The 72,089-nt window shown below is 45.7% G+C and overlaps 2 protein-coding genes and 1 pseudogene across 2 annotated transcripts in view; 2 read left to right on the forward strand and 1 right to left on the reverse strand.

Moving 5' to 3' along the window:
* Positions 1-1,267, forward strand: part of DJ1B (Class I glutamine amidotransferase-like superfamily protein) — a 5,794-nt gene extending 4,527 nt beyond the window's left edge. The window contains exons 6-8 of the mRNA XM_048686019.2: positions 230-430; positions 663-803; positions 886-1,267. Coding sequence (XP_048541976.2) covers positions 230-430; positions 663-803; positions 886-1,086 — 543 coding nt within the window. The 3' untranslated portion in view covers positions 1,087-1,267. The remainder of the gene's footprint in view (positions 1-229; positions 431-662; positions 804-885) is intronic.
* Positions 1,268-16,944: 15,677 nt separating this feature from the next.
* Positions 16,945-20,505, reverse strand: LOC125524161 (glucan endo-1,3-beta-glucosidase 11). The gene is made up of 5 exons (XM_048689230.2): positions 20,349-20,505; positions 19,661-20,249; positions 19,081-19,549; positions 17,719-17,909; positions 16,945-17,417 (listed from the first exon to the last, which is right to left on the reverse strand). Exons 1-4 carry the CDS (start codon positions 20,422-20,424, stop codon positions 17,826-17,828), a joined length of 1,218 nt encoding a protein of 405 aa, XP_048545187.1. The 5' UTR covers positions 20,425-20,505; the 3' UTR covers positions 16,945-17,417; positions 17,719-17,825.
* Positions 20,506-25,132: 4,627 nt separating this feature from the next.
* On the forward strand, positions 25,133-27,473 carry LOC147960252 (protein FAR1-RELATED SEQUENCE 5-like; annotated as a pseudogene).
* The last annotated feature ends 44,616 nt before the right edge of the window (positions 27,474-72,089 follow it).

Consider the following 72,089-nt stretch of genomic DNA (forward strand, 5'->3'; position numbering starts at 1 on the left):
GAGGGATGAAAATTATATCTGCTAGCATAGTACACACGACCCAAACACAAATTAGTGCATGACTAATGTTAAATAATAGGAGCCACTAGAAAGCAACTAAAATGCTATTTAAATCAACAATTTACCTGTTACATGTCTGATTTCTTATATTTTTTTCATTTTACTACATGCCGAGTTCCGACTGTATAGTGCTAGATTAACAGTTCAATATCTTGTTCTCCTGCTGCAGATTCTCGTACCAATTGCTAATGGCACAGAGGAGATGGAGGCAATTATGATAATTGACATTCTTCGAAGGGCGAAAGCAAATGTTGTCGTTGCATCTTTGGAAAGCACTTTGGAGATTGTTGCATCCAGGAACGTGAAGATGGTTGCTGATGTGCAGTTGGATGATGCCCTTAAGCAGCATTACGATCTCATTTTGTTACCTGTAAGTTCCATACACCACTTTTGACCATTATTAGCATTAACTTTTACTCCCTCTGTTCACAAATTTTAAGATGTTTTGGATATTTCAATGTGGACTACATACGGACTGCAATGAGTGAACAAACACACTAAAACGTGTCTATGTACATCCGATTCAGAAAAAATGTTAGAGCATCTTATATTTGTGAACGGAGGGAATATATAATATGACCTCACCTTTTTATTTTTGATAGGGTGGTCTTGGTGGTGCCCAAGCATATGCCAAATCAGATAAACTGATCGGTTTGATCAAGAAGCAAGCCGAGGCAAACAAACTGTATGGAGCAATATGTGCCTCCCCAGCAATTGTCCTTGAGCCACATGGCCTGCTGAAGGTATAGCGTGCGATAAGCATTAAATCCAAGCAAAACAGACATACTGAAACGGTTCTATAACTCACAACCTCATTTACACCAGGGGAAGAAGGCTACATCCTATCCTGCTATGTGGAGCAAACTCGCGGACCAAAGCGAATGCAAGAACAGAGTCGTCGTGGACGGCAACCTGATCACTAGCCAAGGTCCAGGCACTTCCATGGAATTCTCGCTTGCTATCGTGGAGAAGCTTTTTGGTAGGGAAAGGGCCTTCGAGCTGGCCAAAGCAATGGTTTTTGTGTGAGTTCTGCTGCTACGATGAAGTTCCTGGTCAGACTAGAGTGGCGCTGTGAATATACGAGGGGATGCTGTGTTAGCTGGTGGCCTTTGTTTCTTACTAGTACAATAACGCAACAGCTCGTAATGGATGGAAATGCAATAAAAAGTTAAGATGAATACGATGCAGTTAAGAATGTGGAATGACACTACTTTTTTTTGCCGTGGTACAAAGATACGTTGTTTGTTAGCACATCAACTAAAAATTTTGGAGGTTCGGTCTGCCAAACAGTAGTTCGCGAGTCCTTTGCTCTACCAGCTAGCATATTCGCCTGTCTAATTGGCTTCACCGGAACAAGAGCCCAGAGCAATGATACTCCCTCCTAATATAAGATCGCTCTTATATTATGGGATGGAGGGAGTAGAAGCCAACAGAATTACATTCCTCACAGATAGCCACTGCCGGCCCTAGTTGAGTTGCCATAATTCTGCATCACATCAACAACCTCCATTGCAATCTGCTTCAACCAGAAGGTTGTTACATCCAGTATCATTCGCCAGAATTAGACCGTCCCTGAGTCCATGAGCTTCTACCGTCGCAGCATCTTCAACGAAGGGAATGCCGCCAGGAAGAAGCCTTTGTCATCACACAGGATAGCCCCAGATCCCCCAGAGCCCCTGCCATCATCAAACGCGACATAACATTCAATTTAACAAAGCCCTTAGGTTTTGTTGTAACATCCTGCTGCTCCCTTTCTTCTCCCTTGGATAGTTCTTGTCGTTTGACTTGTCCATGGGTAAGCACACTTGTTGTATCTTGTTGGAATTCCACGACTCAGAAGCTGTGTCGATGAGTTCATTCACTAAATGTGGTGGGTCCTTGGACAAGCAAACCACTGGCCTCATATTTGCATTCCTCGGCAACCAATTGTCACTTCAAATTGAGGTTGTGGCTCCATTCCCAATTCTTCTAATAAGAGCATCTACAGGCGGACTTCACAAATCCGGCCCCTCAAACGCCCGCGGACGCGTTTAGGCACGTCCACGGGCACTGAGCACTCCTCAAAAAATTTAATCTACACCCGAACACCTCAATTACCATATCTCAAATCCATACAAACTCATGCAACTACGTCAACGCACACACATCGTCCGGCTACTTCATCACACTACACTAACATGCCATTGGACTACCAAAATTTGGCATGTTTGGCTATGATGGAGTTCATCCACGGCTGCCCTTGCCCTTCCCGGCGCCCTTGCCGTCCTTCTCGTGGAAGTACCGGTCGAAGATAAAGTACGGATCAAGCCGGATGTGCTCGTCGCCGGAGATGCCCTCGCCGTCGCTGTCCTCCTTCGGTGGCAGACCGGCCATGGCACTGACCGCCCGATTCTATTCACGGGCGAGGGCGCGCGTGTTCCTCTACTGCCGTTTCTTCACAATGCGAACGCGGATGACTTCCTCCTCTGCGGCCGCTATAACGCCCTCGATGCAGCTATATCTCCCATGTGTCGAAGCACGACTTAGAGGCATAACCGCATTGAAAGCAATGTCGCAAGTGAGGTAATCTTCACAACAACCCATGTAATACATAAAGGGGAACGAGATACATAGTTGGCTTACACTCGCCACGTCACACAAATATATAAATAAGTCATTACATTCATCCAAATACACTCAAGGTCCGACTACAGAACCAAAATAAAGATCAACCCCAAATGCGACAAAGTCCCCGATCGCCTCAACTGGGCACCACTACTGATCATCTGGGAAAGACACGTAGTAACGACGAGTCTTCATCGAACTCCCACTTGAGCTCGGTCATATCATCTGGAGCGGTATCATCGGTCCCTGCATCTGGTTTTGGAAGTAATCTGTGAGTCACGGGGACTCAGCAATCTCACACCCTCGTGATCAAGACTATTTAAACTTATAGGTAAGGTAAAGGTATGATGTGGAGCTGCAGCAAGCGACTAGCATATATGGTGGTTAACATACGCAAAAGAGAGCGAGAAGAGAAGGCAAAGGCACGGTCGAACAACTATGATCAAGAAGTGATCCTAGAACAACCTACGTCAAACATAACTCCAACACCGTGTTCACTTCCTGGACTCCGCCGAGAAGAGACCATCACGGTTACACACGCGGCTGGTGCATTTTAATTAAGTTAAGTTTCAGGTTATCTACAACCGGACATTAACAAATTCTCATCTGCCCATCACCGCGGGCACGACTTTCGAAAGTTCAAATCCCTGCAGGGGAGTCCCAACTTAGCCCATCACAAGCTTTCACGGTCGACGAAGGATATTCCTTCTCCCAAGACAATCCGATTAGACTCGGCATCCTGGTTACAAGACATCCTCGACAATGGTAAAACAAGTCCAGCAACACCGCCCGAATGTGCCGACAAATCCCGATAGGAGCTGCACATATCTCGTTCTCAGGGCACACTCAGATGAGACATCCTACGAGTAAAACCAACCCTCAAGTTGCCCCGAGGTGGCCCCGCAGTCTACTCGGTCGGACCAACACTCAGAGGAGCACTGGCCCAGGGGGGGGGTTTAATAAAGATGACCCTTGGGCTCCGGAAACCCAAGGGAAAAAGAGGCTAGGTGGCAAATGGTAAAACCAAGGTTGGGCACTGCTGGAGGAGTTTTATTCAAGGCGAACTGTCAAGGGGTTCCCATTATAACCCAACCGTGTAAGGAACGCAAAATCCGGAAACATAACACCGATATGACGGAAACTAGGGCGGCAAAAGTGAAACAAAACACCAGGCATAAGACCAAGCCTTCCACCCTTTACCAAGTATATAGGTGCATTAAGATAAACAAGATAATATGGTGATATCCCAACAATAAACAAGTTCCAACAAGGAACGATCTCCAATCTTCACCTGCAACTAGCAACGCTATAAGAGGGGCTGACAAAGCGGTAACATAGCCAAACAACGGTTTGCTAGGACATGGTGGGTTAGAGGTTTGACATGGCAATATGGGAGGTATGATAAGCAAGTGGTAGGTATCATAGCATAGGCATAGCAAAAGAGCGAGCATCTAGCAAGCAAAGATAGAAGTGATTTCGAGGCTATGGTCATCTTGCCTGCAAAGTTCTCCGAGTTGCCTTGATCCTCGTAAGCGTACTCAACGGGCTCCTCGATCACGTACTCGTCTCCAGGCTCTACCCAAACAAGAACAACAAGCAAAAGGGAACACAATCAACCACGTGCAATGCTCAAGCAACATGATGCAAACATGGTATGATATGCGGGATGCGATAAGTGATGCATATGCATGATTTGTAAAGGAATGATTGAACCTGGTTTCAACTTGGAAAACCAAGAGTGCCACTGAAAAGGGGAGTTGATTTCGGTTGAAATCGATATAAAGATCACCGGAATCGGATGCACGGTTTGAAAATGGCAAGCAAAACAAATATGGCACTGGTCTGCGATAATCAACACGAGACCAACTAAATGCATCAAGAACAACATTCTACAGCACTCCAACATGGCAACAAAATACAAGGCAGGGATCCACTCATGATGCTTGACAAAAGATGAACACTGAGCTACGGCTAATTCACTTATTAACAGGTTCAAACAAGTATGGCAAAAGTGCAAATGATAATAGGTTTCAGACTTAGCGAAATTAACAGTAAGTTAGGAATTTATTATCAGGAAGCAAAGTTTAGAGCACGAAAACTACATGCTACAGGAACATATCATGGCATAGCAAGGCATGGCATGAAGCTACTCTAAGCATATAACAAAAGTCCCTTAGTGACCATGAGCCAAAAGGGACCAGAAAATACAATTGCAAGCATGAGAACATAGCAAAAATATAAACAGATTCAGACTTGGTGAAAACTGGAGCATGGCAAAACAGTTAACGAGTAGGCATGTTTACGAGCTTGATGCACTCATTACGAGGCATTGCATGATAATCTAAGCATGCACCCAGCAAATAGACATGACATAGAAGCTAGACATGGCAAGAACAACAACATAGCATGCACGGATCAACAACAACAAGCTCGGCAAAATCGCTAAACATGTTAACAATCTACTAGGAACATTTTATAGTAAAAGTAGAGCTCGATTGACTCAAGCTAGGGTGATCCATAATTGCAAACAAAGACATGGATGGATAGAGCACAACATTATCTAGAAAACATCCTTACTGATCATGCTCAAAAGAGGCACGGATCACTAGGAAACAACATGAACATATGGCATAAAAATAATGACAGGGCAAGGACTTAGTGAAATTCCAAGTCCCTGAAATCAACATCATTGAGTAAGCTACTTTGCATGCTTGTGCTAGTCACCACAAAGATCACAAAAATACATGGCATACACCCCTGTAAAGATGGCATGACATTCTACAAAACACATGTAGAGCTCAGGATCATATCATGCACATATTAATCATGGCAAAAATGACAAAAGTGCATTTGCTGAAACAGATCTGAAACTTTCCTCACATAGCCCTCTTCCAACAGCATTTTTGGCATCAAGATGAGCTTAAATAAAAATTATGCAATGTGATGAAATGATGTACTCGCCGGGACGAACATTTTGATATGCTACACGCACGAATCGGAGCTACGATGAGGAAGTTATGACATGTCAAAGATTGCAAAAATGCTAGGGTTTAGGGATGAAAAACTCAACCCAACGAGTCCAGATCTGGATTTCGCGCGGGTACTGTAGCAGTTCGCCGGAGTTACTCGTTGTCGCCGGACTTGCCGAAGTGGAGCGAGGAGGAGGGGTCGCCGGGGCCGGCCGGACGGCGAGGGGCGCCGCGGTGGTGGTCTTGGCGACGAGGGACGTCGCCACCGGCGTCGGACGGCGAGGATGGACGCGGCGGCCGGTCGGGGCGGCGCACCGGAGTTGAAGCTTGCCGGCGAGAGGCGCGGCGAGGGCGGCGGCCGTCGCGGGCGGGGAGGCTCGGGCGCGAGGAGGGAGACGAGGGCTCGGGCGGCGGAAGGAGATGGGCCGGGTGTTGGAAATATGCCCTAGAGGCAATAATAAATTGGTTATTATTATATTTCCTTGTTCATGATAATTGTTTATTATCCATGCTAGAATTGTATTGATAGGAAACTCAGATACATGTGTGGATACATAGACAACACCATGTCCCTAGTAAGCCTCTAGTTGACTAGCTCGTTGATCAATAGATGGTTACGGTTTCCTGACCATGGACATTGGATGTCGTTGATAACGGGATCACATCATTAGGAGAATGATGTGATGGACAAGACCCAATCCTAAGCCTAGCACAAAGATCGTGTAGTTCGTATGCTAAAGCTTTTCTAATGTCAAGTATCATTTCCTTAGACCATGAGATTGTGCAACTCCCGGATACCGTAGGAGTGCTTTGGGTGTGCCAAACGTCACAACGTAACTGGGTGGCTATAAAGGTACACTACAGGTATCTCCGAAAGTGTCTGTTGGGTTGGCACAAATCGAGACTGGGATTTGTCACTCCGTGTAAACGGAGAGGTATCTCTAGGCCCACTCAGTAGGACATCATCATAATGTGCACAATGTGATCAAGGAGTTGATCACGGGATGATGTGTTATGGAACGAGTAAAGAGACTTGCCGGTAACGAGATTGAACAAGGTATCGGGATACCGACGATCGAATCTCGGGCAAGTATCGTACCGCTAGACAAAGGGAATTGTATACGGGATTGATTGAATCCTTGACATCATGGTTCATCCGATGAGATCATCATGGAACATGTGGGAGACAACATGGGTATCCAGATCCCGCTGTTGGTTATTGGCCGGAGAGTTGTCTCGGTCATGTCTGCATGGTTCCCGAACCCGTAGGGTCTACACACTTAAGGTTCGATGACGCTAGGGTTATAGGGAACAGATATACGTGGTTACCGAATGTTGTTTGGAGTCCCGAATGAGATCCCGGACGTCACGAGGAGTTCCGGAATGGTCCGGAGGTAAAGATTTATATATGGGAAGTCCTGTTTTGGTCGCCGGAAAAGTTTCGGGTTTTATCGGTAATGTACCGGGACCACCGGGAGGGTCCCGGTGGTCCACCAAGTGGGTCCACCAGCCCCGGAGGGCTGCATGGGCCATGTGTGGGAGGGGACCAGCCCCAGGTGGGCTGGTGCACCCCCCCACAAGGGCCCAAGGCGCCTAGGGTTTGGGGAGGGGGCGCCTCCACCTAGCTTGGGGGGGGGCAAGTTTCCCCTCTCCCCCCATTGGCCGCCACCCTAGATGGGTTTGGGGCTGCCGCACCCCTTGGGGTGGAAACCCTAAAGGGGGCGCACCCCCTCCCTCTCCCCTATATATACTTGAGGACTTTGGGGCTGCCAACACATGAGTTTTGACCTCTCCATGGCGCAGCCCTGCCTCTCTCCCTCCTCCTCTCCCGCGGTGCTTGGCGAAGCCCTGCAGGATTGCCACGCTCCTCCACCACCACCACGCCGTCGTGCTGCTGCTGGATGGAGTCTTCCCAACCTCTCCTTCTCCCCTTGATGGATCAAGGCGTAGGAGACGTCACCGGGCTGCATGTGTGTTGAACGCGGAGGTGCCGTCCGTTCGGCACTAGGATCTCCGGTGATTTGAATCACGACGAGTACGACTCCATCAACCCCGTTCACTTGAACGCTTCCGCTTAGCGATCTACAAGGGTATGTAGATGCACTCTCCTTCCCTCGTTGCTAGATTACTCCATAGATTGATCTTGGTGATGCGTAGAAAATTTTGAATTTCTGCTACGTTCCCCAACAGTGGCATCATGAGCTAGGTCTATGCGTAGTTTCTATGCACGAGTAGAACACAAGTTGTTGTGGGCATCGATTTTGTCAATTTGCTTGCCGTTACTAGTCTTATCTTGATTCGGCGGCATCGTGGGATGAAGCGGCCCGGATCGACCTTACACGTACTCTTACGTGAGACTGGTTCCACCGACTGACATGCACTAGTTGCATAAGGTGGCTAGCGGGTGTCTGTCTCTCCCACTTTAGTCGGATCGGATTCGATGAAAAGGGTCCTTATGAAGGGTAAATAGAAATTGGCATATTACGTTGTGGTTTTCGCGTAGGTAAGAAACGTTCTTGCTAGAAACCTATAGCAGCCACGTAAAAACTTGCAACAACAATTAGAGGACATCTAACTTGTTTTTGCAGCATATGCCTTGTGATGTGATATGGCCAAAAGGATGTGATGAATGATATATGTGATGTATGAGATTGATCATGTTCTTGTAATAGGAATCACGACTTGCATGTCGATGAGTATGACAACCAGCAGGATCCATAGGAGTTGTCTTAATTTATTTATGACCTGCGTGTCAACATAAACGTCATGTAATTACTTTACTTTATTGCTAAAGCGTTAGCCATAGTAGTAGAAGTAATAGATGACGAGACAACTTCAAGAAGACACGATGATGGAGATCATGATGATGGAGATCATGGTGTCATGCCGGTGACAACGATGACCATGGAGCCCCGAAGATGGAGATCAAAAGGAGCAAAATGATATTGGCCATATCATGTCACTATTTGATTGCATGTGATGTTTATCATGTTTTACATCTTATTTGCTTAGAACGACGGTAGCTTAAATAAGATGATCCCTCACTAAAATTTCAAGAAAGGTGTTCCCCCTAACTGTGCACCGTTGCGAAGGTTCGTTGTTTCGAAGCACCACGTGATGATCGGGTGTGATAGATTCTAACGTTCGAATACAACGGGTGTAAGCCAGATTTACACAGCAAAAACACTTAGGTTGACTTGACGAGCCTAGCATGTACATACATGGCCTCGGAACACGGAAGACCGAAAGGTCGAGCATGAGTCGTATAGAAGATACGATCAACATGAAGATGTTCACCGATGTTGACTAGTCCGTCTCACATGATGATCGGACACGGCCTAGTTGACTCGGATCATGTTTCACTTAGATGACTAGAGGGATGTCTATCTAAGTGGGAGTTCATTAAATGAACTCAATTATCATGAACATAGTCTAAATTGTCTTTGCAAATATGTTGTAGATAAATAGCTCACGTTGTAGCTCCATGTTTCAATACGTTCCTAGAGAAAGACCAAGTTGAAAGATATTGTAAGCACTGATGCGGACTAGGTCCGTAGTCCGAGGAGTGTCCTCACTGCTACACAGAAGGCTTACGTCTTTGATGCACCGCTCGATGTGCAAACCCCTACAACGTCGTCTGTGGATGTTGTGAACACCTGACAGACACATCCTGATGACTACTTGATAGTTTAGTGCACCATACTTTACGACTTAGAATCGGGATTCCAATGACGTTTTGAACGCCATAGAACATATGAGATGTTCCAAGAGCTGAAATTGGGATTTCAGGCTCATGCCCGGGTTGAGAAGGTGTGAGACCTCTGACAAGTTCTTTTGCCAACAAGATGGAGGAGAATAGCTCAGCTAGTGAGCATGTGCTCAGAATGTCTGGGTGCTACAATCACTTAAATCAAGTGGGAGTTAAACTTCCAGATAAGATAGTGATTGATAGAGTTCTCTAGCCACTATCACTAAGCTACTAGATCTTCGTGATGAACTATGACATGCAAGGGATGGAGTTGATCCCAGAGCTGTTCGCGGTGCTTAAGACCGCAAAAGGTAGAAATCAAGAAGGAGCATCAAGTGTTGATGGTTTAATAAGACCACTGGTTTCAAGAAGGGCAATGGCTAGAAGGGAAACTTCATGGATGGCAAATCAGTTGCCGCTCCAGTGAAGGAACCCAAGGTTGAACCCAAACCCGAGACTAAGTGCTTCTATTGTAAGGGGAACGGTCACTGGTAGCGGAATTACCCCAAATGCATGGTAGATAAGAAGCCTGGCAACTTCAACAAAGTATATACGTGTTATTAATGTGTACCTCGCTAGTACTCCTGGTAGCACCGGGGTATTGGATACCGGTTCAGTTGCTATTACTGGTGACTTGAAGCAAAAGCTACGGACTAAACGGAGACTGGCTAAGGGCGAGGTGACGATGTGTGTTGGAAGTGTTTCCAAAGTTGATGAGATCACCATCGCACACTCCATCTGCCTTCGGGATTAGTATTGAACCTAGATAAATGTTATCGGGTGTCTACGTTGAGCATGAATATGATTAGATCATGTTCATTGCAATACGGTCATTCATTTAAGTTAGAGAATAATGGTTATTCTGTTTACATGAATGATACCTTTCATGGTCATGCACCCTATGTGAATGGTTCATTGAATCTCAGTCGTGGTAATACACATGTTCACAAAAGATGTAGAGTTAATAATGATAGTACCACTTTCTCGTGGCACTGCCGCTTAGGTCATATTGGTGTAAGATGCATGAAGAAACTCCATGTCAATAGATGTTTGGAGTCACTTGATTTTGAATCACTTGACACATGCGAGCCATGCCTCATGGGCAGGATGACTAAGACCCCATTTTCAGGTACAATGAAACGGGCAAGTGACTTGTTGGAAATCATGCATGCTGATGCGTGTGATCCAATGAGAATTGAAGCGTGCGGTGGATATCACTATTTTCTCATCTTCACTGACGATTTGGGTAGATATAGGTATATCTACTTAATGAAGCACAAGTCTGAAACGTTTGAAGAGTTCAAGCGATTTCAGAGTGAAGTTAAGAATCATCATAACAATAAGATCATGTTCCTATGATCTGATCAAAAGGGGATTTTCTAAGTTATGAGTTTGGCAATCACTTAAGACATTGTGGAATTGTTTCACAGTTGAAGCCACCTGGAACACCACAAGGTAATGGTGTATCCGGACGTCGTAATCGAACACTATGAAATACGGTGCGATCTATGATGTCTCTTACCAATCTACCGTTTTCATTTTGAGGTTATGCGTTAGAGACAGCTGCATTCACTTTAGATAGGACACCATCTAAGTCCGTTGAGACGACGTCGTATGAACATTGGTTTGGCAAGAAACCAAAGTTGTCGTTTCTTAATGTTTGGGGCTGCGATGCTTAAGGCTTCAGCCGGAGAAGCTCGAACCCAAAGCGGACAAACACATCTTCATAGGGTACCCAAAGGTGACAGTAGGGTATACCTTCTATCTCAGATCCGAGGGAAAATTGTTTGTCACTAAGAACGGGTCCTTTCTCGAGAAGGAGTTTCTCTCGAAAGAATTGAGTGGGAGGAAGATAGAACTTGATGAGGTTGTCGAACCTTTACTTCAACCAGAGAGTGATGCAACACAGAAAGATGTTTTCTGTGGCGCCTATGTCTGTTGAAGAGGAATTTAATGATAGTGATCATGAAGCTTCGGATCAAGTTGCTATCGAACCTGGTAGGTCGACAAGGATATGTACTACTCCTGAGTGGTACGGTAATCCTGTCTTAGATATCATGTTGTTAGACAACAATGAACCTATGAGCTATGGAGAAGCGATGGTGGGCCCGTATTCCAAAAAATGGTTAGAAGCCATGAGATCTGAAATAGGATCCATATATCAGAACAAAGTATGGACTTTGGTGGACTTGCCCGATGATTGGCAAGCCATTGAGATAAATGGATCTTTAAGAAGAATACGGACGTGGGCGGTAATGTTGCCGTCTATGAAGCTCGACTTGTGGGAAAGAGTCTTTTCACAAGTTCAAGGAGTTGACTACGATGAGAATTTGTCACCCGTAGCGATGCTTAAGTCTGTCGAAATTATGATAGCATTTGCTGTATTTTTCGATTATGAAATCTTACAGATGGATGTCAAAACAAGTTTTCTTACCAGTTTTCGTAAGAAAAGTTGTATGTGATACAATAAAAGGTTTTATCGATCCTAAGGATGCTAAAAGGTATGCTAGCTCCAGCAATCCTTCTATGGACTAGAGCAAGCATCTCGGAATCGGAATATATGTTTTGATGGAGTGATCAAAGCTTTTAGGTTTATACAATGTTTGTTAGAAACTTGTATTTACAAGAAAGTGAGTGGGAGCACTACAATATTTCTGATAAGTATATGTGGATGACATATTGTTGATCTGAAATAATGTAGAATTTCTGGAAAGCAAAAACGGTTGTTTGAAGAGTGATTTTCAAAGGAAGACCTGGATAAAGATGCTTACATATTGGGCATCAAGATCTATAGAAATAGATCAAGATGCCTGATGATACTTTCAAAGAACGCACACCTTGACATGTTTTTTTGAAAGAGTTCAAAATAGATCAGTCAAAGAAAGGGTTCTCACCTGAGTTGTAAGGTGTGAAGTTGAGTAAGACTCAAAGCTTGACCACAGCATAAGAAAGAGAAAGGACGAAGGTCGTCCCCTATGTTTTTGTCATAGGCTCTATACGGTATGCCATGCTGAAGTACTACACCTGATGTGTGCCTTGCCACATGTCTGGCAGGAGGGTACAAAGGTGATCTAGGAGTAGATCACCAGATAGCGGTCAAAATTATCCTTAGAGGAATAAGGAAATGTTTCTCGATTATGGAGGTGATAAAGAGTTCGACGTAAAGAGTTACGTCGATGCAAGCTTAACACCTATCCGGATAGCTCTGAGTAGAGATACCGGATACGTATAATGGAGCAACAATTTGGAATAGCTCCAAGTGGAACGTGGCAGCAGCATCTATGATATGACATAAAGTTTTGCGAAATACATAGGGATCTGAATATGGCAAGACCCGTTGACTACAACCTCTCTCACAAGAATAACATGATCAAACCCAGAACTCTTTGAGTGTTTATCACATAGTGATGTGAACTAGATCATTGAGTCTAGTAGACTCTTGGATGTTGGTCACATGGCGATGTGACCTGTGAGTGTTAATCACATGGTGATGTGAAGTAGATTATTGACTCTAGTGCAAGTGGGAGACTGTTGGAAATATGCCCTAGAGGCAATAATAAATTGGTTATTATTATATTTCCTTGTTCATGATAATCGTTTATTATCCATGCTAGAATTGTATTGATAGGAAACTCAGATACATGTGTGGATAGATAGACAACACCATGTCCCTAGTAAGCCTCTAGTTGACTAGCTCGTTGATCAATAGATGGTTACGGTTTCCTGACCATGGACATTGGATGTCGTTGATAACGAGATCACATCATTAGAAGAATGATGTGATGGACAAGACCCAATCCTAAGCCTAGCACAAAGATCGTGTAGTTCGTATGCTAAAGCTTTTCTAATGTCAAGTATCATTTCCTTAGACCATGAGATTGTGCAACTCCCGGATACCGTAGGAGTGCTTTGGGTGTGCCAAACGTCACAACGTAACTGGGTGGCTATAAAGGTACACTACAGGTATCTCCGAAAGTGTCTGTTGGGTTGGCACAAATCGAGACTGGGATTTGTCACTCCGTGTAAACGGAGAGGTATCTCTAGGCCCACTCAGTAGGACATCATCATAATGTGCACAATGTGATCAAGGAGTTGATCACGGGATGATGTGTTACGGAACGAGTAAAGAGACTTGCCGGTAACGAGATTGAACAAGGTATCGGGATACCGACGATCGAATCTCGGGCAAGTATCGTACCGCTAGACAAAGGGAATTGTATACGGGATTGATTGAATCCTTGACATCGTGGTTCATCCGATGAGATCATCGTGGAACATGTGGGAGCCAACATGGGTATCCAGATCCCGCTGTTGGTTATTGGCCGGAGAGTTGTCTCGGTCATGTCTGCATGGTTCCCGAACCCGTAGGGTCTACACACTTAAGGTTCAATGACGCTAGGGTTATAGGGAATAGATATACGTGGTTACCGAATGTTGTTCGGAGTCCCGGATGAGATCCCGGACGTCACGAGGAGTTCCGGAATGGTCCGGAGGTAAAGATTTATATATGGGAAGTCCTGTTTTGGTCGCCGAAAAAGTTTCGGGTTTTATCGGTAATGTACCGGGACCACCGGGAGGGTCCCGGTGGTCCACCAAGTGGGTCCACCAGCCCCGGAGGGCTGCATGGGCCAAGTGTGGGAGGGGACCAGCCCCAGGTGGGCTGGTGCGCCCTCCCACAAGGGCCCAAGGCGCCTAGGGTTTGGGGAGGGGGCGCCTCCACCTAGCTTGGGGGGCAAGTTTCCCCTCTCCCCCCCTTGGCCGCACCCTAGATGGGTTTGGGGCTGCTGCACCCCTTGGGGTGGAAACCCTAAAGGGGGCGCACCCCCCTCCCTCTCCCCTATATATACTTGAGGACTTTGGGGCTGCCAACACATGAGTTTTGACCTCTCCATGGCGCAGCCCTGCCTCTCTCCCTCCTCCTCTCCCGCGGTGCTTGGCGAAGCCCTGCAGGATTGCCACGCTCCTCCACCACCACCACGCCGTCGTGCTGCTGCTGGATGGAGTCTTCCCAACCTCTCCTTCTCCCCTTGCTGGATCAAGGCATAGGAGACGTCACCGGGCTGCACGTGTGTTGAACGCGGAGGTGCCGTCCGTTCGGCACTAGGATCTCCGGTGATTTGAATCACGACGAGTACGACTCCATCAACCCCGTTCACTTGAATGCTTCCGCTTAGCGATCTACAAGGGTATGTAGATGCACTCTCCTTCCCTCGTTGCTAGATTACTCCATAGATTGATCTTGGTGATGCGTAGAAAATTTTGAATTTCTGCTACGTTCCCCAACACCGGGGAGGGCCTCCCGCGGGCCGAGCGGCGGCGCGGCGAAGTGGGGCGCCGGACGGGACAGGTGGCATCGCCTGGTTGGTCGGCGGCGGTGGGCGGACACGTCCGATGCCCGGATTTTTGTCCGGCGGCGGTGGGTGGAGTCTCTCTAGGGTTTAGGGGGAGAGGAGACCCGAGATTTTTGTGGAGGGACATATTTATAGAGGTAGAGGGAGCTAGGAAGCTCCAAATGAGGTGCGGTTTGCGGCCACGCGATCGTGATCGAACGGCCTAGGTGATGGAGGTTTATGTGGGTTTTGGGCCACTTTAGAGGGGTGTTGGGCTGCAACACACACGAGGCCTTTTCGGTCCCTCGGTTAACCGTTGGAATATCAAACGAAGTCCAAATGGCACGAAACTTGACAAGCGGTCTACCGGTAGTAAACCAAGGCCGCATGATCTCGGTCCAATCCGAAAACGTTTAACACCCACACACGAAAAGAGGTAGAACGGGGCACCGGAGGACATAGGAGCGCCGGAATGCAAAACGGACAACGGGGAAAATGCTCGGATGCATGAGATGAACACGTATGCAAATGCAATGCACATGATGACATGATATGAGATGCATGACAAAGACAAAAGCACATGAAGGCAAAAACCCGACAACGAGGAAATAAAATAACTTAGTGCCGAAAACGGCAAGAGTTGGACTACAAATAAGGTAAATTACATCCGGGATGTTACAGCCGCCCACGCGGCCGCTTCGGCCGCCTCCGCTGCAGCCATTTTCGCCGCGAGACGGGCCTCGGCAGGCCGGCCCTTCCTCGGCGGCCCTTATCCTCTCCTTCCCACGGCAGGCCGGCCCTTCCCAGGGGGACTCGTACTCTACCCGATCAGTGATGGGGAAGGAGAGGTGTTCCGGCCGGGACCGCGAGGATCCAGCACCGGAGGACCCGAGCACCCGATGAGCCGACGCTATGGCATCGCGGCGAACGGATCCGTCCGTCGGCCGGGCACTGTCCTCCCGGGAGCGGCGAAGTGCAATGCGGACTGCCATTGCCTCCTCCAACCCACACGGGACGACACCCTAGTCGACGGATCCGGACTGGTCGGAGTCCGATCGACTGCTTGCCATGGCGGAGGAGGTTGCAAACAGCCGAAGGTGAGCTTGGGTGGCGGAGGGAAGTGGAGTGGAGGGAAGTGAAGTGGCTAGGGTTTGGTCCGGAGAGAGATGGGGATGAATATAAGTGGGGTCGGGTGGGACAGCATGGGCTGAGTCCGACATGGCGGGCGTGCCCGGGCGCCCATATCCGCCCCATATTTTGGCTGGATATGGGGGGTCAGCCCGGTCGTTTGAGGGTCGTTTGAAGGGTCCGTCTGGGGTCCAAATTTTGTGACCGGGCAATGACCGGGCGGCCTGCCAGGACGTTTGAGACGGGTTTGAAGGGTCCGGTTATAGATGCTCTAAGCCCTTGCTTCAAAACATCCATGCCCTCTATGATCGCTTACCAAACCCCTAGGGGTGACTTCTAAGTTCGGTTGTTAGGACAGTAAATCATCTTTAGAGCATTCGAGCACTAAGGGAAGAAGGATCCTACAGAAGAGGTCATGCTTGTCATGCCAACATGGCTAGATTAGAAAGCTTGATATCACGGAACCCCATACCTCTCATGTGTCTCGGTCTAGTCATCACACTCCAAGACACCCTACCCACCTTCCTTCCACACTATGACTGCCCCACCAGAATTTTCCTATTAAATAATTAATATGCAAATATAAACTCCTTGAAAGTTTAAAGCTTGACATGTAGAAAACAGGGACTACCCCGAGACGCGGACTTGATGAGAACTTCCTTGCCTCCCAGAGATAAAATCTTCATCCACATTTTACTTTCTTCCACACTTTGTCCTCTAAATATTGAAGGCACCGTTCTTTGAATTACTTACACCTGTGGGCACACCTAGACACTTGTCTTGCAAGGATTCATCCGCGACATTCAAAATTTGCTTTAGCTCACCTCTGATTTGTCGTGGGCAGCCCTTACTAAGGAAGGCTAAAGATTTCTCCAAGTTAATTTTCTATCCCGACGACTGAAAATATTTCCGAAGGGTTTCGACAACCAAGTCTGCTCCACCACCACAAGCTTTGAAACCCGTAGAAGGCAATCAACTTCTCTTCAGCCCCTTCCTCTGTGGGGCACAGTTTCGTTTTCACATCAAGAACAGCAAGGACATTGCCATCTCAATCGAAACACGGGCCACCGTGAACAAAACAGGAAAAGAAACAACAATCGCAACGAGAATCATAACATACTCTGATAGATTTTTCATTTATTTACATCGACGCCCAGGCCCCTCACACCAACTGATCATCATCAGCCGCATGGAGCCTGAGCCTAGCTAGAATAAATAAACGAATATAATAATAATAATATTATTATTAATAATAATAATCATATATACACGAGCACGAGCCTCACACCACCGCAGCTTGACATGGCACAAAGGGGCACAAAGCAGCCTCGGCGCCGAAAAGCGAATCCCGCGAGCGTCGGCCACCCTTTCTTTCTCTCCATCTTCCCCGCACATCTCCCCGGATCCCATGTGTGCGCGCGCCACAAAACGGACGCCTTTCCCTCGCAGTATTTACACGCCGTGCCGTCCACAAGCCCACCACCCCACGACCTCGAGGGTAGAGGGAGGTAGTGCCTTCCACATCGCAAAGACAAGCTTTTTCTCTGGCCTACACCGCATATGCTTTCCTTTTGCCCCCTGCAATGGAAAAGGAGGAGGAGGAGCTCCTTGTTAGTTGTGGCCAAGTGTTTCGGGCTTTCAGACTGCCTTGCGGTGTGTGTGTATGTATGTGTGTCATGTAGTATCATGTACGTATGTATGATCAGATATATACATATTGATTTCTTATGTGGTGGTAGCCCATAGGAAGGCAAGGAAAGGGCATGTGAAATGGGAAAGTGTCTTTCTCTCCTGGATATAAAGGGCTACCACATGGCGCAGAAAAGGAGGTTGTGTCATCTGTGATAAGATGACATGCAAGAGGGGCCATGGCGCATACCTTCAAATGGTGCACCATCTCTGCCCTTTGGTCTGCAAGGCTTTTGGTCCACAAAAGTCAAGGCCATTTTGCTTGCTTGCATATGGCCGCACTCTTGGGTGCTTTTGCTATCCCAGTAAGAAAGCCTGGGAGGTGAGCAGGATGGCCAGAGCTGAGATGAGGCACAGGCTCGTCAAGTCCTTTCCAACATCCTGCGTATCACAAAAGGTGAAACATGTTAGCTCATACAACCATAGTATATAAACATGGTAAAATAAGCATCTACGTACATCTTTAAGTAAACTGCACTTCTCAAAATTGAGCAACAGACTGCCTGCGGTCTTTCGGTGAAAACTAATCATGTTTTATCACTGCTTTCGGTGGTCTATGCGATTAATTATCAGCCATCATTTTTGCTCCACTAACAACACGTACACTTGACATTTGGGTGGAGAAGAAGAATCGCATATGCACCTAACGCTGATTTGTTCAATCATGAAAGTTCGGCCCGTCGGGAATACTAAACCGCGCGATAAGCGTACCAAAAAGGAACACCTTGGATTATTCCCTACTCTTTGTGTGCGCAAATGCGCAAGGAATATTAAGAAATCTCTTCTCCTTGGCTGTGATATGACTATATACTAAAAAGAACGAACGGCCTTGCATACAAACTTGACTCGTGAAGTTTCCTCCAAGGCACGATCGAGTGTGAACAAGAAGCGTGGTGGTGCATGCAAAGGCCAGCTGATTATTCCTTTTTGCTGGCTGCAAGTATTACTAGATATGACCCCTCGTAGGTCTTGCTTTCTTGGTGCTTTTTCTGCCTTTCTTTCTAAGTGGAGTGATCTGATGATCGTTGCAACCTAGTAGCACTTTAAGTGCAAGCAAGGGGAAGGAATATCTCTGCAATTCAGCTAGGTCACTGGGAGGAAAACTGCCGCCTAGGACACTAGCTGCGTGCGTGCTTGTGTTGCTGATTAGTAATTTCTTTACTTGGCACACAAGGGTGCCTTGTTGATCTCTCGTCCGTCCATGCATGCATGCATGCATGCAGATGAAAGTGAATAGTTTGGTACTACGTGCATGGACATCACGGACCACTAGCCACTTTCGTTTAGATAAGAAGAAGAGACTTTTGCATAGTACGAGTCTGGCAAAGTCCAGCTTGGACTAACAGTGATCCACATGTGCATTGCACCCTTGGTTGACGTTGCTGTGGGGAACACATGCATGCAAAATCTTTACCACTGTATGACCATATATCTCTGACTGACCGAAAAAGGTGGCGTGATCCTGATAGATATGCTGTAGTACTATGTACTCCAGTTGGTTCCATGGAAAATTAATTTGCAGATAGAATTAAGAAGAATGAGCGGCACTGACCATGGCAGGGGGCGCGGAGGAGGCGGCGAGGGAGAGGGAGGCCGCCGACGTGGTCTGCTGCTGGGCGAGGCCGACGTTGTAGACCATCCGGCCGTCGGGCTGGTAGAGGCCGTAGTTGCGCTCGGAGGTGGGGCCGGGCTTCATGTCCTCGTTGAAGAGCGCGAAGAGGTAGACCTCGAGGCGCTGGCGGGGGCGCAGCGGCGTGCCCTCGTTGCCCACCTGCCGCACCAACAGGTTCCGGTTGTAGGCGCGGGCGTTCTCCACCGTGGCGCCCACCTCGTCGGCGTCGCCCTTGGACGGCCACCCCGTCTCCGACACGAACACCGGGATGCCGCCGTAGCCCAGCCGCGCCGCCGCGAAGGTCACCGCGTCCACCTGCGCGTACAGCATGCTCGTGTACTGCAGGTGCGTGTAGGGGTCCACCGCGCCGACGTGGTACGGGTCCGACAGCGCGTACGACAGGGACACGCTGCACGCACGTGGCTTCCACGTCAGAAAAGCCAACGACACGTGTGACGACGTGGCATATATATTATAATAAAGTAAAGAGGCATGTATATATGTTGGATTGAGGAATTACTTTGCGGGGTCGGCCTTGTAGGCGAAGTAGGGGTAGGCGTTGATCCAGAAGGGGGCGTTGGTCTCGGCGAGGAAGCGGAGGAAGGGGAGCATGAGGGGGGCGCACTCCGGCGTGAAGGCGCCCTGCGACGGCGGGTACGAGTTGGCGAGCACGCCGAGGGAGCTGGCCGTGGAGACGTGCACGTACCCGTCCATGCCCAGCTGGGCCAGCGCGGCGTGAAGGTTGCGCATCGCCGGGACCAGGCTGGCCTTGAGCGCCTGGTCGTCGTCGGTGAACACCTCGTTCCCGACGGCGATGCCCGTGACGCGCGTGGCCGGGAAGTAGGGCTTGATGTTGGCGGTGGCCCACTGCATGGCCTGCCCCGCGCTGGCGGCCATGGGCTGCACCAGGTCGTTGGGCACGGTGACGATGAGCTCGATGCCCGTGCCGGCGAACGCCGCCAGCACCTGCGGGTTCACGTCGTAGATGCGCACCTTGCCCACCCGCAGCGACGACAGCAGCGACACCACCTGCGCCGGCGTCGGCAGGTTGTTGCCCACCTGCCCGTAGTTGATGCCGATCGCCGCGCTGCATTGCAGCACCCAAACCTCTGCACGCACGCACATTCCAAGAAAATCTCGTCAGTCACACTCCGACGTCCGGCCAAGGTATCTATCAGGGTCGCGACGGGCATTCATCCATGCATTACCTGAGAAGAGGAGGACGCAGAGGAGGGCAGAGAGCTGCAGGGACGCCGGCCTCGTCGACGTCGCAAATGGCGCCATTGCTGCTGCTGCTACGACGATCGATCCGATGGCTGGAGCGAGGAGGGAATGAAGCTAGGAGGAGGGGGAGGGAGAGAGGCAGGGGGGAGCTGCGTATTTATAGGCAGGCGGGACGGAGACCGGCGGGGTGGGGGGTTGCACTGCGCGGTGGGTGCGGGGTGGGGGGTGGAGCTAGGCTAACCGGGGCAATAATTCTTTACTTTACTTGGGGTGATCGGCCGGAGAAGACTTTGGAAGAGGAGAGGGGCCTTCTTCCTCGGCCGGGAAGTGGGTTAATCGGGTTGCCCCTGACGCCTTCCGTCCCGTTGCCGTGGCTTGGCTAGTTGGAGTATGTCTCTGTGGCAGGAGCCCTGGAAGGGAGGCAAATGCCCGATGCTCCTCCCCTCGTGCTCGCGCCCGGACGGACGTGTGAAGGCGACCGACCGGGCGGGTTTGTGGTTAAAACTTGTTGGCCGAGCGCACAGTTCATGCCGACCTGAGCGGTCGAGCCTGGGCCTTCGGAAAGCTGACAGCCGATGGTCCAAACTGGACGTCGGTTAAGCTCGTGCCTTTACTGTGAAAAAGAAGCTCGTGCTTTTGCTTATGGTCCGAGGTAGTTAGGTACATATGCATGCATGGAGTAAAAATGATTTCTTTTACTTTGATAACAGAGGTGAGCTGATTGCTTCATGCCAACCTTGACTGACAAGTGACACATGACCTGTTTTTGATCGCATGTTTTCCTTTTCTTTTACAGTGTGCTGTAATCTAGGTGTTCATCGGTTTTAGCCAGGCTTTCCGTCAATTAACCCGGCAATTTTCACTTCTTCTTAATCAATGAAAACGGCAAGTCTGTTGCCTTCTTTCAAAATAAAATAAAATTAGGTCTTCATAAAGCCCCTGAATTCCACTAGGCCGTTCACGCTGGAAATATTAAGCAATTTTTCGGTTAATCTAATCCACGAGTAGATAATAAACATGACAATCACATTATGCAACTCATGCCGATACCTAAGCATTGAGCACGTACAATAAATATAATCGAAACATCTATGAACACAGTCATACCCTCTGGTTGGCCAGGCCAACGCAGTGGCGTCAACAACAGTCTCGGCGTCATCCGCGGCCTTCTTCTTGACGACAGCGTCGGCGGCCATGGAGTCGATGCAGGGGAAATGGTCGAAGCAGAGGAGGACAAAGACGGGGACGGATCGGCAACAGTCGCATCGAGACGCTCCCCAAAAACCTTATTGCCCTTCTCCCGGGCAGGATCTCGAAGCATAGGGTTCCTAAGGCACCTGCTCTCCCGACCAACCGTGCACACGGTCGTCGGGATGAGATCGCCGGAAGCAACATAGTGAGAGAAATAGTAGATGACGGCTAGGGTTGCGCGAGGAGGGAGTGAGTGTGTCGGCTGCACTGGCCAACTCCTCCAATATATTTGTCGTCCGGTAAATGGGCCTGGGCTTAGGCCCATGACCGAGTCCGCGAACAGCCCATGGTCTAATGTCTTGGACAGTGGCACTTCTGTTAGTGACTCGTTAATTAATTTGAGATTAATTAACCATTTATGATCGATAAAAATAAAGCGCATATGTGTGAGCCCAGCTCATTCCCACAACCCGCGACACGCGCACCATCATGACGAGGTGAGGCGAGGCAGGCGGCAGAGGAGGGGCGCGCATGTACATCTCCTCTTTCCAAGATCTCAATGGCATGAGGTAGAGCAGTCCTTATAAAGGGGCCCAACTCTCCTCAACTAGCAATATGATACTAAACTTTCCACCACTTGCCATGCACCTACATGGGCCTTAGAGATTAATCATGAATCATTGTCTTATATGGGCCAAAGTCCTTCTATAATTCAACAACCCTCCACCAGATCTCAAGGCACATTAGTTTGTCATATGTTCCAAACAATGTTTTTATATACGAGAGTTTCAGTGGAGAGTATTAAGTTGAACTTCCACCAAGAGCAACCGGATTAAACTTCTTCGCAACTGAACATTGGACTATGCCTTGAATTGTCAGTTTAGTGTGCAGAAGTTTCGCCAATTGCCAGTTGGTATGTGGCTGCCGAAGGCAAAACCCCACAGGTGGAGCTTATTAGTCATACTCCTGACCTGTTCAGGAGCTTCCTAGAGATTAAACCCTGTCTCATAGACTGTGACCAGCAGTCGGGCTCACTTATGTGTGTTCCTCCAAAGAATGCTATGTAGGATAGCATCTTGCGTACACAAGCTTTGGAACACATTAAGACAAAAGTGATAATATCCCAGTTGACTGCTGGACTATTTCCTAGGTCTAATTCACGGGATCTCCAACCATATAGGTTGCGTTACCCCACCCCCATGGCAACTTATGTGGGTCGCATGCCCATCTCCCTCGATGCATTTTCTATCACAATCTGTGATGGCCCTTTAGTAAAGGGATCTGCTAGATTCTTTACCGACTGGATATAACCCAACACTATTATTCTGGAGTTTCTTGAATGCATGACATATTTCAATCTTCTTCTTATATGCTTTGTGGACTGCATGTTGTCCTTTGAACTCTTTGCCTTGGCAATCACTGTATGATTGTGACAGTTCATAAGGATAGCCCGAACTGACTTGTCAACCATTGGCAAATACATCAAAAGCTCTCGAAGACATTTTGCTTCGATGCATGATGTGTCTAATGTTGTGAGTTCTACTTCCATAATCGATCTCTCTAAGATTGTCTGCTTGCAAGACTTCCAGGAAACAACACCAACACCAAGTGTGAACACATATCCACTTAGGGCTTTCATCTCATCAGCATCAGATATCCAATTCGAATCACTATACCCCTGAAGTATCGTCGGGTACCCAGTATAGTGAATTTCGTAGTTCACAGTACCTTGCAAATAATGCATCACTCGCTCAACAGCGTGCCAATGCGCATCTCCTAGATTGGAGACAAACCGGCTCAGTTTGCACACATCATATGAGATGTTAGGCTGAGTAGCACAAGCTAGGTACTTGAGTGAACCAATCACTTGAGAGTATCTCAATTGATCGACAACTGTGCCCTCAAACTTTCGAATCCGCACGCTAGGATCATATGGTGTTGTAGAAGGTTTGCAGTTCGAATATCCAAAACGACTCAAAATCTTCTCAACATAGTGGGATTACATAAGTGTCATTCCACCCTCATCATCTCTCAATATATAGCTTGATATTCAAGATAACATTAGCCACACCTAGGTCATTCATCTCAAATTTATGAGATAGAAAAGCCTTGACCTCCTCAATTTCTTTGAGGATGGTCCCAAATATTAGTATGTCATCGACATGTAGACACAGTATAACTCCTTCGTCCCCACCATGGCGATAGTATACACATTTGTCAGCTTCATTAACAATAAAGCCAACATATGCCAAAGTTTTATTAAACTTCTCATGCCATTGCTTAGGCACTTGTTTCAGTCCATACAAATACTCCCTCCGTCCCAAAATTCTTGTCTTAGATTAGTCTAGATACAAATGTATCTAATACTAAAATGTGACTTGATACATTCGTATTTAGACAAATCTAAGACAAGAATTTTGGGACAGATGGAGTATTTCAATAGCTTGCACACCTTTCTTTCCTGACCATTTACTACAAAGCCATATGGCTGTTGCATGTAAATTCCCTCGTCTAGCTCTCCATTAAGGAAAGTCGTCTTACGTCCATCTGATGAATGAGAAGACCATGTGAGGCAGCAAATGAGAGTAACACTCAAATGGTTGTCAATCTAGCCACATGTTAGTAAGTATCAAAGAAGGCGAAGTATCGAGTGAAAACAACAATTCGATGAAAATCTGGAAACTAATGGCATGGGTCGTTGGATCAAGAGCGAAGGGTAGAGATGAAAAGTGGGATTGCTAATAGGTCACTTAACCTCCTTTTACACATAACCCCTCATTAATTCCTACGATTAAAGAAATCCTACCGCCCCTTTGTTTGTTTGTCTTTGAGCGATTCATCTTCGATCTAGGTAAGGGCATGGCGCCATCACCGGCGAGGGCCCGTCCTTCACCGCCGGAGACCATGGCACCCCATCCTTCACCGCCGGAGATCATGGCACCCCGCCCTTCAAACCATGTGGTGCCACCACCCCTCCTCTCTGCTGCTCTTGTTGCTCCTCTGTACCCTCCCATACCCCCGCAGGTCATGCCACGATCGCCTCCGAGGCAACAACCTTCTCTGTCGGAGTTCATGGAGACGCTTCCTATAGACCGTGTCGCTCCTCTATCTCCTGCCATGTCCCCTCCTCCTTGTATCTGTACAGATGTAAGTCCCTGACCAATCCATGTATGATGCATCACTTTTTTTCTTCTGAATTGATATGAACATGAACGTTCAATCCTTACTCCCTGTATTGATGCATATTTATTTTTTCTGAATTATAATGAATGTGTCATGGTACTGCCTATTTCTTTGTAAATTGATATGTACTTGTGTGCTCAGTCCTTACTCCTTGTGTGAATGCATCTCTGTTTTTTTCTGAATTCTAATGAACGTGTCATCGTAGTGCCTTTTTTTGTAAATTGATATGAACTTGTGTGCTTAGTCCTTACTCCCTGTATGACCATTTTTAAATTCGAATGAACATGTCATGGTCATCCCTATGTTCTTACAACAGATCGAGCCCAAGTTAGCGTGTGATATTGCTTTGCAAAACCATGAATGCAGTAATGAACGACACCGTGATATGGAAATATGTCCTCCCCCGATCATACTTGAGAACTTCAGCACCCCTAAAAAGAGAGCTACTAGTGGCCCATTTTGTGTGAGTATCGTTATCACCATAATTTTTACAAATTTCTTTAACATTCACTAACTTGTGCGACCAATGCATCATGTAATTTCAGGGTTCAACATGTACTCCTGATTGTGATGATAACTTAAAACCAGCCTTGGGTATGACATTTGATAGTATGGAAGATGTTGAGAATTTTTACAAGGCTTATGCACACAATGTTGGATTTTCAGTCAGAATTGGGCAGAAAAAGACCATAGATGATGTGGTGGTCTGGAGGCGATTTCTTTGTTCGAAAGAAGGTTTCCAAACGAAGAAGGAGGAGGAACACAAGAAGGATTTGAAGGGAGGGAAGATAAGAACACATGCAAGAAAGACTACTAGATATGGTTGTGAAGCCATGATAACTATCAAGCTTATGCAGGATGGCAAATACTCAATATTAGATTTTCACGAAGAACACACCCATCAATTTGTCACACCCACCAAGCAACATTTAATAAAGTCTAATAGATAAGTCAGCGAGAAGGCCAAGACCACACCATTCACATGTCACACAACTAGTATTGGCACATCTGGAGCCTTTCGATTGCTTCGTGTTGGTGAGGGTGGATTTCAGTTTGTGGGGTGCATGAAGAGAGACTTACAGAATTATCACCGTGACATGAGAAGTACTTTCAAGGATACAGATGCTCAAATGTTTATTGACAACCTCAGAAAGAGGAAGCAAATCAACCCAGGATTCTTCTTTGAGTATGTTCTTGATGATAAAAATCAATTGAAACGCGTGTTTTGGGCAGATGCATTTTGTAGAAAGAATTATGCTTTATTTGGAGAAATGGTGTCTTTTGACTCCACATACAACACAAATCAGTACAAGATGATTTTTTGTCCATTCACGGGAATAAACCACCATATGGGATCTGTTTTCTATGGTGCTGCCTTGATTGTTGATGAGAACTAAGAGTCGTACAAATGGGTGTTTGAAACATTTTTGAAAGCCATGGATGGGGCAACACCGAGGCTTATAGTAACCGATGAAGATGCTAGCATGAAGGCTGCCATTGATATAGTTATGCCAAACACCATCCATAGATTATGCATGTGGCACATAATGAGAAAGCTTCCAGAAAAGGTTGGTCCTTCATTGAAAGAGGATGATCATTTTTACAACTCAGTTAATGCATGTGTACGGGGTTCTGAAAGCCCAGCTGAATTTGAGGCAAAGTGGTCTTCCATGATTTCTGAATTTGGTCTTGAAGAAAACACATGGTTTGCTAGGAGATATGAAATTCGTGACTCATGGATACCAGCCTACTTTAGAGGTGTATTCTTGGGTGAAACTCTAAGAACCACTTCGAGGTCAGAGAGTGCTAACTCATTCTTTAATCACTTTATTGGTTACAAGCATGCTTTGGTGGAGTTTTGGATTAGGATTGGTACAACCCTGGAAGAACAACGTCAGAATGAACTCAAGGCTGATCATGATTGCCTCAACTCCATGTTTCCACTGATTACATCATGGGAGATCGAGAAGCATGCAAGCCTATACTTCACCCATGAGGTTTTCAAAGCTTTTCAGAAGGAGGTGCGTGCGGCTAGAGATCACTGCTTAATTGAAAGCATATTGCAGGAGGGTGATGTGAAAACCACGGTTGTAGGAGGTGATCGCTCTTACAAGTCCAAAGAAGTTAAGTTCAACACAACATCCATGAGTGCTCACTGCTCTTGCATGCTATTTGATACACGTGGAATTCCATGCCGACATATCATCGTGGTTTTGAGAGGTGCAAAAATTAATGAGCTACCAAGCCATTTCGTTCTAGATAGGTGGAAGAAAACACTTAACAGGAGGTCACTATACGATAGCAGTGTCAACTTGCTTGAAGAGAACGAGAGTAGTTCTTTAGATTTGGCAAAGAGAAAAATGGTTTCAGAGATACACCAAACATTAGATGACACTATTAGGTTGGCTGAACATTCTTCTGAAGAATTGGAAGCATTGAGAAATGGTCTCCTTGACACGAAAATAAAGTTATCTGAAAGGGTTACCGCCAATAATCCTAGTAGACAAGATGAATTCTAGGCATACATTGGTTGTAGTATGCCTAATGAAGTTGAAATTTATCCACCAACTGATGTGCATACAAAGGGGAGGTGCAAAAGAATTAAGGGACACTTAGACAAGGGTGGAGAAGGGAAACAAAAAAAGGATGGAGAAGGGAAGCAAAATAAAAATGGAGAGCGGAAGAAAAATGCCGGAGGACCGAAAAAGCCTCGCACGTGTGGGACTTGTAAGTAGGTTGGCTTCCATGATAGTCGTAGTTTTCCCCAAAAAGAACTAAGAACCAAATAGGTACTTTCCATACACACAAATTGGCAACATATTTCATGATGTGTGTGGACCAATGAGCACAACTGCCAGAGGTGGCTATCAGTACTTCGTGACTTTTACCGACGACTTGAGTAGATATGGATATATCTATTTGATGAGGCACAAGTCGGAAACTTTTTAAAAGTTCAAAGAGTTTCAAAATGAGGTTGAGAATCAGCTCGGCAAGACTATAAAACTTCTATGATCTCATCGTGGAGGTGAGTACATGAGCCAGGAGTTTGATGATCATCTGAAAAGCCGAGGTATAGTACCTCAGCTCACACCTCCGGGTACGCCACAGAGAAATGGCATCTCAGAACGGAGGAATCATACCTTGTTGGACATGGTTCGATCTATGATGAGCAAATCGGATTTACCCTTGTCATTCTGGGGATATGCTCTAGAAATTGCAGCTTTCACACTTAACGGGGTACCATCAAAATCCGTAGATAAGACACCACATGAGATGTGGACCGGGAAGACTCCCAATTTGTCTTTTCTAAAGATTTGGGGTTGTGAAGCATTTGTCAAGCGACTTATGTCAGACAAGCTTACACCCAAGTCGGACAAATGCATATTCGTGGGATACCCGAGGGAAACCATGGGATATAGCTTCTACAACCGGGAAGAGAACAAAGTGTTAGTTGCTCGGAACGGGGTTTTCCTTGAGAAAGAGTTTCTCAGTTGGGAGGCCAGTGGGAGGATGACCCGACTCGAAGAAATTCGAGTACCACTCGGGGATGGCTCAGCGGGTGATGAGATCATACCGGAGTCAGTCAGGGAACCCGTAGTGGAAGCGGCACCGGAACCACGGAGGTCGAAAAGATTGCACAGAGTGCGTGATGTATTTTTGCTAGAAAGCGACGAGCCGGCCACGTATGCGGAAGTGATGGTGAGCCCGAATTCCGAGGCATGGCTAGAGGCCATACAATCCGAGTTAAAGTCCATGGATGAAAATCAAGTCTGGGACTTGGTTGATCCACCGCCTGGCGTAAAGGTCATTGGCTGCAAATGGGTCTTTAAGAAGAAAACCGATGTGGATGGAAACATTCAGATCCACAAAGCTCGGCTTGTCGCTAAAGGTTATGGACAAGTTCAAGGAATTGACTACGACGAGACTTACTCGCCGGCAGCGAAGCTGAATTCGGTGAGGATCATACTAGGTATAGCTGCATATTTCGATTACGAGATATGGCAGATGGATGTCAAAACGGCTTTCCTTGATGGAAATTTAACCGAGGACGTGTATATGATACGACCCGAGGGTTTTGTCGATCCGACTAGCACTAGTAAAGTATGCAAGCTCAAGAGATCCATTTATGGGTTGAGGCAAGCATCTCGGAGTTGGAACATTCGTTTTGATGAGGTCGTTGAGGGAGTCCTGGACTAAGGGGTCCTCGGGCGTCCGGCCTGTTATCTATGGGCCGGACTGATGGGCTGTGAAGATATGAAGACCGAAGACTGTACCCGTGTCCGGATGGGACTCTCCTTGGCATGGAAGGCAAGCTTGGCGAACAACTATGAAGATTCCATCTTATGTAACCGACTCTATGTAACCCTAGATCCCCCCGGTGTCTATATAAACCGGAGGGTGTAGTCCGGAAAGGATATACTCAATACCATAGTCATACAGGCTAGGCTTCTAGGGTTTAGCCATTACGATCTCGTGGTAGATCAACTCTTGTAATACTCATACTCATCAAGATCAATCAAGCAGGAACTAGGGTATTACCTCCATAGAGAAGGCCCGAACCTGGGTAAACATCGTGTCCCCTGTCTCCTGTTACCATCAACCTTAGACGCACAGTCCGGGACCCCCTACCCGAGATCCGCCGGTTTTGACACCGACATTGGTGCTTTCATTGAGAGTTCCTCTATGCTGTCGCTGAAAGGTTTGATGGCCCCTTCAATCATCAATAATGACGCTGTCTGCGGAGAAACTTTCCTCCCCAGGCAGATCTTCGTGTTCGGCGGCTTCGCACTGCGGGCCAACTCGTTTGGCCATCTGCAGCAGATTGAGAGCTACGCCCCTGGCCATCAGGTCAGATTTGGGAGCTTGAACTACGTCGCAGACATCCGTGGAGACTTAATCTTTGCCGGATTCGATACCACGGTAGCCGCTCTCGGTCACCCCGATGATCATGACCTAAATCTGTCATCGAACCGCATCTAGGAGATCGCTCCTGTAACCGCTCTGGCCCTAGAGCCGGAGCAGGCAGCGCCATCCGAAGACGGGAGGATTAACCCCACCACGGAGGCCACAAATTCCACGACGTTGGAGCCGCAGATGGACCTGGTCTCACACGATGCCTATGCCACCAGAACACCGGACTCATCTCCGGCCGTAGGTTCTGAACCGCGCGAGCCCGCGGACGCCGAACTTGATCGTTTATCGATCTTCAAATTCAGCACCGCAGACATCTTCCAGCACTCGCCTTTGGGTGATGCGCTAAACTCGTTAAAAAACCTGTCCTTGGCGGAGGACTCTCAGCCGAACTATATCCAGCTCGAACTAGGGGCTGACGATGGAGAACCTTACTTCCCACCCGCCACCCACTTCATAGCCACAGTCGAGGATTCGACCGATACACTGGATTACGACTCCGAGAATATCAACAACATGGACAATGATGCCGATGACAACGAAGACCCCGTTGATACAACTAATGAACAAGATGAACGGGAAGATAGGCAGGTTAGTCCTGCTAAACAGGCCACACACGAAGATTCGTAGGACGACAATTACCTTCCGCTCTCTGAGGATGAGGTGGGCCTCGACACTGAAAATTTCATCGTGCCTGAGGAACCTCGTGAGCAGGAGCGCTTTAAGTGCCAACTAATAGCCACTGCAAGGAGCCTGAAAAAGAAGCAGCAGCAGCTTCAAGCTGACCAAGATCTGCTCAATGATAGATGGACCGAAGCCCTAGCCGCAAAAGAATACGACCTTAGTAGACCAGCCAAAAGCTACCCAAAGCATAGATTTCTATCCCAGGGCGATGATGTGGCGCGGGAGCCCGTACCATCATCGCACAATGCGGCAGGCCGACCACAACTAGGCCCAGGTAAAGTGGCAACTCAAGCCGAATACCAGACCACCCTACCTCGCAGTAAAAGCAAGAACAAAACAGCTCGTGGTTATACATACGACCGTCAACAAGACTCGGGTAGCAAAGCAGAACACTCAAGATCGATCTACAGATCACAAGGACATACCTCGACACATGACGACTGCCACCTATTTGGACGTAACAAACCTAGCCACACCCGGGAAGAAAACCGCAAATGGACTCAGTCAGAGATACGCCGCAACGTGGCCCAACATAGAGGCGCCTCACACCCTCTTTGCTTCACAAATGAAGTAATGGAGCATGAATTCCCAGACGGTTTCAAACCCATGAATATCGAATCATACGATGGAACAACGTATCCCGCGGTATGGATCGAGGACTTCCTCCTCCATATCCAGATGGCCCGCGAAGACGACCTTCATGCCATCAAATACCTACCACTAAATCTCAAAGGACCAGCTCGATACTGGTTAAACAGTCTGCCGGAAAATTCTATCGGCAGTTGGGAGGATTTGGAGGACGCCTTTCGCGACAACTTCCAAGGAACATATGTCTGTCCACCGGACGCTGATGACTTAAGTAACATTGTCCAGCAGCCCGGAGAGTCAGCCAGGAAGCTCTGGACCAGGTTCCTAGTTAAAAAGAACCAAATCATCGACTGTCCGGACGCGGAGGCCCTTGCGCCCTTTAAACATAGCGTCCGGGATGAATGGCTTGCACGCCACCTTTGTCAAGAAGGATCTAGATCCATGACAACCCTTACCGCTCTAATGACCCGCTTTTGCGTGGGAGAAGATAGCTGGCTCGCTTGTAGAAGCAACAGCGCCAGCGACTCGGGCACTTCCGAAATTTGAGACGACAATGGCAAGCCACGACGAAGCATACACAACAGTCGCAATGATAATGAAAGATCACGCGACATAGCGGTTAACGCCGGACTTAGCAATCCCAAGCCCGATCAACGGAAAAAGGCATTCAAGGCAAACAGAGACGGACCATCCAAACTAGACAGGATATTGGACCGGCCCTGCCAGATTCATGGCCACCCCAATAAACCAGCTAATCACACCAACAGAAGCTGTTGGGTCCTCAAGCAGGACGGCAGACTCAACGCCGGACACAATGGAAATGGGCCACCAGGCAATGGGGACAACGGAGCGGCTCACCAGCTAAATGCCAGAGGGCGGAAGCAATTTCCTGAAGATCGATCAAATCCGGAATAGAAATAGCAGCTCGGCTTCCGCTGCCCATCTCGTATACCCGTTAAAACTATATCGTGCATACATAATTACGCATTCAAGATACCATGGGCATTGACGGAAGCACAATACGGACAAGTCTGCAGGCACTCCGGTAACATTCTTCAACCGCTTTCCCATTTTCTTTTGTTTCATTATCTCTTAAAAGTAGGTGGCGCAAAGGGGACACACCTACGACCGACCCCATAGGAGTTCGGATCCGTACACTCACCTACGGGGCTACTCCCTTCAAGGATTCCCCTCGCCGAGGACAGGCGACGTAGACGTGCGACAGGAGGTCCAAAATAACTTTTTGTAGACCGCACTCTCTTTTCGAGCATGTAACATGCCTTTTTCCTCTGCCTTTGACCCAAGGCATATCAAACTGCTGGGGTCGTGGCCTTTATGTATATCAAGTAACCATTGGCACATCACTCAGGTCCCAGTTCAAATTATCCGAATTAATCACTCGCGTCTTTTCGCAAAATGAATACGCCTCCTATAGTTGTTTCATATATATACCCCGGCTTAACTTGCCAGGGGCTCGGTACGGGAACAAATGAGTTGCCAACAAAGTCCGAACAGCTTTTACAGCGTACTTCGGCGTCGCGAGTTTGGCCTTATATGCATCAGCTCCGAATCATGTCTTGGGTCAATAGTTGGGTTGCCCGGCTCCTGTGCTTGCTATCCTACGTTCCGCTCGATCGGCTAGGGTAGTAAAGGGAGAACAACTGCGATTGTGCTACCGGTTCACCCGATGACGCACCTCAGTAGAGAAAGCCGAAAACTGACTGTCATGATGCGGCGAGAGCTGGTCAACCACTCGATGACTTATCGAAATCTCTAGCGATTCCTCCGTGTCACACGAAGGACCTCTTTTCCGGTCAATTATGTAAACGGATCGTATGAGTAAGCCGCATACATACTAGGGGCTATGTCGTAGACCCACCGTAAAACTCCTATGGCTAAGTGAAAGTGTTAACGCCCTATAGTCTGGTTGCCTGGTTTGCTGCATTGACACCTCCTTCACGGACCAAGACGTTGGGTCAAGAGTGATCAGATGCTTTTTCGAACACCCTTGTACTTCCTACAAGGGGGCTGAAGCCGACGACTGGAAAACTTTCAGATTATTTTAAAATGGCCGCACAGGAGGAACACAAGCTTTCGAGCAAAATATACAAATAGATTTACTATAAAATTGTCTCATACAATTCTCATACACTTTACTCGAACATTATATCCTTCGAGCATTGACCCTCTATCAAGCGGGCGGCTACAAGGACGTCTTCAAAATAATGCTCCGGTTCGTGGTGGTCCTTGCCCTTGGGTGGACTCTTCACCGCAACGTTGATGGCCTTCATATTTTCCCAGAACATCTTGACTCGGGCAAAAGCCATCCGTGCACCCTCGATGCACACCGATCGCTTCACAGCGTCGATACGCAACACTGCGTCAACAAGCCGCTGCACCAAGCCGAAGTAACTGTTCGGGACAGGCTCAGTTGGCCATAACCGGATTATGACGTTCTTCATGGCAGCACCGGATATCCTATGAAGCTCGGCCCACTGGGACATCCGCTCATTCAGCAACAGGGGGCGCTTCGAGGCGCCGAATTGGGACTAGAAAAGCTTCTCCCTTGCGTACCCGTCTCGCGCCTGATAATACTGCGCCGCATTGGAAGAACTCTTCGGCAAGTCTAAAAACTCATCCGGAGAACTCCACAATTGGTTCAGTTGATTATAGTTCGGATCGCCAAACTTAGCCTGTAGCAAAAATGGCTTACCGGCTGCAATCTCCCCAGCTTGCCGGATCTCCTCACGGGCTGCTCTGGATTCAGACCGCGCTTCTCTCGCCTCTCGTAGGGCTTTCTCAATTTCAGCCATTTTGGTTTCATTCTCCTTCTCCAGGAGTTCACATAGGCTAGCAACACTTTTTAGCTCGAGAGCCATTGAGGATATCTTCTCCTCGTCTTGACACCGAGCAGCTCGTCCGGCTTTTAACTCAGCCAATGCCTTCTCGGCAGCCGCATTACTACACCGGGCCTGCTCCTTGGCACGGGCTAGCTCCGCCCGAATAATTTCAACGACGGCAACACCATCTATAGCCAAGCACAACTTTCAGCGTCATGCTTATATCACAAAAATGCATGTGCCCTGAAAAAATATAGCTTGCTTAGTATCGTATTATTGTATGCATGACCACAAAATATTTGAAAGCCAAGTGCTTACCGGGGTATCCGGACAATTACACTTAAGGCCAGCGTCCTCAGCAGTATCCGACCAATGTTTCCGCTTCTCGAAAAATAGCTTCCACATCCCTTCGTGTGTGGCACCGAAGAAGTGTTGGAGGGTCTGTGGTCCCTCTGGATTAAACTCCCATATGCGGCGAGGCCTGCACTGGCAGGGCAGGATTCGGCGAACTAACATCACTTGGATCACACTGACGAGATCGATATCTCTCTCGAGGAGGGTCCGAATGCGGCTTTGTAAGGTCCGCACTTCATCCACCAATCCCCAGTCTAGCCCCTTGTTGACCCATGACGCGAGCTCTAACGGTGGGCCGGGACGGAAGGTGGGGGCAGCTACCCACTTAGCACTGCGGGGCTCTGTAATATAAAACCATTCCTGCTGCCAGTAATTGGAAGCCTCGGAAAAAGAACCCTTTGGCCAGGGAGTGTTGGCGAGTTGGCTGATTGTAGCACCGCCGCACTCCGCCTGTTCCCCGTCGACTACCTTCGACTTCACACCAAAGGTTTTGAGCCATAAGCCGAAGTGTGGGGGGATTCGACGGAAGGCCTCGCATGTACTGATAAACGCTGAGACATGGATGATAGAGTCCGGGGCAAGATCGTGAAAATCTAATCCGTAATAAAACATTAGCCCTCGGACAAAGGGGTGAAGGGCGAACCCTAACCCCCGGAGGAAGTGGGAGACGAATACCACCCTCTCGCCGGATCTGGGGGTCGGAATAACTTGTCCTTGAGCCGGAAGCTGGTGGTGAATCTCTGTGGTCAGATATCTAGCCGCCCGAAGCTTTGTGATATCCTCCTCTATAACGGAGGAAGCCACCCATCGGCCTTGGGAGCTGGATCCGGACATGATAGAAAGGCTGAAAGCAATGGAGTCGAACCTTGGGTGCTGGAACTCGGGGTTGGGGAGGTTAGGAGAGGTTTGGCATAAAAAGACGGCCCTTGGTTCCTTTATAAACACCTCCGGTATTGAACGTCTCCTTCTAAGCCTAAGAACCTGCCTATTCCTGAGGAATCTTTCTCGCAGGACGGTTGGGTTACCCACGCTTGTATTAATGAAAATACCATAATAAGGGGACACAATCTCTGCTTTGACAAGACGTGTCAATGACAACCGCGTCTCGAAACATGGGGCAAAAAACGGTTCAAAATTTTGACCAGACGGGCGTGACGTCACATTACTAAAGTTGTCAGCAGATTGGACTTGTGTGTTATTATATTCTCTTTGCGGTTGTGCGCGGTGTGTGTTACAGGTCCGGACACGATCAATTTGTCTGGAGACTATTCGGGAGTTCGGAAGGAGGAACCCGCCTTGCAATGCCGAAGACATCACTACGCGTCGGATACCTTGTCATTGAAGCCAGATTCAGGGGCTACTGAGGGAGTCCTGGACTAAGGGGTCCTCGGGAGTCCGTCCTGCTATCTATGGGCCGGACTGATGGGCTGTGAAGATATGAAGACCGAAGACTGTACCCATGTCCGGATGGGACTCTCCTTGGCATGGAAGGCAAGCTTGGCGAACAACTATGAAGATTCCATCTTATGTAACCGACTCTATGTAACCCTAGATCCCCCAGTGTCTATATAAACCGGAGGGTGTAGTCCGGAAAGGATATACTCAATACCGTAGTCATACAGGCTAGGATTCTAGGGTTTAGCCATTAACATCTCGTGGTAGATCAACTCTTGTAATACTCATACTCATCAAGATCAATCAAGCAGGAAGTAGGGTATTACCTCCATAGAGAGGGCCCGAACCTGGGTAAACATCGTGTCCCCTGTCTCCTGTTAACATCAACCTTAGATGCACAGTTCGGGACCCCCTACCCGAGATCCGCCATTTTTGACACTGACAGTCGTCATTGGTCTCGGTTTCATCAAAAGAGACGAGGACGCTTGTTTATACAAGAAGTTCAGTGGGAGCTCGATTGTGTTTTTGATCTTGTATGTGGATGACATACTACTGATCAGAAATGATGTTTCAATGCTGAACTCTGTCAAGGAATCATTGAATGACAAGTTTTCAATGAAGGACCTTGGTGAGGCAGTTTACATTTTAGGCATCAAGATCTATAGAGATAGATCGAAGAGGCTGCTCGGCTTGAGCCAAAGCACGTACATAGATAAAGTGTTGAAGCGGTTCAACACGAGTGAGGCCAAGAAAGGGTTCTTGCCTGTCTCAGATGGTATAAGGCTAAGCGAGACTTAGAGTCCTTCGACATCTGATGAGCGAAGCAGGATGAGTCGGATTCTGTACGCCTCGGCAATTGGATCCATCATGTATGCCATGATATGTACACGGCCTGATGTTACTTTTGCAATAAGCCTAACAAGTAGATACTAGGCCAACCCATGTGAGAGTCACTGGGCAGCGGTAAAGACTATTTTGAAGTACCTGAAAAGGACTAAAGAGATGTTCCTAGTTTATGGGGGTGAGGAAAAGCTCGTCGTAAGGGGTTACACCGATGCTAGTTTCCAAACTGACAGAGATGATTGTCGATCACAGTCCAGATTCGTGTATGTCATGAACGGAGGAGCAGTGAGCTGGATGAGTTTCAAGCAAGATACGGTGGTCGAGTCTACCACAGAAGCCGAATACATTGCGGCTTGTGAAGCTGCAAAGGAAGGTGTTTGGATCCGGAACTTTCTGGATGATCTTGCTATTTTCCCAGCCTCAGTAAAACCGTTAGACCTTTATTGTGATAATTCTGGTGCCATCGCACAAGACAAGGAGCCGAGGGATCACCACAAGACCACACACATAGATCAGAAATATCACTTGATACTAAAGATCATAAAGAATGGTGATGTTGAGTTATGCAAAATTCACACGGATGCAAATGTTGCAGATCCGTTGACTAAGCCGCTTCCACAATCCAAGCATGAGGGGCACGTTAGAGCTATGAGAATTCGGTGTCTATTTGATTGACTCTAGTGCAAGTGGGAGACTATTGGAGATATGCCCTAGAGGCAATCATGTATGATGGTATTGCCTATGTGTTTATGAATAAAGATAGTCCTTGGACATTATCAATGATGTGTATCAGCAAGTACATGACTTGTTTGTGGGACTATGCATTGTATGATGAACATCCTAAAAGGTCCCTAGTCGAAAGGGCTATGTGGATGGGCAACCGACTAGACTAGCATATGACACGGTTGATGGCTTGGTCTCACTAGCCATGGGGCATTGGATGCTAACCGGATAATATGGACTTGGACGGATCCGGTCGGATTCGACATAGTCGGATCCGAGTCGAGATAAGGTCCGTGTCGGACAAACCCAACTATGAGACACAACGATATGTCATCTGTGAGTCTCTTGTACAACATACGTTCTATGTCCTAAGACCTGAGATGGTGCATGTACTCAGGATGGTGACAGACTTGCTTTGGGCCAACCAAATTCTACTCCGTGACTGGGTAGTTACAAAGGTAGGTTTCGGGCTTGTCCAGATCCATGCTGCGAGACATGGTCGAGTAAGATGGGATTTTCCCCTCTGATTAGGAGATATATACTCTGGGCCCCTCGTGTGATCCGACCAGGATAAGCATGGCCATGCAGCAAGGATTATGAGATAATCTGGTTTGTGATCGGCATCACTGGAACGAGAAAGAGGTCGGACTAGCACAAGGATGACAGACTCGCCTTGAAGCCCGACAACATGTATCGTGTGGCAAAGGGAACAGAAGCATGATGTACGGGTTCGCCTAACCAGCTTCATAGTCTGCTTGGTGTTCGGCATGCCTTGCTATGGGCCGCTACTAAACGTGCAGTTCGGAGGTGATCTGAACTGTGACCAAGCTGGCTTGAACCTAAGGGGTCGCGCGCTTAAGGGAAGGAACCTATGAGGTCGGATCCGGGGACACTGGTCGGATGTGATCCAGGTTGTATTTGGATTGTGGCCGAGTAGACTTATGGGCTTTAGGGTCCGTGCGAGGCCCAAGTGTTGAGCCCATGACGGACGCCTATATAAAGTGGATGTGCCGCACACTCATGGATTGATCGCTTCGGCGCTGTCACTAGGGTTTGCATGTGTTGCGAATAGACACCTCCACTCGCCACCGGTTGTGTGATCGGACCTAGCAGTCCGCCGCACGATGTTCCTCCTACACGCACGGATACTGTTAGAGGCAGTGTACCTGCGCCGCTTCGGCGAACTTGTATGTGGGAACCGACAACCGGCTGTTCAAGGGAGATCGGACGAGGAGGAGACGATCCACGCGAACGTGCTGCCCCAACTCTTCTTCTGCTGCACGGCAGTTCGCTTCTAGTGGTAACAATTTGTGATCCATCTCCCATAGCATGTTCTTGGTTGTTCTGCGTGTAGGAAATTTTAATTTGCAGTCGACTCACCCTACCGTAGAACTCAACATTTTGTAGCAAGCGTAACCGTGATGATAGTAGTAGTAACTTAGCAAAAACAATATAGAAAAGTTCGTAGGTATTGGACAGGTGACTTGTTGGATGATATTCATCATGAGACAGTTATAACCTAGGGCGATACGGCACTAGCTCCAATTCATCGATATAATGTAGGCATGTATTCCGTAAATAGTCATACGTGCTTTATTAAAAGAACTTGCATGACATCTTTTGTCCTACCCTCCCGTGGCAGCGGGGTCCATATTGGAAACTAAGGGATATTAAGGCCTCCTTTTAATAGAGAACCGGGACAAAGAATTAACACATAGTGAATACATGAACTCATCAAACTACGGTCATCACCGGGAGTGGGCTCGGTTATTGTCACATCGGGGTTGCCTGATCATAACACGTAGTAGGTGACTATAACTTGCAAGATCGGATCTAGAACATGGATATAATGATGAATTCATAAATAGTTCAAATCTAAAATCATGTCACCCGGGCCCAAAGTGACAAGCATTAAGCATAGCAAAGTCATAGAAAGATCAATCTAAGAACATAGTGGATACTAGGGATCAGGCCCTAACAAAACTAGTTCGATTACATAGTGAATCTCATCCAACACCTTGAAGGAAATATGCCCTAGATGCAATAATAAATTTTGTATTTATATTTCCTTATATGATGATGAATTTTTATTATTCATGCTAGAATTGTATTAACCAGAAACTTAGTACATGTGTGAATACACAGACAAAACAGAGTGTCCCTAGTATACCTCTACTTGACTAGCTCCTTAATCAAAGATGGTTAAGTTTCCTGACCATAGACATGTGTTGTCTTTTGATGAACGGGATCACATCATTAGGAGAATGATGTGATGGACAAGACCCATCCGTTAGCTTAGCACTATGATCATTTAAGTTTATTGCTATTGCTTTCTTCATGACTTATACATGTTCCTATGACTATGAGATTATGCAACTCCCGAATACCGGAGGAACACTTAGTGTGCTATCAAACGTCACAACGTAACTGGGTGATTATAAAGATGCTCTACAGGTGTCTCCGATGGTGTTTTTTGAGTTGACATAGATCGAGATTAGGATTTGTCACTCCGAATGTTGGAGATGTATCTTTGGGCCCTCTCGGTAATGCACATCACTACAAGCCTTGCAAGTAATGTGACTAATGAGTTAGTCATGGGATGATGCATTACAGAACGAGTAAATAGACTTGCCCGTAACAAGATTGAACTAGGTATGATGATACCGACGATCGAATCTCGGGCAAGTAACATACCAATGACAAAGGGAACAACATATGTTGTTATGTGGTTTGACCGATAAAGATCTTCGTAGAATATGTAGGAGCCAATATGAGCATCCAGGTTCCGCTATTGGTTATTGACCGGAGATGTGTCTCAGTCATGTCTACATAGTTCTCGAACCCGTAGGGTCCGCACGCTTAACGTTTGATGACAATATGTACTATGAGTTATGTGATTTGATCTACCGAAGGTTGTTCGGAGTCCCAGATGAGATCATGGACATGACGAGGAGTCTCGAAATGGTCGAGACATAAAGATTGATATATTGGAAGGTTATATTCGGACACCGGAATGGTTCCGAAGTGTATCGGGTATTTTTCGGAGTACCGGGAGGTTACAGGAACCCCCACGGGATTAATGGGCCACAATGGGCCTTAGTGGAGAAGAGAGAGGGACGGCCAGAGGTGGCGCGCGCCCCCCTTGCCCAGTCCGAATTGGACAAGGGAAGGGGGCCACCCCCTCCTTCCTTCGCTTCTCTCCTCTTTTCCTTCTTCTCCTTCTTGTACTAGGAAAGGGGGAAACCTACTCCTACTAGGAGTAGGATTCCTCCCCCTTGGCAAGCCCCTTGTGGCCGGCCGGCGTCCTCCTCCCCTCCTTTATATACGGGAGATGAGGGCACCCCATAGACACACAAGTTGATCTTTAGCCGTGTGCAGTGCCCCCCTCCATAGTTTTGCACCTCGGTCATATTGTCGTACTGCTTAGGCAAAGCCCTGCGTCGGTAACTTCATCATCACCGTCAACACACCGTCGTGCTGACGGAACTCACCCTCAGCTGGATCTAGAGTATGAGGGACGTCACCGAGCTGAACGTGTGCAGATCGCGAAGGTGCCCTGCGTTCGGTACTTGATCGGTTGGATCGCGAAGACGTTCGACTACATCAACCGCGTTACTTAACGCTTCCGCTTTCGGTCTATGAGGGTACATAGACACACTCTCCCCTCTCGTTGCTATGCATCTCCTAGATAGATCTTGCGTGATCATAGGTAATTTTTGAAATACTGTGTTCCCCAACAGTGGCATCCGAGCCAGGTCTATGCGTAGATGTTATATGCACATGTAGAACACAAAGAGTTGTGGGCGATAATAGTCATACTGCTTACCAGCATGTCATACTTTGATTCGGCGGTATTGTTGGATGAAGCGGCCCGGACCGACATTACATGACTGCGTTCATGAGACTGGTTCTACCGCTGTGCTTCGCACACAGGTGGCTAGTGGGTGTTTGTTTCTCCAGTTTTAGTTGAATCGAGTTTGACTACGCCCGGTCCCTGTTGAAGGTTAAAACAACACACCTGACGAAAAATCATTGTTGTTTTGATGTGTAGGTAAGAACGGTTCTTGCTAGAGGCCCGTAGCAGCCACGTAAAACTTGCAACAACAAAGTACAGGACGTCTCACTTGTTTTTGCAGGGCATGTTGTGATGTGATATGGTCAAGACGTGATGAGACATAAATTGTTACACAAGTTGATCTTTAGCCGTGTGCGGTGCCCCCTCCATAGTTTTCCACCTCGGTCATATTGTCGTAGTGCTTAGGCGAAGCCCCGCATCGGTAGCTTCATCATCACCGTCAAACGCCATCGTGTTGACGGAACTCACCCTCAGCCTCAGCTGGATCAAGAGTACGAGGGACGTCACCGAGCTGAATGTGTGCAGATCACGGAGGTGCCGTGCATTTGGTACTTGATCGGTTGGATCACGAAGATGTTCGACTACATCAACCGCATTACTTAACGCTTCCGCTTTCGGTCTACGAGGGTACGTAGACACACTCTCCCCTCTCATTGCTATGCATCTCCTAGATAGATCTTGTGTGATCATAGGTAATTTTTTTGAAATACTGCGTTCCCCAACAGTAGCATCCGAGCTAGGTCTATGCGTAGATGTTATATGCACGAGTAGAACACAAAGAGTTGTGGGCGATAATAGTCATATTGCTCACCAGCATGTCATACTTTGATTCTGCCGCATTGTTGGATGAAGCGGCCCAGACCGACATTACATGACCGTGTTATGAGACTGGTTCTACCGCCGTGCTTCGCACATAGGTGGCTAGTGGGTGTCTATTTCTCCAGCTTTAGGTCAATTCAGTTTGACTACGCCCGGTCCTTGTTGAAGGTTAAAACATCACACTTGACAAAAAATCATTGTGGTTTTGATGCGTAGGTAAGAACGGTTCTTGCTAGAATCCCGTAGCATCCACGTAAAACTTGCAACAACAAAGTAGAGGACGTCTAACTTGTTTTTGGAGGGCATGTTGTGATGTGATATGGTCAACACGTGATGAGATATAAATTGTTGTATGAGATGATCATGTTTTGTTGAAGTTATCGGCAACTGGCAGGAGCCTTATGGTTGTCTCTTTATTGCATAAGATGCAAGCGCCATATAATTGCTTTACTTTATCGCTATGCGATAGCAATAGTTGCAAAATCAATAGTTGGCGAGACGACCAAGTGATGACACGTTGATAGAGATCAAGATGATGGAGATCATGGTGTCATGCCGGTGACGATCTAGATCATGACGGTACTTTGGAGATGGAGATCAAAGGCACAAGATGATGATGGCCATATCATGTCAAATATTTTGATTGCATGTGATGTTTATCTTTTATGCATCTTTTTTACTTAGTACGACGGTAGCATTATGAGATGATCCCTTACCAAAATTTCAAGGTATAAGTGTTCTCCCTGAGTATGCACCGTTGCGACAGTTTGTCGTGCCGAGACAACACGTGATGATCGGGTGTGATAAGCTCTACGTTCACATACAACGTGTGCAAGCCAGTTTTGCACACGCAGAATACTCGAGTTAAACTTGACGAGCCTAGCATATGCAGATATGGCCTCGGAACACTGGAGACCGAAAGGCTGAACGTGAATCATATAGTAGATATGATCAACATAGAGATGTTCACCATTGAAGACTACTCCATCTCACGTGATGATCGGACATGGTTTAGTTGATATGGATCACGTGATCATTTAGATGACTCGAGGGATGTCTATCTAAGTGGGAGTTCTTAAGTAATATGATTAATTGAACTTAATTTATCATGAACTTAGTCCTGATAGTTTTTGCATATCTATGTTGTAGATCAATAGCTCGCGTTATAGCTCCCTGTTTTATTTTTGATATGTTCCTAGAGAAAAATAAGTTGAAAGATGATAATAGCAATGATGCGGACTGGGTCCGTGATCTGAGGATTATCCTCATTGCTGCACAAAAGAATTATGTCCTTGATGCACCACTGGGTGACGGACCTATTGCAGGAGCAGATGCAGACATTATGAATGTTTGGCAAGCTCAGTATGATGACTGTTTGATAGTTTAGTGCGCCATGCTTTATGGCTTAGAACCAGGACTTCAAAAATGTTTTGAACGCCACTGAGCATATAAGATGTTCCAAGAGCTGAAATTGGTATTTCAGACTCATGCCCGTGTCAAGAGGTATAAGACCTCTGACAGAGTACTTTGCCTACAAGATGGAGGAGAATAGCCCAGCTAGTGAGCATGTGCTCAGAATTTCTGGGTACTACAATAACTTGAATCAAGTGGGAGTTAATCTTCTAGATAAGATAGTGATTGACAGAGTTCTCTAGTCACTATCACCAAGTTACTAGAATTTTGTGATGAACTATAATATGCAAGGGATAATGAAGATTCCCGAGGATGATGATCAACCAATGGCGCCCCCACCCTCCCACCCACACCTAAACCCTAGCCCACCGGCGATCTCCACTCCTCTCCACTAATTTGGTGGATTGATCCACTCATCTTGTTCGGCGTCTCAAGATCTCTCTGCTTATGTCTTCGGTGATGGATTCTTCTTCGGGATCTACCCTTGATCTGGATTTCTCCAGGGGTAGAGTTTTTGCTGACGAGATCTATAGGGTGTCTGGCCTCACTGTCCATCCCATGGATGGCAGAGGGGCATTTACCCTGATTGTCTCCTTTAGCAGGCATGAATTTAGGCTTGATGAGGATTCTGTGGCTGCAGCTCTGGAGTCGGCGTTGGGAGGATCGGCCATTGATCTCTGGGTCTCATATATTGCTGATAAGGTATTTAGTTTCAATGTTTCATGCAAGGCTGTCGGTTTTCATATTGTGGACACTAGATCATACTCTTGCCCTCAATTCAAATGTTATTTTCATTTATGGGGAAATGGGGGTCAAAATTGGTTACGTGAATTCAAAATTTGGAAGAAAGAGTGTGATGCTGAGTGGATCTTGGTCAGTCCTTCTAAACGTAGGGCAGCCTTGGGCCTTCTTGCAATGCACAATTAAATCCAGGTCTTCTATTCAGAAAAAGTTATCTTTTGCTACGTTTCAACAATATGATGCATGCAAAGGGTATAGATATCATGCTACGGCTGAATGTATTGCGGCATCTGAGAGTGCTGGCTATGAGATTTCCGAGAGGGAGCGACATGTCATTACTCCGCCCCAATCTGATGTTCTTAACTAGACTGTTGCTTCACCACCGATCGTCTTTGGCACGGTGAGCTCGTCGGAGATCCAACAGCGTCTCGCGTCAAGGGGTACTACCTCGGATCTTGTGCCGGCAGGTTCGGGCGGGATTTCTGTATCTCAGAATTTGCCTCTTTTGGGCCCTTCGGTGGCTGGCCCATCTAGCTCTACTGCTGTGCCAAGCTCATCTTAGGCTGAGGCCTCCTTTGATCAAATGATAAATGATATGATTGATGAAATTGTTACATGCCAGACTTGTTTTCAGCGTGGGCATTTCTCTTCTTCATGCACGTCAATTTTAAAGTGCTTGGGTTGTTCTGGGGTTGGCCATACTAGGCGCGATTGCGCCCATTTCGCTAAGAGATTGGGTCTGGTTTGGAAACCCAAGCCCGCTAACGATTCAGTTTCCGAGGCAATAGCCATAGGGAGCGAGAATATCTCTCTGTCAGGAATTCTACCTAACTTGGACTCCTCGGTTTTGACTGCACCGTCCACATCGACCAACTCTATTCATCCTGGTCCAAGCACGCCTCCAGGCTCTCCGCAAGCACCACCACCGCCGCCTTCTGAGCCACCCTTTCCACCGCCAGCCATGGCCAACTTCCCCATTGACCCAATGCAGTATGTCCCGGCTGGACATCACATCATCGATGCGGGGGATGCAAGATGGCCGCGTACCTTTGTCATGCCGCATGTCCCTATCGTGCCGTCATGAAGATTACATGCTTGCTGAAGTCATGCCCGTGCCTGCTGCCAATGAGATTGGTGCTGCTCGTGAGGAGGTAGCTGAATGGCTGGAAGCTCATGGATACCAGGTTCGTTCTGTTCAGCCCTGGATCAATGCTGTTGGGCTGTTTCGAGTCAGGGATCCCGCAGTGCGTTACTCTCTTCTACAACTCCCTCCACAACTCCTTGGCAATGATTGGTTTGTCCGCTTTATGAAACATGATGAGGGGGAGGGTTTTCGTGGAGCTCAGGGCTTTCGTCAGGGTTTGATTATGATGCTGGGCATCCCTCTGGATCTTCGCAATACTGATAATATTAGAGCGGCAGTGAATACTTTTGGCAAATTTCATCATTGGAACAGTGAGGATCCATATCTAGTCAGATCCCTTGTGTTTTCTTCCTTTCCTGAGGATGTTCTGGTGCCTCGTGATGTTGTCTTGAATGACTACGCTGCATGGGGTGGGGCAAGAGTGTCTTGGACAGCGCCCATATACATTCTTGGTGCCAACTTTGCAGAACAGATGCCGCAAGATGAGGATTGGATGCCAATTAATGGAAATCCTCACCCCTTCCTGGGGTGCCCTTTCCTGATCTTCCTCAGTTTATCTTGCCTAATTACCCTGCTTTAGGTTGGAATGAGGTGCCACCACCTCCTCCAGAGCAACCTGACATGGGTGACAACAATTGGGGCAATGCAGTTTGGGGGGAAGATGAGCAGGTGCAGAATGATGTGCAAGTGGAGCAAGAGTCTATGGTACTTGATAACTCTGAAGATCATTCTCTGTTAGTGGAACAGCATATTCAGCCAAATTTTGTGCTTATTGATGATGTGGATCAACCTATGGACCCTGCAGTGGGACTAGAGTAGCCAGTTGTGGAAAACAATATTGCTCCAGTTTATAATCCAGATGATTGGGCTTTGGTGGTCTTTCAGCCACCTGCACATCATCCTGAAACTTCTTTGGAGGAATCTGCTGAGTTAGAGATGGTCATGGCTGATCCTCTTCTGCCTGCTACAGTTGTCACTTCTGCTAAAGTTATGTTTGGACCTGAGGTGCCACCTGAGATGATCTTCAGAAGGAATTTTGAGGCCATCTTGCATTCAGATATCTTCTATGAAATCCCTAAGTCAATACAGGTGTTGCCTGTGCAGTCTGATCTGCTCTCTAAAAGAAGCTGGGACTTGGCCTTTGAGGTGCCAAGACTGACCTATTATAACACAAATATGGAGCATAGGCCTGTGGCTAGGGTTCTTTTCCCTGCTCAGCAGACTCAGTCATCCTCTATTGGTGAGGCAGTACAGTTTACTGAGCCACCTGAGCAACCTGAAGTTGAGCAGAGAAAGGTTAGAAGGCCCAGGAAAACTATGGCCCCCACTCCAGTTGTGGAAACCTCAATAAGAAGGTGCACTCAAGGATCTTTGCAGAGAGATGGCTTAAAGCCAACTTTTCAGGAGCTTCCAATGCAGGCAAAAAGGAGGAAACCCAAGGCCAAGCCCTTCTCAGCTACAGTGTCACAGAACATGCAGAATGAGCAAGTTGAAGATCTTCCACCACCTACTCCCATATCCAAGCTGCAGCAGATTGGCCAGGAGCTGGGCATTGCTGATGATCTTATTACTGTGGAGCAGCTTATGGCTGATCCCTCTACTCCAACAACCAACACTACAAATGTTTAGTTCTCAAATAGCTAGTTGGGGGTGGCAGATGTTCTATTTATCATGGTTCTTGTCTTTTGTTCCCGTCTGTAATAATTTAAATGAATCATGCTGGACATGTGTGCTTGTTGAGGGTGATGGCATTAGGTGTCATCAGACTATCATATCTGCTCCTTTTGGTTTAAATGAGTAATTCCTGTAAGAACTGGAGTGTTTTATGCTGGAATGTTAGGGGTCTAAATTCTGAAGCTAGGCAAAGAGCTGTCAGACAAAAGTTGGATGAAAGTCAGTGTGTTATTGCCTGCTTCCAAGAGACCAAATGTGATTCTTTTGATTTCAGATCTATTAGATCTTTTTGCCCTAAAAGATTTGATAGCTTTGCTTTCTCCCCTTCTGAGGGTGCTTCTGGGGGGATTTTGATAGTGTGGAATTCCTCTATCTTCTGGGGCACTATAGTTGAAATTCAGCAGTTTGCAGTTGTAATTCAGTTTATCTCCAAGCAAAATAATGAGCACTGGTCTCTTGTTTCTGTGTATGGTCCATGCCAAGGGGAAGCCAGGGACAATTTTGTCTCCTGGTTATATAACCTGCAAATTCCAATGGGTGATAACTGGCTCTTAGTGGGATTTAACTTCATGAGATCTCTGGAGAATAGAAACTTACCTGGTGGTGATCTAAATGATATTTTCATTTTCAATGAAATAATTGCACATCTTGGGTTGCTTGAGCTTCCTCTTAAGGGGAGATCTTATACATGGTCTAATATGCAGGATAATCCCCTGCTAGAGCAGTTAGATTGGTTTTTTACTTCTACTGATTGGATCTCTTCATATCCCATGATAGAAGTGTTACCCCTGGCTAGAACTGCATCTGACCATGTGCCATGTGTGGTCACCATTAAGACCTCTATTCCTAAATCTTCTATATTTAGGTTTGAGAACTACTGGGTTGAGCTTGAGGGGTTTATGCAATGTGTACAGCATGCTTGGCAGAAGCCATCCCACAAAACTCATATCACTGCTAGAATTGTAGACAAGTTTAAAACCCTGAGAGGGGCCCTTAAGAGATGGCAGATGAGTATCTCTAAGATAAAAGTGCTGATCTCAAAATGCAATGAGGTCATTCTGTGTTTAGATGGCCTTGAAGAGGTTAGACCTTTATATAGACCTGAATTTAACTTCAGGAAGGTGGTCAAACTGCATGTGGAAAAACTTTTACATATTCAGTTTGTATACTGGAAGAAGAGGTGTACAATCAGGTATATTAAACTTGGTGGGGAGAACACCAAATTCTTCCATGCTATGGCCACTGAGAGGCATAGAAGAAATTCCATTGCTTCTCTGACAGATATTGATGGGACTGTGGTCTCTAGTCATGCTCAGATGGAGGGCATCATATGGAATTGTTTCAAAAATAGAATGGGAGTTTCTGCTGGTATAGTAATGGGCTTTGACCTTAATGCTTTGCTCAAGCCAATAGATGGGCTAGACTTCTTAACTGAACCATTTACAAAAGAGGAAATGGATGACACTGTCAAGCAGATGCCCATTGACAAGGCCCCTGGCCCAGATGGTTTTAATGGGTTATTTTTCAAGAAATGTTGGCACATTATTTGTCAGGATTTTTATGAGCTGGCTGAAGCTTTCCATAATGGCACTGCAAACTTGGAGAATATAAATGGTTCTTACATTACACTCATCCCCAAAAAATTGGCCCCTGAAGGTGTTGGAGATTATAGGCCAATCTCTTTGACTGGGATGGGACTCAAATTCCTGTCCAAAATGGCTGCTAACAGGTTTCAGAGGATCATTATGGAATGTATACATAAGAATCAATATGGTTTTATTAAAAGCAGGACAATTCAGGATTGTATTGGCTGGACACTCGAATATCTGCACCAATGCCATTAGTCAAAGAGACCTACTGTTATTCTTAAATTGGATTTTGAGAAAGCCTTTGACTCCATTGAGCATGAAGCTATTCTGCTAATTCTCAAGCACAAGGGATTTAATGAAAAATGGATTTCTTGGGTCAAACAACTACTATCAACTGGAACTTCCTCTGTCCTCTTAAATGGAGTACCTGGTAGACAATTTCTTTGTAAAAAGGGAGTCAGGCAAGGTGACTGTCTTTCACCCTTGCTTTTTGTAATTTCTGCTGACCTCTTGCAATCAGTAGTAAATGATATGTTCAAAAGAGGAATCTTAAAGCTGCCAATCCCATGCCATGACCAAGACTATCCTATAGTCCAGTATGCTGATGATACCCTAATCATCTTACCAGCAGACAAAGCTCAAATTTTGGCTCTCAAGGACATGCTTCATGTGTTTTCCACCTCTACAGGACTAGTGGTGAACTACCACAAATCTTCCATGGTTCCCATTAATGTGGATGAGAACACTACCACTAGTTTGGTTGCTGCCTTTGGTTGCCAGGTTGGCAAGATGCCCTTCACATATCTTGGACTTCCCGTTGGTACTACCAGACCAAGAATGGTGGATTTCATGCCCCTTGTGGATTGCATGGAGAGAAGAATGTCAGCTAGTTCTTCTTTCTTAAACCAGGGGGAAAGGCTACAGTTCTTAAATTCTGCACTGTCTTCCATGCCCATATTCTATCTTGGCAGCCTCCTTGCTCCTACAGGGATTTTAAAGCAATTAGAGAGAATACAAAGACAATGCTTGTGGAGAAAACACAGAGATGAGCCCTCACCATACTTGGCAGCCTGGGGCCTAATTTGTAGGCCCAAAAACAAAGGAGGGCTGGGCATTTTAAATCTGGGTGTGCAGAACATGGCCCTCTTGCTGAACCATTTGCATAAATTCCTAAATAGGTTGGACTTGCCATGGGTTTCACTTATATGGGATACATATTACCACTCTTCTGTACCATAGGGGACTGATAGTTGTGGTTCTTATTGGTGGAAGGATATATGTAAATTGCTGGATCATTTTAGGAGCACAACTTGGATTCAGATCAACTCTGGGACTTCAGCTTTGTTTTGGTCTGATAAGTGGAAGATAGATGAAACAGTGATCACCTTGCAAGCCAGATTTCCAAGGCTCTTTTCATATGTCAAAGATCCCTGGATTACTGTCTCTGAGGCTTTCCAATCATGGAATTTCACAGAGTTGTTCCACTTACCTCTATCTGCACAGGCTTACCAGGAGTATATGACCGTGCAAAACATCATGGCCAATTGTAATAGGGAAGTGGAAGCAAATGACATCTGGTTCTGGCAGGGATCTAGCCAACCTTTTAAGCCCAAGCTGTTCTACTCCTTCTTGCATTCTCACATGTCTTTCAATCCTCTCCTTTTATGGATTTGGAGATCTGCTTGCACAATGAAAATCAAGGTGTTTGCTTGGATGTTAATCATGGATAGAATGAACACCAAAGATATGGTTGAAAGAAGGCACTGGCATCTGGAGGATGGGGTAAACTGTGTTCTCTGTCCTTTGGGGACACATGAGACCAGAAACCACCTATTTTTTGAATGTAATTTCAGTGTGAGAATATGGAATTAACTTCAAATATCATGGCCACCTGGTGAGGATATGTCCACAATTGTCATGCAAGCTAAGCAAGATTTTGCTAAACCTTTCTTTACTGAGGTTGTCTTTGTTGCCTGCTGGAATATTTGGATAATGAGAAATGCTAGAGTTTTCAGACATGAGAGACAAAGCTTTAATAGATGGAGATGTGCCTTCATCCATGATATTACACTCATGCAACATAGAGTCAAGCAAAGATATACGGAGGAGCTGCTTAGATGGATTTCTTTCTTGCCTCCTTGAGGTTCTTTTATCCAGTCTCTTAGTGTAGTCTTTTTCTCTTTATGTATAGATTACCTCTTTGTAATCCTTGTACTGTCATTTGCTTTATTAATAAATTCTTAATGCTGTGGGGGGTTTTCCCTACAGTCATCAGTCAAAAAAAATGAAGATTCCTGAGCTCTTCGCGATGCTGAAATTGGCGAAGGTAGAAATCAAGAAGAGCATCAAGTGTTGATGGTTGACAAAACCACTAGTTTCAACTAAAAGGGAAATGGAAAGAAACAGAACTTCAAGAAGAATGGCAAGCGAGTTGCCACTCCCATGAAGAAACCAAAAGCTAGACCCAAGCCTGAAACTGAGTGCTTCTACTGCAAAGGAAATGGTCACTGGAAGCAGAACTTCCACAAATACTTCGCTGATAAGAATGATGATACCGACGATCGAATCTCGGGCAAGTAACATACCGATGACAAAGGGAACAACGTATGTTGTTATGTGGTTTGACCGATAAAGATCTTCCTAGAATATGTAGGAGCCAATATGAGCATCCAGGTTCTGCTATCGGTTATAGACTGGAGATGTGTCTCGGTCATTTCTACATAGTTCTCAAACCCGTCGGGTCCACATGCTCAATGTTCGATGATGATATGTATTATGAGTTATGTGATTTGATGTACCGAAGGTTGTTCGGAGTCCCAGATGAGATCATGGACATGACGAGGAGTCTCGAAATGGTCGAGACATAAAGATTGATACATTGGAAGCTTATATTTGGACACCGGAATGGTTCCGAAGTGTATCGGTTATTTTCCGTAGTACCGGCAGGTTACCGGAACCCCCCGGGGATTAATGGGCCACAATGGGCCTTAGTGGAGAAGAGAGAGGGCCGGCCAGAGGTGGCGCCCCCCATTGCCCAGTCCTAATTGGACAAGGGAAGGGGGCCGCGCCCCTCCTTCCTTCTCTTCTCTCCTCTTTCGCTTCTTCTCCGTCTTGGACTAGGAAAGGGGGAAACCTACTCCTACTAGGAGTAGGATTCCTCCCCCCTTGGCGCGCCCCTTGTGGCCGGCAAACGTCATCCTCCCCTCGTTTATATACGGGGGAGGGGGGCACCCCATAGACACGCAAGTTGATCTTTAGCCCTGTGCAGTGCCCCCTCCACAGTTTTCCACCTAGGTCATATTGTCGTAGTGCTTAGGCGAAGCCCTGCATCGGTGACTTCATCATCACCGTCGACATGCCATCGTGCTGAGGGAACTCACCCTCGGCCTCAGCTAGATCAAGAGTGCGAGGGACGTCACCGAGTTGAACATGTGCAGATCGCGGAGGTGCCGTGCGTTCGGTACTTGATTGGTTGGATCGCGAAAACGTTCAACTACATCAACCGCGTTACTTAACGCTTCCACTTTCGGTGTATGAGGGTACGTAGACACACTCTCCCCTCTCGTTGCTATGCATCTCCTAGATAGATCTTATGTGATTGTAGGTAAATTTTTTGAAATACCGCGTTCCCCAGCACTCCTCACCGACCAGCGAGCCTACAAAGGAATTACTCACTCCCAGTGGGGAGCATCATGGAATTGGCGATGGAGAAGGGTTGGTGATTACGAAGAACAAAGATCCCCCTCTCCGGAGCCCCAAACGGACTCCAGATCCTCCTGAGGAAGAACAGGGCTTGGCAGCAGCTCCGTCTCGTGGATCCCAATAATTCTTTCTTCCTGATTTTTCTCTCCGAAAATAGGAACTTATAGTGTCAGGGTTGAGGTCTGCGGGGCCACCAGGTGGGTACAACCCACCTGGGCGCGCCAGGAGAGGGGGACGCGCCCTGGTGGGTTGTGCCCACGCAGGGCCCCCTCTCCGGTAGGTCTTGGCTCCAGAAATTCTTATATATTATATAAAAATTCCTCAAAAAGTTTCGTTCCATCCCGAAAACTTTTATTTCTGCACAAAAACAACACCATGGTAGTTCTGCTGAAAACAGCGTCAGTCCGGGGTTAGTTTCATTCAAATCATGCAAATTAGAGTCCAAAGCAAGAGGAAAAGTGTGAGAAAAAGTAGATACATTTGAGACGTATCAACTTCCCTAAGCTTAAACCTTTACTTGTCCTCAAGCAATTCAGTTGATAAACTGAAAGTGAGAAAGAAAAACTTTTACGAACTCTTTTGCTCTTGTTTGCATAAATAAGCTTAAACAACATCTAGGTTTTGAGCCAACATTATAACTAACCATGTCGACAATAACTCTTAGATATTATAATGACTCATATCAATGACATAATCAGCTAGCGAGCAATAATAAGATATCTCAAACAGCAACACGTTGTCAAAACAACCATGATATAATATGACAATGGTGGTATCTCGCTAGCCCTTTCTGAGACCGCAAAACATAAATGCAAAGCACCTCCAAAGTTCAAGCAGCGACTAAACATTGTAATTCATGGTAGAAAATATCCAGTCATGATGCACCCAACATTAGCTACACACAATGCATAAATCATGACCACTGTGCTCTACTCAGTTTCTGGTGCTTGTTTTAGAAGGTGATGACACACCATAAAAATAAATAGATAGTCCCTTCGCAGAGGGAAGCAGTGATTTGCGGAGGTGCCAGAGCTCAATTTTTTAAACAGAGATAAATCATATTTTGAGACATGCACCCTTCTCCTTTACTTCACGACCATCAATTATCAACATCTTCCATGCTAAGCACGCTAGTGGCGGTTCCCAAGAGATAAAAGTAAAGCTTTACTCCCCCTCCACCAACAATCACACTCCGCGGCTTGTCCGAAATAACGGGTGTCGTCCAAACCAACAATAGTCCAGGGGGAGTTTTGTTTAATTATTTGCATTTTGAGTGCAGGACTGGGAATCCCTATTACCGCCCATTTTCTCATGCGATGGCGAGTGAATAAACACTCGACCTGAGAATAACCCGCTTAGCATGGAAGATACTGACCACCTCCTGTCGTTCCATGAACAATCCAGGCACACAAAATGGATAATTTTTAGAAGTTTTTAGAGGTGGCACATGCAAATTTACTTAGGATGGCAGGGTAATACTGCATATAGGTAGATATGGTGGACTCATCTAGAATAACTTTGGGTTCAAGGTTTTTGATGTACAAGCAGAATCCCCATTTAGTACAGGCGAAGGCTATCAATTTAGTTTGATAAGCGGCCAGCTAGAGAGCAACAACGATCATAACCATGCATTACGCGTAAGTAACATTGGACACTAGCATGAGTAGGATATGAGCACCGTGAAGATAAACATTATAGAGGCTATGTTGGTTTTGATTCAACTATATGCATGAACATGTACCAAGTCAAGCCACTTGAATATTCAGAGGAGGATACCATATCATCATACTACATCACAATCATCTTAACGCTATGTTGATATCCGAGATAAATCATTATTAACTCCCAGCTACATATGCATGGTATGAGAAACTATAATCTCTAACTATCATTGCAAACATGTTTAATCATAATGGGCTGAATCATGGATGCTAGGTTAAACATATGTACATAGACAGGATAAGTCGAGTTCATACCAGTTTCTCTCTGCCACGGCCAGTTCATCGAATGTCGTCATTATTGCCTTTCACTTGCATGAACGAATGTTATGAAAATAATAATAGTGCAAGAGTGCCATGGACTAAGCTGGAATCTGCAAAACATTTTATTCAACAGGAGAAGACAAGGTAAAATGGGCTCTTTATTCTTCCTTGTTTCACTCCCCTATTTTCACCGTAGCAAAGGCTAGTCAAGAAAGACTCGTACTCAACCGTTGGTGGCTCATCAAGCGAACCCCAAAATGGAAGCTTGCAGTGGTAAGAAAAATTCTCTAGCGAGATGGTATAAGGATTATCATAAAGCATAAACGACACCCTAGACTCACGTGGAAAATATTTAAATCCTTTGACAAATGATTCAGTGAGAAGTTGGTGTTGTGCACACTTATCTGATAGGTAGGGACCGAGGCCGGCATTGTGAACATATTGCTCAAATTCCTCCATAATGCCCACACGCACCATATATTCATTGCTAGGCCATAAACATGTCTTGGTGGCGGCATCTCGCGTGGAACTTTCACTTGGTTCAACATAAAACCGACGAGCAGAACTGTCACTAGAAGATGCCCTCGAGGATCGTCTCCTCGAAGAACTCCTTCCAAATAGGTTCATCATGTCTGCATACAATTTTCTGAAAATAAAATTTTTGGAGTGACAAAAATTTGTCAACAAAACTTTGTAATGTTGATAGCAACTACTCATAGGGATACATAGAAGCCATAGCAAGCATTCAAACTACCTAGAACACTAAGAATTCAACATGCAAGCACGTCTATGATGACCCACAAGTGTAGGGGATCTATCGTAGCCTTTTCGACAAGTAAGAGTGTTGAACCCAATGAGGAGCAGAAGGAAATGATGAGCAGTTTTCAGTAAGGTATTCTCTGCAAGCACTGAAATTATCGATACCAGATAGTTTCGTGATAAGGTAATTTGTAACGAGTAGCAAGTAATAAAAGTAAATAAGGTGCAACAAGATGGCCCAATCCTTTTTGTACCAAAGGACAAGCCTGGACAAACTCTTATATGAAGGAAAGCGCACCCGAGGACACATGGAATTATCGTCAAGCTAGGTTTCATCACGTTCCTATGACTCACGTTCGGTACTTTCATAATCTGATATGTGGGTGGACCGGTGCTTGGGTGCTGTCCTTACTTGGACAAGCATCCCACTTATGATTAACCCCCATTGCAAGCATCTGCAACTACAATAGAAGTATTAAGGTAAACTTAACCATAGCATGAAACATATGGATCCAAATCAGTCCCTTACGAAGCAACGCATAAACTAGGGTTTAAACTTCTGTCACTCTAGCAACCCATCATCTACTTATTACTTCCCAATGCCTCCCTTTAGGCCCAAACAATGGTGAAGTGTCATGTAGTCGACGTTCACATGACACCACTAAAGGGATGACAACATACATCTCATCAAAATATCGAACGGATACCAAATTCACATGACTACTTATAGCAAGACTTCTCCCATGTCCTCAGAAACAAACGTAACTACTCATAAAGCACATTCATGTTCATAATCAGAGGGGTATTAATATGCATAATGGATCTGAACAGATGATCTTCCACCAAATAAACCAACTAGCATCAACTATAAGGAGTAATCAACACTACTAGCAACCCACAGGTACCAATCTGAGGTTTGGATACAAATATTGGATACAAGAGATGAACTAGGGTTTGAGATGAGATGGTGCTGGTGAAGATGTTGATGGAGATTGACCCCATCCCGATGAGAGGATCATTGGTGATGACGATGGTGATGATTTCCCCCTCCCGGTGGGAAGTTTCCCTGGTAGAACAGCTCTACCGGAGCCCTAGATTGGTTCCGCCAAGGTTCCGCCTTGTGGCGGCGGAGTTTCATCCTGTGAGCTAGCTTAGGATTTTTTTCTCGAACGAAAGGCCTCATATAGAAGAAGATGGGCATCAGAGGGCCACCAAGGGGCCCACGAGGTAGGGGGCGCGCCCAGGGGGTAGGGCACGCCCCCACCCTCGTGGACGGTGGGTGGCCCCCCTCTGGTACTTCTTTCGCCCAATATTTTTTATATATTCTGAAACGTGCTCCCATGAAGTTTCAGGTCTTTTGGAGATGTGCAGAATAGGTCTCTAATATTTGCTCCTTTTCCAACCCAGAATTCCAGCTGCCAGCATTCCCCCTCTTCATGCAATCCTTATAAAATAAGAGAGAATAGGCATAAGTATTGTGACATAATGTGTAATAACAGCCCATAATACAATAAATATCGATATAAAAGCATGATGCAAAATGGACGTATCAACTCCCCAAGCTTAGACCTCGCTTGTCCTCAAGCAAAAGCTGAAATCGAAAAATATGTCCACATGTTTGGAGATAGAGGCATCGATGAAAATAAAATACGGACATGAGGGCATCATGATCATTCTTAGAGCAGAAACACACACACACATATATTGTCATGTGATCTCTTATGCTAAAGTAACAATTCAATCACAATTTCGAGTATGAATCATAAACTTCATTGAGAAGCAACAAACTATAATCTCAGTCATTGAGGCAATTGCAATTTATCATAACATAGGAAACTTTTCAGCAAGTCCACATACTCAACTATCATTTAGTCTTTCACAATTGCTAACACTCACGCAATATTTATGGGTATGAAGTTTTAATCGGACATAGAGAAAGATATGGGCTTATAGTTTTGCCTCCCAACGTTTTACCTCAAGGGTAATGTCAACAATAATAGTTCATGAAAACTCACATCCAATTAGCTATATATATCAGGATCTTTCCAACACATTGTGCTTGCCAAAGGATAAAATGTAAAAAGGAAAGGTGAATATCACCATGACTCTTTGCATGAAGTATAAGACAAGAATAAAAGATAGGCCCTTCATAGAGGGAAGCAGAGGTTGTCATGCGCTTTTATGGTTGGATGCACGAAATCTTAATGCAAAAGAACGTCACTTTATATTTCCACTTGTGATATGGACCTTTATTATGCAGTCCGTCGCTTTTATTTCTTCCATATCACAAGATCGTATAAAGCTTATTTTCTCCGCACTAATAAGTCATACATATTTAGAGAGCAATTTTTATTACTTGCACTAATGACAACTTACTTGAAGGATCTTACTCAATCCATAGGTAGATATGGTGGACTCTCATGGCAAAACTGGGTTTAGGGATATTTGAAAGCACAAGTAGTATTTCTACTTGGTGCAAAGAATTGGCTAGCAAGAGAGGGAAAGGAAAGCTCAACATGTTGGATAATTCATGACAATATAATTTATCTCAGATGTAAGAAAACATAACCCATTACATTGTCTTCCTTGTCCAACGTCAACTCTTTAGCATATCATACTTTAATGAGTGCTCACAATTATAAAAGATGTCCAAGATAGTATATTTATATGTGAACCTCTCTTTCTTTATTACTTCCTATTAATTGCAATGATGACCAAAACTATGTTTGTCAACTCTCAACAACTTTTGTTCATCATACTCTTTATATGTGAGCTCATTACTCTCCATAAGATCCATATGATCTCTTTATTTCTTTTTATTTCTTCTCTTTTATTTTATTCCCTCAAGATCATAGCAAAATAATCAAGCCCTTGACTCAACACTAATCTTTATTATATATAGCTCACAGACTCGATTACATAGAAGGATCATAAAGCAAAACTCAGAACTAAATCATACTAAAACTTTATTCTACTAGATCAAGATATTATCAAAAGGATCGAACTAAGGAAAACGGTAAAGATAAAAGGTGTGATGGTGATACGCTACCAGGGCACTCACCCAAGCTTGGTAGTTGCCAAGGGGAGTGCCCATACCCATGTGTTTATGTTTCCTTCCTCGGAGGTGGTATGAAGGAGTTGTTGATGATGCAGGCTTGTCATCCATCTTCCAAGGCATAGGCTCACCATCATTGAAGGATGATAGAGTCTCTGGGATCCTCAAATCTGCAGCCAAACTCATCCTCTTGAGTCTATATCCATACTCACAGTTTTGGTTTTCCAGGTCATAGATCTGGCCTTGGAGGCGCTCGATTTTCTCGTGAAGCTTGAAGATGGCCTCCCCAATGTCCTTGGCATCCAGCTTGTGGTTGTTGGTGAATACCGTGATCATTATGTGATTGGAGTCGAGTCCACGCTCCACCATCTCCTGACACTTGAAAACTTTTTGCTCCAATGCCTCGAGCCTTGTCTCCATGCTTCTGGTCCTCCTTGGTCCCTCAACATCGCGGATGTGCAACAACCCCTCACGCATCTCAATGGTTTGAGGGTGTTGCAGCACCTCCACGAGGTAGGGGTTGATGACCTTCTCGAAGAACTTGTCCTTGGGGGCACTTGAAGACAACATGGCGACCTAGATCTGTCAGAAAAAAACTCAAAACAAAGACAGGAGATATTTGCATGATATGGTGGTCAAAACCTTCGGGAGATTATATAGTGAATTTTTAACAATCAAAAGAAGTATCGTACAAGAAAACGGAGTCCGGAGAGCACAGGAGGTGCCCATGAGGCAGGGGGCGCCCAGGGGGGTAGGGCGCTCCCTCCACCCTCGTGGAGGCCTCGTGTCCTTTCCGGTCTTCTTCTTATTTTCCTATTTTTCTTAAATATTCCAAAACGGAGAAAAATTGCCATTGGAACTGTTTTGGAGTCAGTTTACTTACCATACCACATACCTATTCCTTTTCGAAGTCTGAAACGTTCCGGAAAGTGTCCCTTATGTATTCCTCCGGGGTTACAGTTTCAATAATATTAGTTTCAACATTTATAGGATTACCTGAGATATAATATTTGATTCTTTGACCGTTCACCACCTTCAGATTTGTGCCTTCGAAGTTGTTGATTTTTATTGCACCGGAGTGATAGACCTCCTCGATGACGTAAGGACCTTCCCATTTAGAGAGAAGTTTGTCTGCAAAAAATATTAAACGATAGTTGTATACAATACATAATCACCTACGTTAAACTCACGCTTTTGTATCCTTTTATCATGCCATCTTTTAACTTTTTCTTTAAACAGCTTGGCATTGTCATAGGCCTGGGTTCTCCATCATCAAGTGAGCTAATGTCTAAAAGCCTCTTCTCACCGGCAAGTTTGAAATCATAATTGAGCTCTTTAATCGCCCAATATGCCTTATGTTCTAGTTCAAGAGGTAAGTGACATGCTTTACCATAAACCATTTTATACGGAGACATACCCATAGGATTTTTATATGTAGTTCTATAAGCCCATAATGCATCATCAAGTTTCTCGGACCAATTATTTCTAGATCTATTAACAGTATTTTGCAAAATTAATTTGAGCTCTCTGTTACTCAATTCTACTTGACCACTAGACTGTGGGTGATAAGGAGATGCAGTTCTATGATTAACATCATACTTAGCAAGCATTTTACGAAAGGCACCATGAATAAAATGTGAACCACCATCAGTCATTAAGTATCTAGGGACTCCAAACCTCAGAAAAATAACTTCTTTAAGCATCTTAATAGAGGTGTTATGATCAGCACTGCTAGTTGGAATAGCTTCTACCGACTTAGTAACGTAATCAACAACAACTAAAATATGTGTATACCCATTAGAGGAAGAAAAAGGTCCCATATAATCAAAGCCCCAAACATCAAATGGTTCAATAACAAGTGAATAATTCATAGGCATTTCTTGATGTATACTAATATTACCGATTCTTTGACATTCATCACAAGACAAGACAAACTTACGGGCATCCTTGAAGAGAGTAGGCCAATAAAAACCGGATTGCAATACCTTATGTGCAGTTCTATCTCCAGCATGGTGTCCTCCATAAGCTTCGGAGTGGCACTTGCATAAGATCTGTTCATTTTCATGCTCAGGTACACAACGTATAATAACACCATCTACTCCTTCTTTATAAAGATGTGGGTCATCCCAGAAGTAATGTCTTAAATCATAGAAGAACTTTTTCTTTTGCTGGTATGTGAAACTAGGTGGTATAAATTTAGCAACAATGTAATTAGCATAATCATCATACCATGGAGCAGTACGAGAAGCATTTATGACATTTAATTGTTCATCAGGAAACCTATCATCATTAGGTAGTGGGTCATCAATAACATTTTCTAACCTAGACAAGTTGTCTGCAACGGGATTCTCAGCTCCCTTTCTATCAATAATGTGCAAATCAAATTCTTGTAGCAAGAGAACCCATCTAATAAGTCCAGGTTTAGCATCTTTCTTTTCCATAAGATATTTAATAGCAACATGATCAGTGTGAATAGTTACTTTAGAATCAACGATATAAGGTCTGAACTTATCACAAGCAAATACAACTGCTAAGAATTCTTTTTCAGTAGTGGCATAATTTCTCTAGGCATTGTCTAGAGTTTTACTAGCATATTGAAGAACATTTAATTTTTTATCAACTCTTTGTCCTAGAACAGCCCCTACAGCATAATCACTAGCATCACACATAATTTGAAAGGGTAAATTCCAATCAGGTGGCTGAACAATAGGTGCAGAAATCAAAGCTTTCTTAAGTATTTCAAATGCTTCAACACAATCATCATCAAAGACAAAAGGAATATCTTTTTGTAATAGGTTAGTCAGAGGCCGAGAAATTTTTGAGAAGTCTTTAATGAACCTCCTATAAAAACGACATGACCAAGGAAACTTCTTATACCTTTGATGTCCTTGGGACACAACAACTTGTCAATAGCATCAACCTTAGCTTTGTCAACTTCAATACCTCTTTTAGAAATTTTATGCCCCAAGACAATACCTTCATTAACCATAAAGTGGCACTTCTCCCAATTCAAGACAAGATTAGTTTCTTCACATCTCTGCAAAACTCAATCAAGGTTGCTTAAGCAATCATCAAAAGAAGTTCCATATACGGAGAAATCATCCATGAAAACCTCAACAATCTTTTCACAAAAGTCAGAGAATATATCAGTCATACATCTTTGAAAGGTAGCAGGTGCATTGCATAAACCAAAAGGCGTACGTCTATAAGAAAAGGTACCGAAAGGGCAAGTAAAAGTTCTCTTTTCTTGATCCTCTTTGGACACAGGTATTTGAGAGAAACCAGAATAACCATTTAGAAAGCAAAAATGTGTATGTTTGGATAACCTTTCTAGCATTTGATCAATGAAAGGCAAAGGGTAATGATCTTTTTTTAGTAGTTTTATTTAATTTGCGGAAATCAATTACCATCCTATAACCTGTAATAATTCTTTGCGGAATCAATTCATCTTTATCATTAGGAACAACAGTAATACCTCCCTTTGACACAATGGACATGACTTACCCACTTACTATCAGCAACGGGATAAATTATACCTGCTTCAAGGAGCTTTAATATTTCTTTTCTTACCACTTCTTTCATCTTAGGATTTAGCCGTCATTGGTGATCAATAACTGGTTCGGCGTCTTTCTCCAAATTTATTTTGTGTTGACATAGAGTGGGACTAATGCCCTTAAGATCTTCAAGAGTATATCCAATAGCAGCACGGTGCTTCTTCAGAGTTTTCAATAATCTCTCTTCTTCATGCTCTGAAAGGTTAGCACCAATAATAACAAGATATATCTTCTTTTCATCAAGATAAGCATATTTAAGAGTATCAGGCAATGGTTTAAGCTCAAACACGGGATCACCCTTGGGTGGAGGAGGATCCCCTAGGATTTCAACAGGCAAGTTGTGTTTCAAAATAGGTCCCTGTTTAAAGAATACTTCATCTATTTCCCTTCTTTCATTCATAAACATATCATTTTCATGGTCTAGCAAATATTGTTCTAAAAGATCATTAGGAGGCACAACAATAGAGGCAAGACCAATAATTTCATCTTTACTCGGCAATTCTTTATCATGGGGTTGTCTACGAAATTTAGCAAAATTAAACTCATGAAACATATCCCCTAAACCAACAGAAACAATATCCTTATTGCAGTCTATCTAAGCATTAACATTATTCAAGAAGGGTCTACCAAATATAATGGGACAAAAGTCATCTTGTGGGGAACCGAGAACAAGAAAATCAGCAGGGTATTTAACTTTCCCACACAAGACTTCAACATCTCTAACAATCCCAACTGGTGAAATAGTATCTCTATTGGCAAGCTTAATTGTAACATCTATCTCTTCTATCTCAGCAGGTGCAATATCATGCATAATTTATTTGTATAAGGAATGAGGTATTGCACTTGCACCAGCACCCGTATCACATAAGCCATGATAGCAATGATCTCCTATTTTAATAGAAATAACAGGCATGCCTACAACAGGTCTATGTTTATTTTTAGCATCAGGTCTACCAATTCTAGCAGCTTCATTGCAGAAGTAAATAACATGCCCATCAATATTATCGCCCAAGAGATCTTTTACCATAGCAATACTAGGTTCAACTTTAATTTGCTCAGGGGGTTTAGGTGTCTTAATATTACTTTTGTTAACCATAGTTGAAACTTTAGCATGATTCTTTATTCTAACAGGGAAATGTGGCTTCTCAATATAAGCGATAGGAACAATAGGATCATCATAAGTGATAGTCTTTTCTTCAACTTTAATGGGTGCAACTACTTTTACTTCAATGGGAGGATTATATTTAAACCACTTCTCCTTAGGGAGATCAACATGAGTAGAAAAGGATTCACAGAAAGAAGCTACTATCTCAGAGTCAAGTCCATATTTAGTGCTAAATTCACGAAAAGCATCGGTATCCATAAAAGATTTAACACAATCAAACTTAGGTGTTATACCTGACTCGTTACCTTCGTCGAGGTCCCAATCTTCAGTGTTCCATTTATTTCTTTCCAATAAATCCCATTTGAATTCAATAGTCTTCATCATAAAAGATCCAGTACAAGAAGTGTCAAGCATGGAGCGATTACTGAGGGAAAGTGAAAGTGCGTTATATCGACTAGAGGGGGGGTGAATAGGAAATTTTTATTGAAGTCCTCAAAGCATGGAAGTTTCGAAGACAAACAATAGAAATAAACCTATTACCATGCAGTGGAAGGTAGACTACACTAGGAAAACCATAGTCAAGTATTCAATGAAGTGAAAGCACAATGACTAATAGCAGCTAGGTAGTAAGGATCAGGTAGGAAGATATTAAGAAGCCAATCACAACAAGCAGTCACTCAGTGAAGACAAAAGATAGTGCAATCATACGATGACTTCACAAGGACCAACAATAAGTAAAGGGAAGGGAAGGATGAAACCAGTGACTCGTTGAAGACAATGATTTGTTGGACCAGTTCCAGTTGCTGTGACAACTGTACGTCTGGTTAGGGCGGCTAGGTATTTAAACCTGAGGACACACAGTCCCGGACACCCAGTCCTGAACACGCAGCTCAGGACACCCAGTCCTCACCGTATTCCCCTTGAGCTAAGGTCACACAGACCTCACCCAATCACTCTGGTAAGTCTTCAAGGTAGACTCCCAAACCTTCACAGACTTTGTTCACCGGCGATCTACAATGACTCTTGGATGCTCAGAACGTGACGCCTAACCGGCTGGAGGATTCACAGTCCTCAAGTGTAATAAGTCTTCATATCACACAGACAGGAAGACTTAAGTGATGCCTAACACTCTTTGGCTCTGGGTGGTTAGGGCTTATCCTCGCAAGGAATTCTCTCTCAAAGGCTTTGAGGTGGGTTGCTCTCACACGACAAAAGCCGTACTTTAACTCTGAGCAGCCAACCGTTTATGGTTGTAGGGGGTGGGCTATTTATAGCCACTAGGCAACCCGACCTGATTTGTCCGAAATGACCCTGGGTCACTAAGGAACTGACACGTGTTCCAACGGTCAGATTTCAAACACACACGACAACTTTACTTGGGCTACAAGCAAAGCTGACTTATCCGACTCTGGACAAGATTCGCTCTCATAGTCTTCACTCGAAGACATAGGTTTTGGTTAAGCATCACTTCAGTCATTCTGACTAGTTCTCTTGGACCCCACTTAACAGTACGGTGGTTCCTATGACTCAACAAAGAAGAAGAAGAACTATGAAAGATCTAAGTCTTCGAGCTCCATAGGCTTCATGCGATGTCTTCTCTTGTCATAGTCTTCAATGTGAATATCTTCACATACCACCTTTGACTTCAATGTCTTCATATATTTTTAGGGGTCATCTCTGGTAGGAAAACCGAATCAATGAGGGACTTCTACTTGTGTTATCCTGCAATTCTCACAAACACATTAGTCCCTCAACTAGGTTTGTCGTCAATACTCCAAAACCAACTAGGGGTGGCACTAGATGCACTTACAATCTCCCCCTTTTTGGTGATTGATGACAAACTAGTTGAAGTTTTCAACGGGAATATAATATGTGAAATTGTAAAGGATAAGGAATTGTCTTCATAAGTTGCAAGGGCTCCCCCTGAAGATGTGCATATAAGTAATTTGCTTTTGGAATGCAAATGCACATGGCAGGTTGTACTCGTGGAGATCCTTTTCAACTTATGATGACAATTCATTATGCATGTGAAGGTATGTGAAGATAATGACATGCATAATGGAAAATGGACGTCTGCAAAATGATCTAAGTGCGGAATTTATCGTCGCACATGCGGAATTTATCATCGCATCACAAAGTGGCAAATAAGTAGCAGACGACTATCGAGTTTAAGTGTTACAACTCAAAGAACCAAATGAATCAAAACGAGAGTTGTAAACACTAGGCAAAATATAAAGCAACCGCCCATGTGGACCCGCTTGAAGACTATCAAACTCATATGCTTCTCCCCCTTTTGTCAGTAAGGACCAAAAAGGTTTGAAGACATAGAGCATCTACTCGTTCCCATGAAGAGTAGGTGAAGCAGCAGGGTCGTCGGTGGTGTTCGGCGGTGCAGAAGAACTTGGAGCAGTGTCGAAGTAGCATCGTCTTCGTCCTCGATCACTCTGGCATTCACAGTTGCCGCAGAGGAAGAGAACTCAGAGTCTTCAAGAGATGGAGTTCGTCGCAGCACTGCCCTTCGAGGAGGTGTGGAGTCAAACTTGAAGCGTTCAGAGAAGCCATCCTCGTGAAGATCATCTTCAGAGCACATAAGCGTCAGCCCTTTCCATGTGCGTCGAGAGCTTTCATGGGCAACAAAGGCATTCTTGGTGGCAAGATTGTGAATGCGGTTAACATCCACCAAGAGGCTTTGCATTTGGCACTTCAGCCAGTCATGATGCCTATCCTATTTCTGATGAAGAGCCACCAGAAGCTCTCGGTAATTGAGAACACGAGATCGCTTCTTGGGTCATTGGGCAATAGTGCTTTCGGTGGCTTCAGTAAGGGCACGATGAGGTGCACGTGTAGTTCCAGCCAGAGGATAAACACGAGTGACTGCTTCAACTCCTTCAATGTTCTGAGAGAAACTTTGATGCTCCGCATTCTGAAGACTAAGAGGCTCCTTGGCAGGCTCAGGATAAATGGCTTCAACGGACATATCCACATCATGCAGAAAGATCCGATGATTGCGAGCAGATGGCTGATATGAGATAGCGGAGTGGAGTTTAATTAGCCGCATTATCCATGGAGCATAGAACTTCTAGCCAAAAATATCAGAGCCTGATGCAGCAAGTTGGCAGATGAAGAAGTCCTGTGCATTGAAGCATTTGCCATGAAGAATATAGAAGACCAAAGTCTTCATTGCACCTTCCAGCTTGGCATGTGGAGAATGTCCTTTGATGGGCCAGAGAGTTTGCCTTATGATGTGATAAATAGTCCTTGGCAGATACTCAAGGTCTTCAACAAAGAACTCCTTAGGATATGCAGCATCTTGTGGCAAGGGCTTCATCATACTGAGCATCTGACTCATGTTTGGTTCAGGCTTCTGAAAGATGCTCTCCATAGCTTCACTGTGAAGCTGACAGCCAGGTTCGTAGAGATCGCTAGGAGTGGGCAGACCAGTGAGCTCAATGATATCAAAGGCTTTGGCTTCGTGATGAACATTTCCTGTCATCCACTCCAGGACCCAAGTCTTCGGATCTCTGTTGTACCCACGGATGTGAAGTGTGGCATAGAATTGGAGCAACAACTCTTCATTCCAGTGCTCTTGGTCGGTGACAAACGGCAACAATCCAACCTCTTTGAAGCAATCCAGAGCTTCTTCCAGACAGGGCAGACCAGCTATTGCTTCGGTGTCAAGACGCTTATGTGGGAAGATGTGACCTTGATTATACAGAATGCAGGAGTAATAGCTTCGCTGCGGATAGCTCCAGAACCGATTAGAAGATATTCTTTCCCTTGAGTAGGGGTTCTTGGAGCTATTGAAGAAAGTGTTGTCTGCTTTGAAGCCATTGACATTGAAGGATCCAGGTGCTAATGCAGGACCTGGAAACTTGGGCAACCTTGGAATTGGCTTCTGTACCTGAGGCCTATGCTCAACATGATAGTCAAACTGAGGACCAGCAGCAGGCGCAGGAACAGAAGCAGTAGCATCATTGGCTTCACTGACTTCTGGTGCTTGGGTTGGTGAAGGCTCCACATTTTCTTCAGCCATGACAGCGTCAGTGGCTTCATTTGTTTTGGTGGTGGCAGCCTCAAGATTCTCAACCTCCACTTGATGAGCTGGAGGGTCGGTCACAGTCACTTTCTCCTCGAGAACAGCTTCTTGGTGAGACGGGGGTGTAGCAACTCTTGGGGTTTCTTCTTCATCGGCTGATGCAGCCGGAATGTCTTCAGCAGCTTTAGCTTCAGACCCGGAGACTGGAGGCCTTGGTCCTTTGCGAAGCCTGCGTAACGCTGGCGACGCCTGTGGAGTTTGAGTTGGCTGGGCCTCAAAGTCATCTTCCTCTTGTGCTTGTGGGTGATCAGCCCATGATGCATCCTGAGCAATTGGCGTCAGAGGACGACCAATGCTGATGAGTTCGCTGTGCGTAAGCACAGGCGATGATACCTGTTGGTGCTCGATCTGAGGAAGAAGTGCATCATCTTCAACATGGTCATGGTGACCAATGTCTTCAGCAGCGGTGGGATCAGCTGCTGGAAAGTCTTCAGCTTCATGAGCCTCTGTGGAAGTAGGCTCATGGACAGTCAGTTGGCGCTCTTGATGTTCAGCGTCAGGGCGAACCATGGAGATGGGTTCAGCAATTAAGGGCTCTGTGGGAGCAGCCCGTTCCTTCTTGGTCTTCCGCTTCTTCTTGGAGGGAGCAGCATTAGAGGCTTCAGAATGTTTTCTCTTTCTGGCTTCAGCCTCAGCAGTCCTCGTCTTCTTCAGTTCTGAAGCGGTTGACCTAGCCTTTGGCTTCGAGCCAGTCATGCTAGTTGGGAAGACAATGGGATCTACTTCCTGCCTTGGTGCGTTGGGTTCAGCCACAGTGGGCTTCTTCTTCTGCTTAGCAGCCATCCTGGGATCAATGCCCGGACGCCCAAGGGCCTTGCGCTTCTCAGCCTCGTTGTAGCCTTGCACACACTTGTCAGCTAGGCTCTTCACGCGCTCACGAGAACCCTGAGCTTCTGCACGTTTCTTGAGAAAGGCTTCTTTGAGCTCGTGCAGCATAATCTTGAAGTTTTTCACCTCTTGCACGCTGAGCTTGGCCATATGCTTCTTGAACTGAGCTTTCTCAAAGTCAATCTTTTGCTTCAGTTTGACGATGCGCTGAGCTAGAGTTAGCTCTAAAGCAATGGCGCCATGGAAGGCGACACTGAGGCCAATTGGAAGTTGCAGATCTTCGAAGCTGAGGTTGGGCGTGTCAAACCACTCATCAATGAAGTTGTGGATGATTGCCACGTCAAAGAGAGGCAGATCATTGAAGATTTCTGCTTCTTCTTTGCTCTTGATCAGTTTCTCAAGAGCGTCATCTACAAGATCTTCATCACTGGACAGATCGATGGCATCGTTGCGCAGAATAGCAGCAGCTGTCAGTTCTTGGCCGGTGTGTGGCAGAGGCATCTTGACTTTCTGGGGCTTGGAGATGCGTGACAAATCTTCAGACTGCACACTGTCTTCAGGAGGTGCAGTAGCCAGTGGCTTCGCCCGTGAGATCTTTGGTGCAGAGGCAGGCTTTGAAGCTTTAGGCTGCTTCAGTTTCTTTGGATTTGGCGCTGCAGGCGCTTCATCTGATTCAGCGTCATCTGCAGGCTCATTCACGGCTGTCCCTTGAACCACGATATGAGTGATGAGACCTTCCAAGTTGTAGAAGGGCCCAAGAAGATTGGGTTCAGCTTCGCGAGTTCCATCGGCATGGGGAGCAGAGGGACCAGGGTTGAAGTCTAATCCCAAAGAATTCTTGTTCTGCTTCGCTGAGTTCTGGGCAAACTGGAAGTTGCGCTTGAACAGATTGTCGTCACGACACCATAGCAGTGACGATGGGTCAGCATCCGCAGGCTGTGGTCCACGGACCATGCAGGGATAGAAGCCTTGTTCAATGGCTTCATCTCTGGACCTGGGTTGAATATTTTTGTAGAGGATGTCTCCCCATGGTCGCTTGATGGCATTCTTTTCAGCATATTCCTTTGTCACAAATCTATACTTGAACCACTGTTCTGCCCAATATCGTCGAATCCATTGGATTCGTGTCTTGCACTGATTGTAATCCTCTTCAGGATCTGTCTTGTACAGCTCTGAGAGGTCATCGGGCAGATCTCTTGATGTTTCTCCTTGACGCTTTCTGACACCTTCCTTGCTGATTTCTCTGCAGCCATGAACTTTAAGCTGAATGGCTTCAATACGTTCAAAGGCTTCAAAGGCTTTCGCTTGCTGGACAAACAGGAACTAGCTTCGGGAGAATTTATGTGATACTGTAAGAATTTTGCAAATGAATCCAGACTATGAGAACCAAGGGATTCTCCCACGGACATGTACCTGTGACAGCATTAAGGTGCGAGGGAAGGGGAAGAGGTCATATGCATTCTCAGAAGATTTTGAAGATAAATCGGTTTAGAAGACATTGACCTCATCGTGCGAAGACATTCACTCATAGATAAGGAGTTGGTTCCAGATTTGTACGAATCCACGGATCAGTACAAGTGAGGAATCTAACTACTTTGTGAAGCATAAGTGAATATACTAGGCATATTATGAGATGCAGTATGAAGTGGATCCAACATGTGTGAACAAAAACCACTTGTGGTAGAAAGTGACAAATCTATAGGATCAAAGGGGCCGTAAAAAGGAAGTTTTATTTACCACACGAAGAACTGCTAGACGGAGTGGAAGAGGAGGCCGAGCAGTCCGATCGTCCGTGCCCTAACTTGGCGATGGAGGACACCTACAGCGACGGCGGAGAAGACGATGTCCGCGGTCGGCGTGAAGACGGCGTCGGCGAGGTTGCGGTAGCTAAGCGCTTCGTCGCCGGCGTCGTCGAGGGATAGCGGTGGCGCTAGGGTTCGTGCGAGAGTGAAAGAAGAGATAGTGACTGTGGTGTGGCGCGTATTTATAGGGACAGGGGCGGCTCAGTGTTATTACACAGGTGCCCCTGGCGATTCCCATCTGAGGAACACGTGGCCATCATGCAGCATATCGGAGGTTGTTCCACGTCCCACACACGCCTGGATTGTCGGGTGGTCGTTCCCACTTCTCCGGGTTTCAGGTGAAGGAATTAGCATTGAAAGCGGACTTAATGTTTGTCTCTGTATCTTCTGCTGACAAGGACGCAGAGAAGACATTTGACAGGTTCAAAAGAATGCATATGATTTGGAGAAAGCATAGAGAGGTTAGGGTCCGATCACATTCACTTAGTTCAAGAGATTCAACAAGAAGACATAGCTATAAGTGAATGCTGTAGAGGACAGAACACTAGTATATATATATAATCAACATAGTGAAGATAATCATGAAGACATGTTGAGATTGAAGCCAAACCAAATGTGAAGACATAGCAAATGTAACGCCATGAGTGAAACACTTTAAACAGAACATTTGGTGGTGGCGTTATCCACCGTATAGGAAGTGTTAGACCCAGACACGGCGCATAATTATCGTGGTTCTCCGAAGTCAAATTCCTCATTAATGTATTCACACTTAGAATGCATGTCTTCATTGATTGAAGATATACTTTACTTCGTGTGTTGCACATCTAAGTCATCAATATGCATAAGTGTTAGGATGTGTGCCTGATCACATCACATTTGAGGATTCCAAGATATTTATCTCACACCGTAACTTGCAAAATCTCTTCTCATCCAAGGGCTTGGTGAAGATATCTGCCAATTGCTCTTCAGTGTTGACGTGTATGATATCAATATCTTCCTTCACAACATGATCTCTGAGAAAGTGATGACGAATCTCAATGTGCTTTGTCTTCGAGTGCTGAACTGGGTTGTTGGCAATCTTGATGGCGCTTTCGTTGTCGCAGTAGAGTGGCACTTGCTTCAGATGAATGCCATAGTCTTTGAGTGTTTGTTTCATCCACAGAAGCTGAGCGCAGCAAGATCCAGCAGCAATGTATTCAGATTCAGCAGTGGAGAGAGATACACAGTTCTGCTTCTTTGAAGACCAACATACAAGTGATCATCCCAGAAAATGACATGTGCCTGATGTAGACTTGCGATCAACCTTGTCACCAGCATAATCAGCATCCGAGAATCCAATTAGATCAAACTCTAAGCCCTTTGGATACCATAATCCTAGAGTTGGGGTGTAAGCCAAATATCGAAGAATTCGCTTCACAGCTAAGTGATGCGATTCCTTTGGTGCCGCTTGGAATCGAGCACACATGCAAACACTAAGCATAATATCTGGCCTAGATGAACATAGATAAAGTAAAGAACCAATCATGGAGCGGTATACCTTTTGATCGAACTCTTTACCATTGTCGTCGGGACCCAGATGATGTTTGGCTGGCATTGGCGTCGTGAAGCCTTTGCAGTCTTGCATACCGAACTTCTTCAGGCAATCTTTGAGATACTTCTCTTGAGATATGAAGATGCCGTTGCGTTGCTGTCATATTTGAAGACCAAGGAAGAACTTCAGCTCTCCCATCATGGACATCTGATATTGCTCTTGCATCATATATCCAAACTCTTCACTGTATTTCTGATTGGTGCAGCCGAAGATAATGTCATCCACATATATTTGGCACACAAACAGTTCCCCATCATATGTCTTCTGAAGAGAGTGGGGTCGAGGGAACCAGGTGTGAAGCCTTTGCTCTTCAGGAAGTATTTGAGTGTGTCATACCAAGCCCGAGGGGCTTGTTTGAGGCCATATAGTGCCTTGTTGAGTTTGTATACCATGTCAGGATGCTTTGGATCTTCAAAGCCAGGCGGCTGTGCAACATACACTTCTTCAATCTTGCCATTGAGGAAAGCGCTCTTCACATCCATTTGATATAGAAGTATGTTATGATGATTTGCATAGGCCAGCAGTATGCGTATGGCTTCAAGTCGAGCCACAGGAGCAAATGTTTCATCGAAGTCAATCCCTTCAACTTGAGTATATCCTTGAGCAACGAGACGAGCTTTGTTTCTGACAACTTGACCATGCTCATCTTGCTTGTTGCGGTATATCCATTTGGTGCCTATTATATTGTGCTTCCGAGGATCAGGACGCTTAACCAGTTCCCATACATTATTCAGCTCAAACTGTTGAAGCTCTTCTTGCATAGCTTGAATCCATTCAGGTTCCATGAAGGCTTCTTCAACTTTCTTGCATTCTGTTATTGAGACGAATGCGAAGTGCCCACAGAAATTTGCTAGCTGTGTTGCCCTTGAACGAGTGAGCGGACCGGGTGCATTGATGCTATCAATTATTCTCTCAATCTGCACTTCATTGGCAACACGAGGATGTACAGGGCGAAGATTTTGCTCTTGCTGATCATTGTCATTGTTAGAAGGATTATCTTCAGGCTGAGCATTGTCTTCAGGTTGATCGGGTGCGGAGATGATAAGTTCCTCTTCAGGTTGAGCTTCAGAGGGTATGATTTCTCCAGTTCCCATAAGTTTGATTGATTCACTGGATGGAACTTCATCTAGCACATTTGGCAGGTGCTCTCTTTGTGAACCGTTAGTCTCATCGAACCGCACATCCACTGTTTCAACCACTTTATAATGAAAGAGATTGAAGACTCTTTAGGAGTGCGAATCCTTTCCATATCCAAGCATAAAACCCTCATGTGCTTTTGGTGCAAATTTTGAAGTGTGATGTG

Source organism: Triticum urartu, chromosome 7A, assembly GCF_056163025.1.
Source record: "Triticum urartu cultivar PI428250 chromosome 7A, HENAU_Tu73, whole genome shotgun sequence".
Taxonomy (NCBI): domain Eukaryota; kingdom Viridiplantae; phylum Streptophyta; class Magnoliopsida; order Poales; family Poaceae; genus Triticum; species Triticum urartu.

Bases quoted from the DNA above. Each gene is read 5' to 3' on its own strand.
- LOC125524161 (XM_048689230.2), bottom strand. From the start codon at position 20,424: ATGGCGCCATTTGCGACGTCGACGAGGCCGGCGTCCCTGCAGCTCTCT. The intron at 20,250-20,348 runs GTAATGCATGGA...GCGTGCGTGCAG, and splicing joins CTGCGTCCTCCTCTTCTCAG to AGGTTTGGGTGCTGCAATGC. The intron at 17,910-19,080 runs GTCAGTGCCGCT...TGTGATACGCAG, and splicing joins CCTCCGCGCCCCCTGCCATG to GATGTTGGAAAGGACTTGAC.